We start from the raw sequence: 51,107 nt of genomic DNA, 5'->3' as shown, positions 1-51,107 counted from the left end.
CCGGAGTGACCAGAGGGTTCCCGGAAGTTCCTCTACCCACTTGGACTTTTGATCCTCTACTCTTTTTCTGAGAGCGTTAAGGATCTGTTTATTTGCGGCTTCGGCTTGGCCATTACTCTGAGGGTGGCAAACCGCGGAGTAAGCCAATTTTATCCCGAATTGATCAGTGTATCGGCGCAAGGGCAGGTTGTCAAACTGTCTGCCGTGGTCGAACACAAAAACTTTTGGGATGCCGAACCGAGTTATTATGTTCTGCCAGATGAACTGTCTGACAGTTTGCTCAGATATGCTTGAAGCAGCTTCCGCTTCGATCCATTTGCTGAAATAGTCGATTCCGACTATCAGCCACTTTCTTTTGTATGGGGCCTCGGGAAAGGGTCCCAGAATATCCAACCCCCATTGTGCAAATGGAAGAGGATTAAGAATTGGCTGGAGATCTAGGCATGGCCGATGGATTACCGGTGCAAATTTTTGGCATTTCTCGCATTTTCTGACCATGTTCTTTGCATCCGAGATCATTGTAGGCCAAAAATACCCTGCCCTGAGAGCTTTGTGGGCTAAGGTTCTCCCTCCTATGTGGTTTCCGCAGATGCCGAGGTGAATCTCTCGGAGAATATAGTCGGCATCCGCTGGACCCACGCATTTCAATAATGGAGCGGAGAAGGATTTTCTGAGGAGTTGGCCGCCGAAGACGAGGAATCGTGAACTGATCCGCTTTATCTTGGAGGCCGAATTCCTATCCTCGGGGAGCTCGTCCCTGAGTTTATAAGCCAGGATGTCATCCATCCAGCTCGGCTCGAGTGCAGCGCAGCAGATTGATATTGCTTCGGCTACACTCTTTTCTCGGCGCACCTCCACATAGACAGAACGGCTTAACTCAGTCAGAGTTGAGCTTGCAAGTTTGGAGAGTGCGTCCGCTTGAGCATTTTGACCCCTTGGGATCAGCTCTACTTCGAAAGATCTCAGCTTCGCAATTGTCGATTTGATCCTTGTGAGGTAAGCTGCCATTGAAGGCTCTTTAGCCTCATACTCCCCCCGGATCTGATTGGCGACCAGCTGAGAATCTGTCTTGAGGTAGACATGCTCGGCTTCCAACGATATGCACAGGTCTAAGCCAGCAATGGCTGCTTCATATTCGGCCTCGTTGTTAGAGGCTTTGAATGAAAATTTTAGTGCATACTCGAAGGTTTTGCCTTCGGGAGAGGTAATGACGACCCCTGCCCCCGAACCGTTCACGGTGGAGGACCCATCCGTGAAGACGGTCCAGATTTTCCTCCTTGCATCCAGAGTCTCCTGATAGGAGCACTCGGCCAAGAAGTCTGCCAAGGCTTGCGCCTTGATGGCTGTTCTCGGCTGATAACCGATACTGAACTCGGTGAGCTCGAAAGCCCACTTTGCTAGTCTACCGGATTTTTCAACCTTGCCGAGGACTTTCTCTAACGGCTGATCAGTTAGAACCGCTATTTGATGAGAATCAAAATAGGGTCGCAACTTCCGAGCAGCCACCACCACTGCATAAGCCACTTTTTCTAACAATGGGTAGCGCGTCTCGGCATCCGTCAGGGTGTGGCTGACGAAATAGATCGGCTGTTGAACTTTTTCTTCTTCCCTTAGCAGCACCGCGCTTACCGTGGCTGGACTGACCGCCACGTATAAGTATAGGATGTCTCCTACGACTGGCCTTGCCAGTGTTGGGAGTTGAGCCAGGTGTTCACGGAGCTGCTGAAAGGCTGACTTTTGTTCGTCTCCCCATTCAATGCCTTTTGAATTTTGGAGCTTCAGCGCCTTGAAGAAAGGGAGCCCTTTGTCTGAGGCTCGTGAGATGAACCTGGACAAGGCAGCCATTCTCCCGGCTAGACGCTGAATATCCCTTTTTGTCTTCGGCTCGGGGAGGTCTAAAGTAGCTTGTACTTTGGCGGGGTTTGCATCAATCCCCCTCTTGCTGACCATGAAGCCGAGGAACTTGCCTGACTTCACGCCGAAGACACATTTCTTCGGATTCAGCTTCATTTTGTATTTTCTGAGGGTGGCGAAGGTTTCGGCTAGGTCCGTGACATGATCTTTTTCTTTTATGCTTTTGACGATTGAGTCGTCAACATAAACCTCCATGTTTCGGCCTTTTTGCTCGGCGAAAACCTGATCAACCAACCTCTGATATGTTGCCCCCGCATTTTTCAATCCGAAGGGCATCATTCTGTAATTGTACAACCCGGAACTTGTTATGAACGCTGTTTTAGCTCGGTCCTCGGGGTGCATGAAGATCTGATGGTATCCCGAGAATGCGTCCATGAAACTGAGCAGAGCATGCCCGCTTGTCGAGTCGACCAGTTGGTCGATCCTCGGCAGCGGATAGGAGTCCTTGGGACATGCCCTATTCAGGTCCGTGAAGTCAACGCACATCCTCCAGTTACCATTTGCCTTCTGAACCATTACAACATTGGCCAGCCACTCCGGATACTGACAGGGTTCAATGAACCCAGCATCTAGGAGCTTATCGACCTCAGCTGCGATGTTCTGGTTCTTTTCGGCGGAGTAGTTCCGCTTTTTCTGCTTAATGGGTCGACTGGAGGGGTCGACATTAAGCCTATGGGAGACGAAGTCCGGATCAATCCCGGGCATTTCTGCGGCTGAGAAGGCGAACACGTCTCCACTGGCCCGTAGGAGTTGGACGAGTGCCGCACGGGTGTTTGGCTCCAGTGACGACCCGATGCTAACACATCTGTTCGGATCTCCTACGGTCAGTTCTATTGACTCGGTCAGGTCATCCGTCTCCATGCTCTTAGAGTTGGATTCCTCGAATTCCGGCCTGCTATCAATATTAGCAGACTTTCCTGACCGCGGCTGGCCATCAGAGTCGTTCGGCTCTGAGGCGGAGTCAGCCTTTTGGCCCCCATCAGATTTCTCGTTGTCTGGGGCTTCATTAGCCGAAACGTCTGAGCCTCTCGGCTTTTTGGCGTTTCGGTCCCGGTGCTTTTCCTCCCCATCGCCACGGTCGCCTCGGCGAGACGTGGATGGCTTGAGGTGATTGCATCGGCGGGCTTCTTTTTGACTGCCCTTTATTTTCTCGGAGCGTCCCTCGTCTGAAACGTATATCATGATTTGATGATACGTGGAGACGACTCCTTGAATGCCGTGAATGAGGGGTCTCCCCATGATCACGTTGTATGCAGATGGAGCATCTACGACCAAAAATTCGGCCATGATATTCCTAGCTGCTCGGCCTTCGCCGATGGTGACAGGAAGTGTAATCTTCCCGTCAGGATACGATGAAGAGCCGTTGAATCCAGACACCGGGTAGGGTGCGGGGGCCAGGTGCTCGGCTCCCATCCTCAGCTGGTCGAACGCTCCTCGGAAGAGGATGTTCGCCCCGCTACCGCCGTCGACGAGGGTCCGCCAGACGTTGCGGTTGGCGATGCCCAGAATGATTACTAGTGGGTCATCGTGGGGGTATACCACCCCCTCACAGTCTTCGGCTGTGAACAGGATGTTCGGCGCCGGTGACTGGGACTGCCGAAGCTCAGCCTGATGAATCTGATGGGTTAGACCCCTCAGTTGGCGTTTGGCTGTGCCTCGCGAGATTCCCCCGGAAATAACTAGGATGTCGAGGGACTCCTTGCCCTGAGGTCCCTTATCCTTCTTCCGAGCGAAGTTGAGGTCCTGCCGAGAATCTTTTTCAGCTTTTTTCTCCTCGCGCCTGTCCGCGAGGTATTGGCTCAGGTACCCCTTGCGGACCAGATCCTCAATCTGGTCCTTCAGCTGGACGCAGTCCTCGGTGCGATGTCCGGGTGAGTCATGGAACTCGCACCACTGGTCCTTTCCCCTCGTCTGATGCCAGGGAGGCAACGGACGAGGTTTTTTGAATCTCCCCTCGTCCTTCGTCGTGCTGAAAATCTTAGCACGGGGAAGGGAGAGTGGAGTGTATGAATCGTACCTTCCCGTGTAGGGAAAGTGTCTTTCCTTCTTCGGCTCGGCAGCAGAGGACGGTTCTGAGGCCTTAGCCTTCCCTTTCCTCTGCGCCGAGACTTCGGGCTGCTGCCCTTTCGGCTTCTCAATTCTCGGACGAGACTGAGACCTGGATCTGTTCCACTCCTCGGCTCGGATGAACCTATCCGATGCTTCCAAGGCTTCCTCCAGGGTCTGCGGGGGATGCATGACCATGAAGTCCAGGAACTTTCCAGCTTGGAGGCCGTTCCGTAGCGCGAACACGGCCAGGCCTTGATCCAGGCTTGTGATTCCGGATGACTCGTTGCTGAAGCGAGTCAGATAGTCGCGGAGGCTCTCGTCCTCCGCCTGCTGCAGACTCATTAGCTCTGCAGTGGTCTTCTCTCGGCGGTTGGCCGTAGAGAATTTGCTCTTGAACTTGTTGGAGAGGTCGTTCCAACCGGTTATGGAGCCTTCCTTGAGCCCTTTGGTGATCCAGGATTGGGCAACACCTTTGAGGGTCGTAGGAAAGTATTTACACCAGCTAGCCTCAGACCTCGGGTTCAGATACATGTGCCCCTCGTAAGAGGCAATGTGATCCTTAGGATCTGAGGTACCATCGTAAGTAATATGTGCCGGGATTTTGACCGTTGGCACATGCTCTTCCAGAATCCACTTCTGGAAGGGCGAGTTCGATGGAACCATGACCGCCTTCCCCTTGTACCCGGCCTCAGGGACCTCGCTCCCTCCTCTCTCAGAGGTGGAAGTGGTTTTCGTCCCCGGCTGAGACAAGGTTGGGTGGGGTCCGGTATCCTCTGGGAAGGTGAGGCGGCTATGCACACTCACCTCCCTCGAACCCAAGCGTTCGTGAACGCTTTGGCGGGCGAATTCCGGGTCCTTGGAGGGCCCCATGGAATTCTGAGCTTCGGAGTGGTCAGAGGGTTGAGGGTTCCTCCTCCTCTCCTTACTGGAGTTTCGGGTGTCCCCTCGCCACCTCTGGCCGAGCTCTCTATGTGGTGGAACTTGTCCACCATCATCCTGACCGATCCTCCTTTTCAGGTTTCTCGGCTGGTGATCATCAGGCATCTGGATTGGAGCCCCTTGAGCTTTAAGGAACTCCATGCAGATGGCCACTGCTCTGGCCACTTCCTCGGTGGAGGGTCCGGAGGGAGGAGTCTCCCGCGGATGTGACCTGGATTGCACGCTATGGCGCGGCGGGGAGTTCCTCGCACCTGAGCCACTCGGTCTCGGGGATGGCCCCGGCTGCCGAGTGTGGTGCGAGGTGTTCTCCTCCTGGAGGCTAGGACCTCTTGAGGCTTCCCTTTCCGGAGAAATGGGGGCCTCCGATTCGGAAGAGGCTTGCTCCGGGGAGGGATAAACCGGCTGGCGTTCCCTCACCGTAATCCGGCCTCCTCCCTTCTTAGCCTTCTTGGAACTCTTTCCACTCTTAGTCATGGCGACTGCCGGAGTGTTTGATGACTGACGCGAAATTTAGTAGCGTTCCCCACAGACGGCGCCAAATTGTTTCGGATGAAAACAATCGAATCTCGGAAGATCCTTTTATCTTGAGGGAACTTGGTCTCGGTCCGAACGACGCAGGAGCCGAGGGTTTCCTGCACAACAAATACACGTAAACTAGCCTCGGGGGGGACGCCGAGGAAGGCCCCTCCGATGCTTAAGTCAGTATATTAGAGAGAGAAAGCTGTGCAAGAGTTTAGTTGCTTGAGGCTTTATTGTCTTACCAAGAATTGACCAAATTGTTGGCTTTTATACCTTGGCTAATGAAGGAGGCGGATTGGGCCCGGAAGTCAGTTGGGCTGGGCCAAGCTGATTGGGCCGTTGACTGACCTTGACATGGCTTTGAGGATGTTGATTTTTGACTTTAGCACATTTGGAGAGTTGAACCTTAACCTTGGGCTTTTAATTGGATCATTCAGTGACCAGGCCCAATTGGACTAAATTGGACCCAAACATTTTATATACTTTTTGAGGCTAATTTTAATTATAATGACCGAGCTAGATGAATTAACTAAACCCTATTTGCTCCCAATTGCTTTGCCAAATTGAATTGACTAAGTCATTTCATCTTTAACAAAAAAAATGACTAAAAGTCATCATTTTTGGAGCTACCAGCACATGAAAATCTGTCACTAACAAAATTTGAGTGTACTTTCAAATAGACATTACTCCCGGTCTCCCGCTGCCTTAATTTCATATTCCGTAATAACTGTCATACATACATTTGTAGCAATAAAAAATTAATAAAAAAAACCTCCATGCATGAAAGTAGAGTAACATTACTATAAAAATTGATTATGACTTATGAGGGTTTTAGTATTATTATTGAAATATTATATATAATTATATAAACTCATAATCATGAATTCACGACTGATTAAGGAACAAACCATATGTTATGTATTTGTCTTAGATCTCAAACAAACCATAATAAACAAGTAAAAATAAAAAACCATTGAGATCGAGCATTAGCGAGAATAAATAATCTTAAAGTTGTTCCAAACATGAGCATAAATCCTTAAGAAGTAATTTCATATCATCAATGCTCAATCGTCAAAATACAATACGTTAGATACATTTTTTTTCCCGTTCAAGCTAAGGCACAATCTTGATAGTATTCCAATACTAGTAGTGATATACTTCTGGTTGAGTAAAAGACAATTAGTGTAGACCAGCTGACCAGACCAACCTTCTACCATTTTCAAACCTGATCACAGCATTCACTCTATAAAGAAAGACATGTATAACAATTTCATATGCGAGCTAGGTTCAAACGAAATTTACAAGTGTCCACTTCATATGACTAAGGAGGTTCCAAATCAAAACCATATGACAATGAGGGGAGTAGCCCCTTAGCCTTATAAAGTGGTCATCACGACTTTCTCTTTTTTTCATTGTGGGATCACATCTCAATATTTCTCTTTACATTTGTAGTCTTTTAATATGAGACAACACCTTCACTCACATGTATGGGATCGACAGTTTTTTATCCGTCACCACGTTACATACTAATTATAGTGGAGAAGTACATACCATTATTTTCAATACTCTTGGGTGTAAGTGTGTAACCGTGTAAGACAAAAGTATTGCCCTAACTCAGCTCTTATGAGCTGATGTTGAGTTGTTATTGATGATTACGTATTACACTAACCCCTCTTCTTATTAAATCCATTAGTCTTCTTCATAGACAACATTGAAAAATTGACATTTGCGGCCTTATGCTGGTATGTATAGGCAGATCATATATGCCCAACAAAATTTCAACGCAGACAGATACCTTCACAAATTAGAACATTATTACAGGTGTCATTCAATAATTGATTACTTGCACTTCTCATCCATTATATATGTTAAAATAATCTCATCATAATTGGTTAAACACTCACCTGAACTATATACACGCGTACACATCAATTTGTGACAGAGTTGTAGGAAATTATTAAATCATGCAAACAACAAAAATTCTAGATTATTCCACGAGTACAACTAAACAAGTTAGGACATGCTTGGATTGGAGGTAATACATTAAGGCGGTAAAAGTTAGGGTGAAAAGTTCGAGCCTTACTATCTATTTTAATTTCACAATGTACAATCTTAGAGATTTGCCAACCTCTCCCATACTCTAAAGCATTGAGATCATTGACAAATATAATTAAATTAGGCCGACTAAGTTGTAAAAAGTATTCGTTCAAATGCTAGCTAGTAGGATCCTTCTTACAAATTAATATACCAACTACTTTATACATATTACATGTCAACAATTAGTGAAGATTATACAGTTTACTAGTTTAGACTTTAGACTAGTCAAATATTGTGCACTTAGTATGTATATTAACTGTGTGTATGTATATGCGAGTTAGTGACCTAATTATACATACACTTTAGCAGCCACGTGGACTTAAAATAATTAAATCGCGTTAATCTAGATTTAATTAAACTTTGGTTGTTGGAGTTAAGTAATCAATATCTGTATACTATGTTAACGTGACATACTCTCTTTCATTTATTGGCTCCCAAAATCTTACCTAAGAAACATTACATTTTTATAATTTTTTATATAAATTGAAAAAAAAGGAAAAAAAAAAAGGGATGTGAAGAACAATATATAAAAAGCAGGGGAGGCATGCAGAGGAAAATATCAACCTAAGGTAGTTGTAAACTGATAAACTGCTTATCTTTTAAAGAACAAATATTTCCTTACTTTCACACTTCATTATAAACCCTTCAAACTCTTTATTTTCTACAACAAACTATAATTCATCACTAAAAATATCCCAATTTTTTGTGTAAGAAAATTTAATTTTCCTAGAAGTTTTTGAGTTGTAACGACAGTTATGAAGATTATACCATCTATGGAGTCAGTAGTAGCGGAGTTAGAAGGAACACTTGTGAAGGATCCGGACCCGTATTCATACTTCATGCTTATTGCATTCGAGGCCTCGGGTCTTATTCGATTCACCTTACTTCTCCTTCTATGGCCTATTATTCGTTTTCTTGACTTGGTGGGCATGAAGGATGCTGGATTTAAGCTTACTACTTTTGTCGCGGTAGTAGGGGTTCGGCTTTCTGATATTGAGTCCGTGGCACGGGCGGTTCTACCCAAGTTTTATATGGATGATGTTGATATTGATGCTTGGAGGGTTTTTAGTCAATATGATAAAAAAGTTGTGGTGACTAAAACTCCTAGGGTTATGGTGGAGAGGTTTCTTAAGGATCATTTGAAGGCCGATGAAGTTATTGGGAGTGAGTTGGTTGTGAACCGGTTTGGATATGCAATGGGGTTTGTTCGTGATGTTGGGTCTGATTCAGGTCGGGTTGCTAAGTTATTTGGTGATGAGACACCTTCTTTGGGGCTTGGAGGGTCAAGTATAAATGACAGCAACACATTCTTTTCACTTTGCGAGGTAAATATACTATGTACTTTACTTGTACATCTTATCACATAAATTTTGCATGTAACTTCTTTGTATACCCTAGATATAAAATTATGGCATGTAATCCTAATTTGACACACGTAAACAATTGATGATTAATGTTTGCTACACCCTTATTTCAGGAACAATGCCACCCACCATTCAACACAACAGACAAGCTTCTCAATGGCCACCGTGATCTCAACCGTCCACTTCCAGTGATCTTCCACGACGGGCGCCTAGTAAAGCGGCCAACACCCTTCATCGCGCTCCTCATCCTCCTATGGCTCCCTATTGGTGTAGTCCTAGCAGTCATCCGAATGTCATTTGGCCTAATCCTCCCGTTCTGGCTAGTACCCTACGTGACAGCTGTCTTTGGTGGCGGCGTCATAGTGAAGGGCAAGCCACCGGCCTCATCCGGTGGTGTCCTCTACGTGTGCACCCACCGAACCCTAATGGACCCCGTAATACTTTCCTACGTCTTAGGCAGGAGGATCCCAGCCGTTACATATTCTATTTCAAGGGTGTCCGAAATACTTTCACCAATTCCAACCATTCGATTAACCCGTGATCGCCACGTGGATGCCGAAAGAATTAAAAAAGAGCTAGGAAGAGGGGACTTAGTCGTTTGTCCTGAGGGTACTACATGTAGGGAACCTTTTCTATTAAGGTTTAGCGCCTTATTTGCTGAATTAACCGATAATATTGTCCCCGTTGCTATGAACTATAGGGTCGGGTTCTTCCACGCAACCACGGCCCGTGGTTGGAAGGGTTTGGACCCATTTTTCTTTTTCATGAACCCTAGACCTATCTATGAGGTGACCTTCTTGAACCAACTACCCGCCGAGGCTACTTGCTCAGCCGGTAAAAGCCCTCATGACGTGGCAAATTACGTGCAACGTATATTGGCCGCTACATTAGGGTTTGAATGCACCAACTTCACAAGGAAGGACAAGTATAGGTTGTTGGCCGGAAACGATGGCACCGTGTCGAATGCTAAGAGTTCATGGCTTCTTGGTAGCATAAGGAAGGTGGTGAGCACTTGCAAGCCTTTCATTCACTAATACATGCAACATATTTTCCCCCCATTTTTAAAAATTTTACAGAATAGTTTGCCTCTACTCTATGTCCATGAATCTTTTAATTTATTTGGTGGTCTTAATTAATTACTTAAATTAAATCAAAGGGGATAATTTATTAATTAACATGCTTTGTATAGAAGTAGAGGCTAGTCATTTTTATTTATTTATTTATTTATTTGCATCTTTTCTTTATGAAAAAATTCATATTAGATTTTTTTTTTCTCTTTTTGAAGCTAGTGAATGTAAAAATAAGGTATGTATTGTGAGAATGTTGCTGGCAGATTATCATCTGTTAGTTTATTCATAATTTCAAAGTTAAATTCATGCAATTCAATAACATATTCTTCAAGTGTATTGTACGTTATTCACATTTAAATAAGCAAGGTACGGATTTTTAAAATTGTGTCATCCTAAACTAACTCTCTCTCGTACATTGGCATAGTATGACAATACTCCAATACAAATTCAATGAATTTGTGCGGCAAGTGAACAATTTATAATTAGCGTAGGAAAATAAGATTTATCCGGTCCATAAATTTAATTAATTGAGTATTAGGTAGGTACAATTGTTTGTGATATACCTTTACTTGGTCTTATTTGAGGCCAATAATAGTTTCTTCTTCTTCAATGTAACATAAAAGCAATAAATAACGCTAACCTAATCTTGTGGATATGGCTCACATAATGAGAACATATCTATCCTTGTCATTTGTTGATTAAATCGGTAAGAAAGTGGGAATAGACATAAAAATCCTAAGCTTAGCCTGTCGCCTCATTCTAAAGAATAAAAGAATGTCACAAGTCTAAACCAGTTCAAGCCAGTGACCATTTGACGAATTAAACAATGGCATTGTGTATCACATGCTATCATTGCTATGTTTCCATTCCAATTCAAGAGATTAACTCTTGGTGCCCAAGTACAATGGGATCAAATTTTGTCTACTGTATCGCTGTATTGTTTTCATAGCTCTCTATACACCATTAAATAAATTTATATACTATGTATGCATACCATTCAATAGTATGTAGTGCACACACCATACTTAAGAAAAACTTAATTAATTAATTGCATGTATGATACGGAGTAAAATTTACCTATTATGGTAGCATGAATGAAGTACTATCATCTAGAAATTCACATGGTGAATGTGATGTAATAAAATCCTTTGAATCATAAAAGATAGATGACGGGGTACGGTTTTAGGCTATCATCTAGAAATTTATTATGATTATAAAAACTTGCAATTATAATACTTAGGAAGTAACATGAAGATCATCTATACAAGTATACTCTCTATATAATTTTTTTTTTTATTTTAAAAAAAGTATATTAATGAAACTTGAGAGAAAATATGCTTTAAAGTATGGTTTGGTGAACAATACTGAGAAAATATGCCGTTACTTTAATATTAATTTGGAAGTTAAATCTGGTACTTAGGTGAAAGTAGCTTTGACCACATAGTGGTCTCGGAAGCTGGCTTGGTATGACTACTATATCGCACATCTCATCCTCATCTTTACATCACGTATGAGTGTATGACCTAAGTGAAACAAAGACAACAATTTCATTATTGTCATATAATAAGTTCTAGATAGAAAAATTTAATACTACGGAGTACTATTCTATTCATTCTACTACTTGTATCTAGTACGTAAAATAGAGAAATGTGGAATAGCTCAACATACTTGTATGTTTCGTAAATCCTTAATCTTATTGTGCAATTAGTTTTAGCTCAGTCCTTTGCATTGTCATATGTAGTTTGTTTTCTTATTTTATTTTTAATTAGTCTTGAGAGAAGGCTTTTCTGTCTAACTTTGTGTATCTTTCTATCTAGAAAAAGGAAGAAAAAAAAGGTAAGTTCCTTTTTTTTTAACAATGTGAAAGGCTGAAAGCCCATAACATTCTTGTTAGATTATTAAGAACTATATAGGCTTTTGAAATATTCAAAGTCTTACCTTCTTAAAATTTGCTGTTGATAATGTGTATAGAGAATTTTAAGTATTGACACTGTTTTACAGAAAATTAAAAGTTCTTATGTGAAATTTAATAATTTATCTGTTCTTTTAATATTGTACCATTTGTCTTTTAAAAAATTTTGAGAAATATTGCGCAATTTTCACTTCAGGATAAAATAACTCTATTCACACTACAAAGACCCAACATATCCTTAAATTTAAACCCTTATTCTTTAGTTTATGTTTACATTACATAACAATTTTGTAATTTTAGTTTTTTATCGCTTTATTTATTTCCACTATCAAAATTAACGTGTCCAACTGATATGGAGAAATAATTTTAAAAATGGAGGAATTTCGTTTTTGGATACCACTTGCAAAATTGCACTAGATTCCTTGATGTAAATTGGACAGTCAGTAAAAGATATTACTTGTACTGTTGACCTGTTGTACATAAAATGGCTGACAAGTACAAGGGTATTTTGTCATTCTTTTGCATACTAAGCCCAAAAGATAAGGCGAGGCGGACTGGGTAGTGTACATAAATGTTAACGTTAAACAAATTGGTGGGCTTTTTCAGAAGCAATTTATACCTGGGCCTTGCTCGTATTTGCCTTTTTCAACACGGTGGAGTATTGTTGGAATGCTGAAAAAAAAGGTACTCATTCAGTCATTCTCCCTTTCTTCGTATTTTATTACTCTGTATTACTTGTTCCATTACTTAAAAGTTTGGAAAATTTGCAAATTGCAAACCATTTAAAGTTCGTATTTTACAAATTGCAGTCATTTAAAAAAAAATTGCAAATTGCAGCCCAAAAATTCATATAAATTGTAAATTGCAGCCCGATTCAACTTTTTCATCGGTTTTCAAGTTGAAAAATCTTCAATTAAGGTTTTAGGGGCCATTTTAGCCCTTAGGGACCTGAATTGAGCTCGGAATTAGCAAAAAAATAACGCAAGTATCTCATTTTGCGTAACAAAAGTGTATCGATTTGTGGGAAACTGTAAATATGAGACACTTACGTTATTTTTTTGCTAATTCCGAGCTCAATTCGGACCCCTAAGAACTAAAATGACCTCTAAAACCTTAACCGAAGATTTTTCAACATGTAAACCGATGAAAAAATTGAATCGGGCTGCATTTTACAATTTATACGAACTTTTGGGCTGCAATTTGCAAAAAAAAAATTTAAATGGCTGCAATTTGCAAAATACGAACTTTAAATGGTTGCAATTTGCAAATTTTCCTAAAAGTTTTCAAAAAAGAAAATTAACAAGTATAAAATACGATTGTAAAAAGAAAGTGGAACAAGTAATAAAATATGGAGGGAGTATACTATTATGATTATATTCCCCATTTCCCCTTATTCATTGTTGAATTTTAATATTTCATACATTACGGAGTAACTTTGTTTATATTCCATTGTTTTAGGTTCTTGCTAACGAACACCCTCGGTGATAAATAAGCATTTAAAGTAACCTAAAGTGGTACTTCGTATTAATTTGGAAATGTCTGATCAAATCACACGTCGAACAATGTAATTTATAGATTATTATGTTACATATAAATAAAAGGTAAAAATACAAGTTTTTTTTTTTTTTTTTTTTTTTGGTAAAGTAAAGATATCACTACTCAGTGACTCATTTGATATCTTTATTAGATGTACAACTTTTGTATAGGTGTTTTCCACATATTTTATTTTTACAAGTTTTTCTTTGCTTAAGAAACCTATAAAAACTTTTGTAACCTTTCACAATTGTGCACAGAATGCAATAAATTTGAATTTTAAAGTGTATCCAACTCCATTGGTATTTAGTGCATTTAATTAAATTTAAAACTACTATACAAAAATAATCACCAAAATTATAAAAGCAAAAGGTAGAAAAAGGTATGTTAATTGTCAAATATAGAGTATATAAAAAGGAAGCATATTTTCCTAGATGCTCCCTCCCCTCTTACGCATAGGGGACATATCACATAGTTAGAGAATCAACAAAAATCATACACATATATAAAAAAAATTCAATAATTTTATTTCCCTTTTATTTTTGTGTCAGCAACTAAAGATAATATAGTTAGAACTTTCTAAGAGGGTCATACAAATTCATGAAATTCCAAATAGAAAAGACACCAAAAATTGTTGGGAAAATGAAAGACTCGTTCAAAAAAAAAATTAAGGGTTGAATGATGATGTGTTATGGACCACGGTCCTGTTCCCCCGTTAATGGGTGTGTGCTTCTTCTACGTTGTTGTCCGTTTGAAGAAGTATGACTATGATGATCCCTCTATTCACATCTCAACAAAAGCAAACCCGAAAAAAAGGGGTTGGACCACGGAAGATTAAAGCGTCCTTACCTCTTTAGAAAAAGTTTATCGGAACAAATTATTTATATTGTGATTTGATCATGTTATCATGTACAAAGTATTAAATAAATATAAAAAATGAGTTTGCATTATTTTTATGCTTCAATTATTTTCATAATTAGTACATGAACAAAGTTTAGTTAAGTTGGTTTAGAGATTGTTCCTCAAAAAAAAAAAAAAAGGTTGGTTTAGAGATTTAATAAATTAACGTGGCTAGTGATTTGTGCAAATTCTTTTTTATATACTCGAAACGGACGAAATCAGATTTTACCTAATTATTCGTATTGGTTTGTGTTATATGTAGTTTGTAATGAATAAGAACAGCTCATTCTATCAATAGTAATGCTATTAGAAGATAGAGTAATAATAATATCCTTTTTTGTTTAATTGTTTTAAAATGCTAAGCAGTGTTTATATACTCTTGCTATTTTGTCCCTTTGTGTGCACAAGTTAAGGGGATGTTGCAAGAATAATTTCTTTTGATGGCATATCGAAATACAAAAACATCTACTAGCTTATAATTAAAAAATTAAGTTCGAGGAATAATGCAATTTGAAGGCGAAATATGCATACATATATACTATATAGGCCACCATTGGAGATAGGCATAAAATAATGCATAAAGAGTGTTATATTCACTTGATTTTCACTTATCTAAATATTCTTAGAAACGTTCATATCTTCCTAAGCTAGCTCCCGACTCAAGACATATTTCTTACATTTTATTTTGCAAAATTGATATGTTTCATGCATTCACGTGTATATTTTTTGAAATATTTAACACAAAATAGACTAATATAGTAGGAATTATCCCCAATTTAATATCAAAACCCTTCAAATCCTCTTCATACCAATTCTAGGCAATATTTCTTAAAAATATCGAAAAAAAAAAAAGAAAAACCCTTTTGAAAAATAAGCTACGTACTCATACATTTAATCTATCCACGTTTATACAAAGAGAAATCAAAATAACATTAGATAACTTATTGTCTTTGCTGTCAACGTGATACTCTGTATGTCTTTAATTTAAACTCAAAGAAGTATAAATCTTACGAAACGGTAAATTTTTTTTTTTTAATTAATGCAAAATTTAGGGATGAGAAATTAGAATTTAGGATTTAGAGTGTAGAAAATTAGGGATTTAGAAATTAGAAATTTAGGGATTAGAATTAGATTGGCTCTGATACCATGTCACGAAATAATTTTCCGTGTTTTCATTAGAGTGTAGAGTATATTATTTATACAAGTGATTAGGGTTCAAGAAATAGGCCCGGTAACGATACAATATAAACACTAATTATAGGCCCTAACAAAAATGAATACACAGTTGGTTACATCATAGGAATTGACAAAAGAAATTACTCCATAACACCAAAGTAGGCCCCAACATTAAACGCATGCAATATATGAAAATCATGACTTGCTTCCAATATTCAAACTTTATTTAATCACTCTATTATAATCAAAGCATTAAAACACCCTTGTGCCAAAATAAAATTCAACACTGACTACTTGACTAATACCATGCGGCTCACTGTTTTCTTCCCGGTTTTCTCTCCACACGCTTTGATTTCTACATAACACACAAATATCTTTTGTCTTTACTACTCCGTATCATGTTTTAGGGGTTTAAGTTTTCTTGTAAATTTCGTCAAATTTTCCTTAGTCTTTATCATGTATATTCCTAATATGGATTGTTTAACAAGAAACCCGATTAATTAATTAGTAAAACATATTAAAAATTTAAGGATAAACTTAACACATAGGAATTTGACTCATGTATCACAACTTAGCTTATTTTTTTTAATTAACCATAAATAGTCAAACTTTTAAAATAGAGTAGTTGCATGATGGCCGTCTCTTCTATCCACACTAATTTGATGTCTTATTTTAAGGTGCAATTATTTTTGGTTGATTTGGAATACCACAAGCAAAGAAAACATACTTATTAATAGTCTTTTATCACAAAAAAATAGTTAAGGGCCGGCCTTGGTGAGATTCTACTAATCTTCATTACAAATCTTGTATTGACATTTAGTGATAGAGAGACAATCTTTAGATGGAATCATTCTCAGTTTGAAGTCCATTTTACATTCGATCCGAAAATGTTATTATTATTATTTTTTATATATAAAGCTAGATAAGGCTAATGATCGAGTTATAAGTGTGTTATATAATTTCATTTACTTTATGTTAGGTGTACCTATTCGATCGAATACATTCATTTCAATAAAATTTAAGTTGATCGTAAGTAAACCTTCGATTCATATAGGTAAGATCGAGCTACCCTGGTCTCTTCCTGTGAAGCAACTAATAATTATATATGTTCCAATGTTCCATAATTACCTAGCTTAGCTTGCTCCATCAATGTAGTATATTATCCTTTGTTTTGTTTGTGTGATGGACATCTTTCTAAGGGTCAGTACAAGTGGATTAGTGAAACATACATACATAATTATTTGAACCTATATAGAAGAACGACCAAAGCACATGCAATGTATGTATGTCTAATTGTCTAGCTAGCCCAATTATTGATGAAGTCCTAATTAACCCTAATAATGAAGATCAAACTAATTAGCTTGGCACGAATGATATCAATTGATGTGCATAACTTTTTCAGTATTAGCAGCTACGTATAAAAGATTCTTTGAATAAAAAGTTAATGCACATACTTATTACTTAATTGTTTCTAGTATAGTTATTTCAATATCTAAACCATAACCCTAATAAAATTTCCATTTATTAAATTAAAAAATCCTAACCTAGAACTCCATACTACAATTTTTGAAAACACCAATGTTAATACATAGATAAATTGCACTTACCAATTTACCATTACATAGATTATTGTCATACATGCAAACACTAATGTTAATATTCAAGTCAAGCTGAATACAAAGTATATCATAAATTCATATACCTAGCGTTGTATATTAAAGAGTACTCCGTACAAACTTTTTGGCTGAATATAGGAAAAAAAAAGGTAATTTTTTCTCACAGTTACAAAACTTTCAACGGAAAAAACCTCATATAATTAAGTATGTCGTGCACATGTTGGAACCTTTTAATTAAATATATCTATTCCGATCCCTCAATTCCTTAATATTACGTATTTGACACACTTTGACTTTTATTACAACTTTGATCATATTTTCTTAAAAGTTAGATGTTCGATTAATCTAATCTAAACAACAAAAGTCAAAACATGTCATATATTCAAAACGAAGGGGAATACTTTATATTTTTAAATCCTCTCTCAACTTAACACTCTCGTTCCAGTCCCACAAACTTCTCGCAACCAAAGAAGCAAACACCCGATATAGACCGATTTATATAGACGAAGTCGATGTTAGAGATTTATAAGTTTGTTGGGCAAATTTAGGTAGTTAGGGCCCCATTGAAGCGCCAAACACTCCATATTCATAAAATCATATTCATAATTTCATACTCACATTATTATTACACAAAATACACTACTAGTAGTTTTAATAATACACCCTAAACTCCTTTACTCGTTTACTACACGCGCCTTTTTCAAACTCTTTTTTCCCTTCTTTCGGCAAACACTAATCACTACTATTACTCCCTCGTTAATTAAACCATTCTTTTTTAACAATTCCAAAACTAACGCCGTTAGCCCCTTCCTCCAATCACACCTCACCACGTGTCCTTTAACTGCGTGGACCCACGCGCTTATTCCGTCAAACTCTCCTCCTCATTCCTCAACCTCTTCTTCTTCTTCCTCCTTTTTCTTCCTTTATTTTTATTCTCACATTTCTCTATTTTCTCTCTCCTCCATTTTCCCCCAACTTTCTCTCTCCTCATTTTCTCTATCCTTCGCCGGGATCTTCTTCATTTACCGGCGTCCCCCAATTTCTAGGTTTTCCCCCATAATATTTATTGATTTTAATTAGGTTTTCTTGATTTACGTTTTTTTCTGGATCTGCAGTTGTAGAAGAACAATTCAATTGGGAATTAATTTTGGTAGAAATTCAAAGAAAAGTCCGATTTCGATGTCATCGGCAATAATTACATCATCATCTCCTTCATCTCATACATCATACTGGTGTTACAGATGCAATCGATTTGTTAGGGTTTCGCCAAATCCAATTTCTCTCACCTCCGCCATCTCTTGCCCTGATTGTCACGGCGGTTTTCTCGAAGAAATCGACTCGCCGCCGGAACCGCCGCCTCCGCTTCCATCTCAGCTTTCATCCTCTCCTCTCGCCGACTCCCGACGACGTCGTTTTCCGGCAGCAGCGATGGACATGGTGGGAGGAAACCCTAATTCGAACTCGAACTCTGCTTCTTCTCGTGAGTCTCTCTCCTCTAGCCCTAGACTTCGTCGGAGTCGGAGAAATGGTGGTGACCGGTCACCGTTTAATCCGGTAATCGTTTTGCGGGCCCCATCGGAATCAGATGCCGCTGCTGCTGCTGGTGGAGGGAGCTATGAGCTTTACTACGATGATGGTGGAGGATCTGGTCTTCGGCCTTTACCTGCTAGTGTATCGGAGTTTTTACTGGGTTCGGGTTTTGATCGGTTGTTGGATCAGCTAGCACAGATTGAGATCAATGGGATTGGGAGAGCAGAACAACCGCCTGCTTCGAAAGCGGCTATCGAATCAATGCCTACGATTGAGATCGTTGATGAGCATATCGAAGGGGAGTGTTATTGCGCGGTTTGTAAGGATGCATTTGAGCTGGGTTCAGAAGCAAGAGAGATGCCCTGTAAGCATATCTATCACCATGATTGTATATTGCCATGGTTGTCTTTGAGAAATTCATGTCCTGTTTGTAGGCACGAGTTGCCCTCTGATAATAGGGTTGATTCGCATTCGCACTCGCCCGAGTTGAACCCGGGCCAAACTGGTAGTAATAATAACAATAATAGAAATGCTCAAGGTGGTTTGGTTGAGGGGAATGAGGATGAGACTGTTGGGTTAACGATTTGGAGGTTGCCCGGTGGCGGGTTTGCTGTGGGGAGGTTTGCAGGTGGGAGGAGAGGTGAGAGGGAGTTGCCTGTGGTTTATACAGAAATGGATGGTGGGTTTAATCAAGGAGGTGTGCCAAGGAGGATTTCTTGGGGTTCTAGAGGTGGGAGGTCAAGGGAAAGTGGCGGAATTCGAAGGGTTTTCAGGAACTTGTTCTCTTGTTTTGGTGGAGGGGATAGGAATCAATCACCATTGGAGGATTCTACTAGTTCAAGCTCGGATTCAAGGATTAATAATAGCCAGAGGAGTCGAGCAACTTCGTTTTTTAGCGCCTCTTCGAGGACACGAAGCAGGGGTTTTGAAATGGGGAGCCGGATACGAAGATGGTGATGTCGTCGAAAAGCTTGGAATTTGGGAAAGGAATGAAGATGGGATTAGATTGGGGGGGTTGGATTTTGTACATAAAACATGGGAGGGATGAAGGAGAGTTGGAAGATTGATTAGTAGACAAAGTTTATATAGGAAAAGGGGGAAAAGAAATGAGAGGTTTAGAAGAAGAACAAGAAAGTGGAAACCTTGGAGAAGTGTATGCAATGGCAATATGAATTGCATACTTGGTTGAAATGTATTGTTGTGTAATCCAATATAATCTGTTTATTTTCATCAATTCTAAGGTACCCTTTTTTGATAATTTGTATTTAGTTGTTTGAAACTTATTAATCATTGTTTTATCTTGAATCAATTTTTTTGTTTAGAAAGAATTAAAATTAGTTCAATAATATGTGTTCATTGTTGAGATACTATCTTCTCTCCATTTTTATCTGTTTGGTTCAATTGCTCCTCAGGTTGCTAGAAGAGAAAGAATTGAATTATTGGTAATTTGGCTTTTCTGTTGGAACATGCCAGGGAGAAATTTTGACATTGTTGAGTTAGATCACTGTATTAGAAGATCAATTAAAGCTTTTCTTGTTTTTTATTTTGAAGTTGTTGTCAGATCATGTCTGTTTCATTAGCATTCCGTTGTAGAATTTTGCAATTTTGTAGTTTTTGACATTAGCCAACAACTGTCATAGTGTCATCTATCATATGCTATTATTGCTATATACTGACAATCTTGTACATGTGCAACAATGACCTTTTATTATCTACTTGAGCTTGATTATGATCCTTTCCCATGCAGTTTTTCTTTTCTTTTTATGGCTAGTTAATGTTTAGTAAATAGTTGCTTGAAGTATGTCTGATATGCTGGGAAGGTTCATTCAACTATAAGCCATTTCCCTTGTTGATTACCATTGAATCTGTGACATAAGCTTGTTTTGGTATCTGTTTTGATGGTATTAGCTTGCTTATTTGAGCAGCCGGTCTTAGCTTTGCTGTATACTCATATGTGGATTAGCTTGCTAATTTCAATTGTCGGTAGTAGCTCTGCTACATGTGTGTTATACCGGTATTAGCTTGCTAATTTGAGCTGTCTATGGTAACTCTGCTATGTGTGTAGTATTAGCTTGCTAATTTGAGCATTCGATAGCAGCTGTGCTATATGTGTTTGTGTTCTGCTGTTGTTTCCAAGGTTGTTGAGTTTTGAAGAATTACTGTCGGAGATGCAGCTCATTGAGCTCTGTTTTTGCTTAGAATGTATGCTCATAATTCTGAATCACTAGGCAACCATACCTTTGTTAATTATTCCTATCGTGATCCTTCTTTCCCTGATGGCCTGTTGCTTCGGGCAATTGAATCTTTCAGCAGCATGTTTCGTTTTTGGCCATGATATTGATATGTGCTTTGTAGAATGAATGGTTTTATGTTATTTGTTCATCAAATAATTGAACCTACATAAAATTTTGGCTGTCTTCAATTTGTTTTCTCATGTCATTTAAATGATACTCCGTGATTTAGTGGTTAAGACAGTTATAGAGAGCTGGTTGGAACCAGATAAGCAGCTCCTTTTGTGATTTCTCTTTCGAGAGTGTTTAATTTGTCATTCCTTTGGTGTCTTAATTTTCTTTTTTTTTGTTAAGACAGAACTAAGTGATTACCAGATCAGCCACCTTTCTTAGCTTTAGTTATCTTGTTGCATAAAATCCATTCTCCGTAATACATTTTAAACATTCTCTGTAATACGTTTTACTTTTCGAAATACGGATTATCTCTATTTTTAAGAGAATGGTGAGAGTAGGGGGTGCTAATTGAGTTGAGCAGCTCGCGAGCAACTCGTACTCGACTCGGTCAAAACTCGACTCAAGATAGCTCGACTCGACTTGAGATGTTAATGAGCACGAGTTGAGCAAGCTCTAACTCGACTCAATATGCTCGTGAGCAACTCGATAATATATTATTAATATAGAATTTGCAAACAAATTTGACACTTATTAAGCCTTAATTTATATCATAAAAAAAAAGTAAATTTTTAATAATATCTATATATAATAAGGAAAACAATATAAATTGAACAATAAATAAATAAAGGCATATAATAATAGAAGGACCAAAATTTTAATGAGCAGATTGTGAGCTACTCGACTTAAAACTTTAACGAGCACGAGTCGAGCAGGTTTTATTTGCTCGAAACTTTAGCAAGCACGGGTTGAGCACATGCAAAAAGTTTTCGAGTTGAGTCGACCACATATCGGCTCGTGATCGACTCGCTGGATAAGCAGCCCTAGGTGAGACAGAGCTAGGTGAATGCTCTTCATGCTAACTAGTTCATCTCAACTGCAGCATGGGAAGTGGAGCCCCTTTTCAAGTATGGGAAGGAATCATAAAAATGTGCATTATTACATTCAAGATGTAATCTTGCAACATTTTTTGGCGTATTATAAATCAGAAATTCCTTGTAATATTTAGTTAACTGTGTTAGAGTAGTCTTCATAATAGGTGTTATGAATGATGGGAAATTAGTCCCACATTGGTGGAATAGAAGTTGGTTATATAGGTTAGTCTATATATCTTAGTGTTGGGATGGAAGTCCCACGTTGGTAGAATAGAATAAGTTGGCTTGTTCAATTCTATTTAACTTGTTATTGGGAAGAAATTCCCACATTGGTTGAATAGAGAATGATAGCTTACTCTATTCTATTTAACTTGAAGTTGGGAAGAAACTCCCACATTAGTTAAATAGAAAAGTTTAGCTTGGAGCTAGGCTATAAGTTTAATAATACAAAATTTTCAATGTGAGTCGTGGTTATGACCACGGGCCCAGTCGGGCGGGCTTTGCTTGATCGGGCGCGAGCATTAACTAAGGAAAGTACTTTTTGCTCGCCTGATAGGGTTAAGTTAGCTCGATCGGGCGCGAAAGCAAAATTATTTTCCAAAGTGTAGATGGCCCAATCGGGAGAGCATTGCCCGATCAGGCGTGGGCCTAGTTAAAAGTTTGTCAGTTTATTTGCCCGATTGAATGAATGCAAGTAGTTACTTTCTTACGGTTAAATTAATCATATAACTAATATATAAAGCTAAACTTTTAGCCAGGTCACGAGGCTGCGACACTTGGCGTTCTAACTTTTTGCCACGTGTTGCGCTACGTTGAATAGATTTAAATAGATCTCATAAGATAAATAAAAAAAAGTTAATTTAGAATTTTATTTGGATAGAATTATAGGATAAAATTAGTTTAATATATGAAGCTAAAATTTTAGCCAGGTCACAAGGTTGCGACACTTGGCGTTCTAACTTTTTGCCAAGTGTCACGCCACGTTGGATAGCTTTAAATAGACCTCATAAGATAAATAAAAAAGTTAATTTAAAATTCTATTTGGATAAAATTTTAGGATAAAATTAGTTTTATTTTCGATAAAATACCAATATTTCAAATGTACAAATTCAATTATAATTTTATTAAAAAAATTATTAGATTATAATTCTTAAAAATTAATAAATTATTTTTTGTATCATAATATTTTTTTGGGAAAGGAAACAGTTCAAAGCGTAAAACATGCATTTATATAATATATACTAATCGGTTAAAATAATATACTTTACAATCTGACAAATCATATAAAGATTAAAAATTTATTTTATAATTCAATAAACAATCCGGGCATAGCACGGGGCACAAAACTAGTTATGATAATGGTAATTTTTCATTAAAAGTCTGATTATCTTAATTAATTTATTTTTGGAAATGGTGACTCTTGGAATAAAAGGTTGTTCATTATATATAATTAATTGCTCCAAAATTATTACTTACCTTATTATTTTTATCTTCTTCTTCCTTTTCTATTCTTATTGTTCTTAAAGTGTTCTTAGGGAGTTCAATTACATTACTTTAATTGATCTCAAACTTAGGGAAATCTTGCAAGCATATTAACCGGTAACCCATAGCAATCATAGTGGGGGTGAAAATTGCTTTAAGGACAGTGTAAACATACTACAGCAGGAAGGAATATTTAAAAACTACAGCAAGAAGGAATATTTAAAAAAAGAACATACATTATTTCTGAAAAGAATATATAATTCTTCTTAATAGAGCATACGTGTAAAAAAAAAAAAAAAAAAAAAAAAAAAAAAAAAAAAAAAAAAACACTATAAATAAAAAGACATACTCCAAAATTTTAATGAACATGAACACTGAACAAAGAACATTGAAATATATGTAAAAAACATTGCAATAAAAGTAAAGAACATGAACTTATAAATTAAAAAAAAAATAGAGCAAAATAATTAAGAACAATTCAAAGACATACCTTGTCCAATAATGTTCGAACTCTGTAATAGAATCAGTGTATTTTAGGACAATGTCAAATAAGTCAGTGAAGCCTTCCTTTGCCCTTACTCCTTTGATGTTTTTCTTGGCATTTTCACCAATGTGCCAAGTGCATAATCGATGTCGACTGTTAGGGAATACAATCCTAATAACTTTGGCCATTAATGCAGCTTGGTCAGTCATGATGGTAATTGGATGTTTGTCATTCATAGATCTTAAGAAAGTATTGAAGAGCCACTAAAAAGATTCCCACTTTTCATTGATGAGAAATCCAATACCAAACATTACATTCTTATTATGATGGTTCATACCCACGAAAGGACCACATATCATACTGTACTTATTAGTACGATATGTAGTATCATGGACTAGCAACTCACCAAAAGCATCATAATAAACCTTCATCCTGCTGTCCCGGAAGAAAAATGACTGAAGATGCCCTTTTTCATCAACATCAAAATCATAATAAAAGTCATACTCCATAGCCTTCCTTTCTTTAAAATAACAAATAAGCTGTTTTGTGTCACAACCGTCGAACTTCTTTTTTTTTCTCACCATCTAATGCAACATAAAGATCTTTTTGAAAAAAGGTAAGATTAGCTTCACCGCCAGCTTGGTTCCTTATTACACGATACGCATCAGCAATAGGAATACCATTTTTTAGTCAAGGTAGATACCATATGAATCTGATCCTCATAATCCTGTAATAAAACATTATCACATCTGATTAGGGGATTTTTATCCTCCAATCACCGTTTGACAAGTGGACCAACCAGGTTCCGCCACGTGTCCTTCACGTAGGCCAATAAGAGCCTGCCACGTGTCAATCACAGATACGTCCTCTACGGACCAATTGAGACACGCCACGTGTCCACCCATGCCAAATGGGAAAACCGGCCAACAAGGCCCAATCCTGTCTAGAGGCCCGGTCAGCTCTAGGTTTACCCTAAACCTAGAGAGTGGCACGCTTCTCAAGACTATAAATACTTAATTAATCCTCATTAAAGGAAAAAAAAGCAATTAATCTCACCTGAAGAACAGAGAAGAACAGAAACATTACAGAACACTAATAACCGGCTAATCTCGCTAACAAACCAGATTACCTACATTAAACACTCTCACCTAGAGAGATCTTATTACTTTAATTTCCGTATTAATTACTCCTTAACCAGGTACTAACTTGACCGTTGGAGGCGGAGCTCTCAGGAGTCTCCGTTATTTTGCAGGTACAGGCGTCCGGTTCCAGTCTCGGAATTGTAACTCTCCCGCAGGACATCAGAAAACCCCGAAACATTTGGCGCCGTCTGTGGGGAGAGTACTTCAGAGATGGCATCCAAGTCTGTACCGACTCCTGAAGAGAGGCGTACCCTAAACGACCCTCAAGTTCAGTCGGACCATGACACCGAAAGTGAATTTGAAGTTGAAACTCATACAGCTCCAGACGGGACCCTAAGGGTCCGACGTACCCGTCATACCGAAAGGAGGGAACGGGAGCATCTTCAAACAGGAAGCGAGCCAGCAGGCGCACCGCCTGCTCGGCAACAGCCGACTGATGGGTCTGCTCCCATCACAAGGAACGAACTCATGACCTTCATGAGGGACTTCAAGGGAGAGATTCAAGAGTTGATCAACAAGAAGCCGCCTGCTTTAGTCAAGGAGCAGTCGGCCAAGAAACCTTCCACTTCACTAAAGAGGAAGCCAGTTCAAGGGCGAGAGGCGACTCCTCATCCTAAATCTAGGAAGCGGGAGCCACCTGCCCTTGATTTCACAAAATTCCGTTATCCTACAGGAAATAGGAAACCGGTTCGTCATATTCAGGCGGACGGGTCAAAGCAAACGTTCACAGATGCTCGGCTACTGCTAGAGCAGAAGAAGAGTGACCGATTGTCAGAGTCGGCTTCTACTTCAGACTTTCAAGACAGTTTGCGAAATGCCTCGATGAGGCATACTCAGTCGTACCATGAGAGTCAGTCAGGCGGCACCTCCCGTCAGTCCGGCTTTCATAGTGCCCAGGCGGTACCAAACTTACCATTTGTGCCGCAACAACAGTATTTTATGCAGCCACCTCCATTTGGTGGACCTGCAGCAAAAAACGTCCAACCTATGGACTGGCAGCTACGGTTGCTTAGACTTGGTGAACAGCCGTCGGCCTTCTCCAAGGAAATTACTGAAGTCGCTCAGCCGGCCAAAGTAAAAAATGTACTAGTAGGCGCCTATGACGGCACTACTAACCCAGAAGACCATCTGATGGCATTCACCAACCTGATGTACCTTCAAGGGTTGGATGATCCCACTTGGTGCAAGTGTTTCCCAGCGACTCTCAAGGGAATCGCACAGCAATGGTTCGGCAACCTGCCGAATGGTTGTGTAAATAGCTTCAGGACGCTTGCTTACTTATTTGCCTCCAACTTCGCCATGAACATCCCTGCGAAGAAAACGACCCTTGATTTGGGGACAATTCAGCAGGGCGAGAAGGAGGGGCTTCGCTCTTACATCAGGCGGTTCAACCTGATGAGAATACAGATTCAAGGGTTACCGGATGAGGTAGCTTATACCGACTTTTTTAGAGGTCTCAAAGACGGGTCTACCTTCAAATTTGATTTGGTTCGAAAAAGGGTGGCGACTCTTCAGGAGGCCTTGATTGAAGCAGAAGCCTATATACAGGCGACTGATCTGTGTACAATAAAACAGTCGGATGGGAAAAGGTTCGACAAAAGAGAAGGACGACAGAAACAGTCGTCTAACAAAGATGAGAAAAGAAAAGAGGTCTGGGCGGCTGATTCCTCTAAACAACCGGCCCAGAAAAAGAAAAAAGAATTCAAACCATACTCCCCAAAGTATGTGTTTAACAAGGATAACCAGTTTATCCTAAAAGAAATAAAGGGACGCATCTCAATTGAGAAGCCGGTCCCCATGAAGGGTTCTGCAAACAACCGGAACCAAGATAAAATCTGTGCTTATCATGATGACGTTGGTCATCACACCAATGACTGCATCAGTCTCATGCGGTACCTAGACCGCCTGGCTGAGCAAGGTGATCTTGACACTTATGTCAAGAAATCTACGGGGAACACTTCCTCAAAAAAGCTGTCGGCCAAAAAGAATCAACAGGCCGACAGCTCCGATACAGATGATGCAGTCGTCTACACCATTGCAGGCGGCTTCTCAGGAGGCGGCCCCACTATTAGGGGCAACAAAGATAATATAAGGCGGTTAGATGTAAATTCCGTTCACCAAGAACGGCCGTCCAAATATACATTTCCTGAGATTGTCATCACAGAAGAGGATCTAGGAGGGGTAAGGGGGCCGCATGACGACCCTCTCGTTATTGAATGTAAAGTGGCCAACCAGAGAGTTGGCCGAATCCTCATAGATACCGGGAGCTCCTCAGATCTCATCAGCAGCAAATGTCTGTCAAAACTGAAATATCAGACGGACTGCATACATCCGGCCTCCCACCCTTTAATAGGGTTTGGAGGAGGAGTCGTCCACCCACTGGGACGAGTAGATTTTCCCATTCGCCTTGGCGAAAAAGGGGAAGGACGACACATGGTAGTCCGGTTCCTAGTAGTAGAGGAACTCTCGGCCTACAACATGATTCTGGGTCGACCAACCCTGAATAATTCCAAGGCTGTTATAATCCCGTCTCTTATGTTGCTCAAGTTTGAGAGGGATAATGGAACAGTCGGCTCCCTAAGGGGAGATCAGAGGATGGCCCGAGAGTGCTATCTCTCGGATGTCAAACCCACTGTTATGGCCACTGGGTCAAGTGGAGAAAAAACAGACCTTGACAATGTCAAGGAGAGTGCGCCTGTTCAAGAAACAGGCGACAAAAAGAGAAAGGCGTCCCAGACAGAGTCCGCAAGAAAAGCAAGAAAATAGCAATCATTGGCAGAGGAGCGGCCGGATGAGTTCCGCCCTCAACCGGCTGGTGAGCATGCGGACCTGATCTTAGACGACTCACGTCCTGACCGAACAGTCAAAGTTGGGACGACTGCTCTGAGAAACCTTGGTGACGACTTTCACAACCTATTGAAAGAATACAAGGACATCTTTGCATTTGAAGTCCATGAAATGCCAGGCATTAGTCCTGATCTGGCGGTACATAAACTCGCCGTGGATCCGAAAAAGAAGCCGGTACGGCAAAAGAAGCGGAACCATGGCGAAGAAAGAAGTCAGGCGGCAGCCGCCGATGTTAAAAAATTACTTGATGCAGGGTTCATTCGGCAATGTTACTTCCCAGACTGGGTTGCAAATGTGGTTCTTGTTAAAAAGCCGAATGGCACCTGGCGAATGTGTGTAGACTACACAGACTTAAACAAGGCGTGCCCCAAAGACAGTTACCCTCTGCCTAAAATTGATAACCTGGTCGACTCAACAGCCGGTCATGCCTTGATGAGTTTCATGGACGCCTATTCTGGTTTCCATCAAATTCCCTTATGGAAGAAAGATCAGGAGAAGACGGCCTTCGTCACTGATCAGGGGTTATACTGTTACACGGTCATGCCGTTTGGTCTTAAGAATGCCCCGGCTACCTTCCAACGAATGATAAACACTGTGTTCTTTGATCAGATTGGGAGAAACGTCGAGGCATATATTGATGATATGATTGTCAAGACTAAACTTCAGAAAGATCATCTGACGGACCTCCGAGAAACTTTCGCCACACTCAGGCAGCACCATGTCATGCTCAATCCCAAGAAATGTGTATTTGGAGTTGAGTCTGGGAAATTTCTCGGATTCCTTATCAATCAGAGAGGAATAGAGGCGAACCCTGAGAAGGTGCAGGCGGTCATTGACATGCAGTCGCCTCGTACCATCCGAGAGGTTCAGAAGTTAACAGGGTGTCTGGCGGCCTTGGGAAGATTTCTAAGCCGATCAGGCGACAAATGCCTATACTTTTTCCAGGCAATTAAGAAAAAGGCAAGGTTTGAATGGGGGCCGGATGCTGAGGCTTCCTTCCAGAAATTAAAAGTTCACTTGCATTCCTTGCCGAGGCTGGTCAGCCCTTTGCCCAAAGAGGATCTCTACATGTACCTGGCCGTCTCTGATCATGCGTTAAGCGCTGTTCTCCTTGCTGAAAGGGACGGCTGTCAGCTCCCGGTCTACTTTGTCAGTCACGTACTGAAAAATGCCGAGTTGAGGTATCCCCTAGTGGAGAAATTTGGTCTTGCACTCTTCATGGCTGTTAAAAAATTGAAGCCCTACTTTTTGGCACATACAGTCGTCGTGTATACAGACCAACCTATCAAGCGGCCGCTGACCATCATGGAGTCGTCAGGCCGAATGATCAAATGGGCCATAGAAATACAGAGCCTCGAAGTTACTTTCGAGCCTAGAAAAGCAGTAAAGGGGCAAGCCTTTGCTGACTTTATTGTAGAGATGACTCGTCCTCCTGACTCTCAAGTTCCAGACCAAGTATGGAAGGTATATGTGGACGGAAGCTCTACTTCAAATGGTTGTGGAGCAGGCGTCGTATGTCAGTCTCTAGAGGGCGACAGGTTCGAGTATGCTCTACGCTTCAGTTTTCAGGCTTCAAACAATGAGGCAGAATATGAAGCTTTACTAGCCGGGATCCGCATGTGCAAGGCGGCAGGGGCAAGAAAAATAGACGCCTGTTCCGATTCACAATTGATAGTGAGTCAGTACAATGGCGAATACGAAGCAACCCATCCGGCCATGATCAAGTATTTACAAGCGGTCCGACAAGCAGTCGGCTCCCTTGAGGATTTCCATCTGATCCAAGTGCCGAGATCAGAAAACACCAGGCGGATGCACTGTCAAAATTAGCATCATCCGCCTCCTCCGATACTCCTCGAACTGTTTTTTGGGAAGTAATGGAGAAGAGAAGCATCGAGGAAGACCCTATTGGAATCCTAGACAGAAGCTCAACCTGGATGGATTCAATAAGGGCATATCTGACAAACGGTACACTGCCGGATGATCCTCAACAGGCGGCAGCACTGAAAAAACGAGCCTCTTGTTTTGAAATGATAAAGGGAGAACTTCACAATAGGGGGTACCTTCAACCCTTCTTAAAGTGTGTTACTCCAGAAAAGGGACGAGAGATACTAGATGATCTTCACTCTGGTTACTGTGCTTCTCATATAGGTGGTAGGATGCTTGCTCAAAGGGCAAGGCGGCAGGGCTACTTTTGGCCTACTTTGGAAGCAGATGCAATGGAGATGGTGAAAAAATGTGACAAGTGCCAAAGGTTTGGCAAATTAATTCACCGTCCGGCTACTGACCTCACTACCATTCACAGCCCACTACCGTTTGCTAAGTGGGGCATGGACATTCTGGGTCCATATACGCCTGCTACAGGCGGCAGAAGGTACATACTTGTTGCCGTTGACTACTTCACTAAATGGGTAGAGGCGGAGGCTGTAACGGGAATCAAGACGAAAGATGTAATTTCATTCATTTGGAAAAACGTCATCACTCGGTTCGGGGTTCCCATGTCTATGGTTTTTGATAATGGTCCCCAATTTGAGACGCCTGTTCTCAAAAGCTGGTTGGGAGACCAAGGAATTGCACACTACTTTGCATCTGTCGGCCGTCCACAAGCAAACGGCCAGGTAGAAGCCTTACCGTTGCCTCGAACTTGGAATGTAGATAATCTTAAAAAATATTTCTTCTGAATGATGTAAAGTAAAGAGCTACTTAATAAAGTTTGCACTTACTATTCAATTTTGTATTACGAGGGGCATGCCGTCTGTACCTTTACAGTCGGCTACTCTCCATTGAGTTTTTCACTCTATCTTCAGAGGGGCATGCCGTCTGTACCTTTACAGTCGGCTACTCTCCATTGAGTATTTTACTCACAATACTTAGCTAAAAAGATTAGGGCCTGGCCGACCCTGTGCCTAACAGGCGGCTACCCTTCTTTTACTTAGCACCTACGTTCACCAAGAACTTACCAAGGCCACCGGCCGAATGATCAGACCAGGCGCCAAGCCAACTGATCAAATCTACAAAACTAATACGACCTGTCCCAACATCATAGCAGGCGTCCGACGGCATCCCTCCGGATGAAATTCGTCGCAGAGAGCAGCTCCCTTTTGGGTGGAACATTGTTCTATAAACTAATTACACGGCACCTATACGACTGTCCCCAAGGGCAACCACGTAGCCGTTTTTGAGACAAGGATAACTCTTATCACTAACCAAACCAGTGGTAGCAGTTGACATCTGAGTCAGATGACCGCCTGTATTACTTGGGATAAATGCAGGGGGTACCTATTGAGTTAATAGCCAACAAACATTGGCAAATCAAGAGGATCAGCCGGCCTCCGCCGCCTGGTACCTCTACTATTCAATCTAGAGTGTGACGAAGACTAAGTAACTCCTATGTTAACTTAATAGTCACTCAAACTTAGTATGGAGCCTAAAAGGTATGAGTCGTCCGCCTGTTTTTAACAAACAGGGACTCTCAACCACTACTCTTGCTAGGTTAACAAATTACGAGTTAAAAGCCAACATTGGCAATAAAGGGAAACAACCGGTACCCGCCTCTTGTTATCCTACTTACTTAATTCCTTGGCGACTAGGTAATACTATTTACTTGGTCAGACCACTTTCCTACTTGGTTAAAATTACAAAAAGACAGGCACGTCTGCCTAAAAAGGATCCAAACAAAATAGTTCGAATACCGATTGAATAAATGGCCGACTGATCGTCTATCCTGGAAACAGACAACCAGTCGTCCAGGGGCATAGGCGGCGTACTTACTATTTGTACCTGTCTGCAACGTTCGGCCATGTACAACAGTCGGTCTAGTGAACAATGGGATATTAGATATGGAATACTTAGACAAATTTGAAGCAAAACAAAAATTTGATTAAAAATAAGCCGGTCATTAAAGACCAGCAAAATATTCAAAGCCCCGGCCCCCTGGCCGGGTAAATACAAAGCAAACGGCACGCAGGCCGTGGAAAAAATACATTAAGCTTAAGAAGGGGGCAGTTCAGTATTAGCAGCTGCCGCCTGGTCAGCACTCTTCTTGCTGGACTCGGCTTCAGCTGCATCCTCTTTTGATGCCTTACCCCCAAGTGGCACAAGCGCCACAACCGGCTCTTCCTCCTCCTCCAACGCATCTCCCAACGCCTCTTCTTCAGCAGCCGCCAGGATCTCTTGATTATATGTTTCCGAACACTGGCGGTACGTTCTTTCCCAAGAGGCAAAGTCGGCATTGGGGAACAGGCGGCCCCAGGTCATGCGCTGGATTTGAGCGGAGTCTTCCATCATCTCCCGGACGAGCTCTTTCTTCTCTTGCTCGGCCTTTTCCGAGAGCTCTTGGGTAAGACTCTTCTCTTGGCTCACCAGGCGTTCTTTTACGTTGGCCAAGGATTTCTCCATGGCTTCGTAAGAGTGCATTTTTTGGCGAAGAGGTTTCAGCTCGGCCTTAAGATTTGTGATGGTCGCGCCCAGCTCGTCATTCTTCTTCTGGGCCGCCTCTAACTGAGCCCGAACAGCGGCGGTAGCCTGCGCCTGATAATAAAGAATATCAATGGTCAGTACTTCATTTTGGGCAATTTGAAACATTGCCTTATCACAGTTAGAGGCGGCCATAGCTTTTGCAGCCTTTACCTCTTTGTTTTTCCGATCAAGCGGCTTGCGAAGGCTGTTAACTCGGAGCAGGGCCTAAGTACAAAAAAAAACAGGCGTCAGTTTCCAAACAAAAAAGATAACAGGCGTCCTGGAACTCAAATACTCAAAAATATGCTAAGTATACCTCAGCAAGGACCCCTGCAATCCCATCAAGGTCAAGGGTGCCGGCACCCCTGACCGCCTCCCTTTCAGATGGAGGAACTACTTTGATCATGGACTTGGCTACCTCAACCAAGTCAAGCCCCTGAGGGCCGGCTGCATCAAGCGTAAAAAAGCAAGTTAGACCTAGTCAAGAAGGAAGCAAGTGTAAAAGTTTTTACAAGTAATTGTCCATACTTCTAGGCGGCCCCGCCGGGGTTTTAGAAGAAGTGGTCGGCTGCTTCTCAGCCGCCACTGTTTTCCTGGAAGACCCAGGAGAGCTTGCAACAGTCGTCCTCCGGGCCTTGGGGTCCGGCTGTTGCGAGGAAGAAGCTCTTGGAGTGCCCGACTGAAAATAAAAAGAGTTAGTATATGCATAAGACAACTTCTAAAAGAGAAAGAGTTTTCGAAGCCTACCAAGGGTGCCCCCTTGTTGGGGGAGTCGGTACAAGACTGTTGCATGAGAGAGGCCCGCAACATGGCCGCCGCAGTCTTGGATGCTGTTATTTTACTCATGGCGTCAGCTGCAAAAAATAAACAGCAAAGTTAGTAAAATCCCAAGTAAACAAAGCGTGAAAAAACAGAGTATTTGACAGGCCGGCTACCTCTAGAGCACCGACTGCTGAGGCCACAGGCGGCCAAAAAGTACTCGTCATAGAGCCACTTGAAGCTCGGGACGCAGTTTAGGGGTACTTGCTCTCGTACCCCTGAAGTAGAGTTCACCCTAGTCTCTACTTTGAAGAGTCCTTTGTCTAGGATCTCTTTTTTAGCCTTTGGGGGAACAGGTGGCATGCTGCGGCCGCCTGCGAGAAGAGGCGGATCCCTATTCCACTTGTTAAAGCGTTGGTTCAGCTCCGTGTCTGAACCCTCGATGATAAGGAAGGTGTTCCGCCAATCCTTCCATTTGTTCGCCTTACCTCTCGTCATGAGGTAACCCCTATGGCTTGTTAATTGATACCAGCCGGTACCTCCCGACTTAGGGGTCCGGCTGAGATAGTTCATGTGGGCGAAAGCCTCAAAGCTTGGCTCCACCCCGTACATTTCGCACCCGGCCACATAGCCGAGTACGTTTACCCAAGAGTTGGGGGCTAACTGCCATAACCCCAAATCATACCCATCTAAAATCCGCTGAACAGCCGGATGTAATGGGAAGCGCAGTCCAGCTTTGATGGCCGCCACATAGCAGCCAAAGCAGCCGTCATCATAGCTGGTACCAGCCGGCCAGACGACAGTGTCTTCTGGATCCGACACGAACAGTAAAAATTCCAGGCCCATTCTGTGGTTAGCTATAAAGCTCTCCACTTTGTCTTGCATGGTTGCGATCCGGCCCCGGGGTACCGTGCAGTAGTAAGGGGTGTTTTCCTCTCTGAAAGAGGCGGACGGCTCCGCCCAATTGTCCCCCTTCTCAACTGCATGAGAAAGCCTCGCCTCTTGTAGGCGGCTGTTTCTTTCTTCTGAGCCTGGAGAACTGTGGCCAGAAGAGCTGGACTCGAACTCGTCCTCTGACGAGTCCGAAGAGGACGACTCCTCCCCTCTCCCAGAGGGGCCCGCCTCCTCTCCCTTAGAAGGAGCAGGAGGAAAATTAGACATATCAACGGTAAAATGGGAAGGGACCACCTTGACCCCTCTCTCAGAACTGTTGGCTTGGCAGCCGCCTCGTTTCACTTCTACATCTGGCGCCTGGTCAGATGTTTCACTAATGAGCACCCTTTGGGAGGAGCCGTCCGAGTTTGAGATCATAACAGTCTTTTTTGTTATGGCCATCACGTTCTGCATAGACACAGATACACTCGGACTTTGTATAAAGGGCAAAGATGGGTCCAGAAAAGGGCAGGCGGCACTCCTAGTCCTAGATTCAGCCGTCCCCGGTGACCGGCTGATCACTAACTTAGGTCGTGTCGTGTGCTTCCGTGGTGCCATTTCAAAAAAATAAAAAGAAAATTAAGAGTAAGAGAACTGAGTTACCTGAACGAGTGACGGTTGATGAGGTTCTGGAAATCCGGTGCAGTCGGCTTGTCAGAACAGGCGGTAGGCAGAAAAGGTCCGAAATGTCAGAGCAAGTTCAGGGGTCCGAATGTTCTCGCAAAGTTCTCAAATGTGAAAATGACCGAAGTCAGCACTTCCTTATATAGGCAAAGTGAGAAGGCGAAGGGTCGCTTCCAAATTCAAAATTTGGGCGGGAAAATCTCTCGGCCATTTGCAAGGTGACACCTGTAGCAGGCCGTCGCCTGTCACCGTGCAACACCTGTCACAGGTGACACGTGACCAGTCACGCGCCACCTGTGAGGGGCAAATGATTAGGGGATTTTTATCCTCCAATCACCGTTTGACAAGTGGACCAACCAGGTTCCGCCACGTGTCCTTCACGTAGGCCAATAGGAGCCTGCCACGTGTCAATCACAGATACGTCCTCTACGGACCAATTGAGACACGCCACGTGTCCACCCATGCCAAATGGGAAAACCGGCCAACAAGGCCCAATCCTGTCTAGAGGCCCGGTCAGCTCTAGGTTTACCCTAAACCTAGAGAGTGGCACGCTTCTCAAGACTATAAATACTTAATTAATCCTCATTAAAGGAAAAAAAAGCAATTAATCTCACCTGAAGAACAGAGAAGAACAGAAACATTACAGAACACTAATAACCGGCTAATCTCGCTAACAAACCAGATTACCTACATTAAACACTCTCACCTAGAGAGATCTTATTACTTTAATTTCCGTATTAATTACTCCTTAATCAGGTACTAACTTGACCGTTGGAGGCGGAGCTCTTAGGAGTCTCCGTTATTTTGCAGGTACAGGCGTCCGGTTCCAGTCTCGGAATTGTAACTCTCCCGCAGGACATCAGAAAACCTCGAAACAACATCCATGTTCGTTATCAAATAATACAATGTACATTGAAATACAGTACTATGTTCTTTTACAATATGAATAATGTTCTTTAATGTTGACCAATCTTTCTATGAGATCTTATCAAGTGCCTCTTTGAAATGGGAACCCTGCTATGATTATGCTCCATTTCATGTTTGACAACATGATACAAACCAGTTTCCTTATCAACATCAAACTGGATAAATGCTTTGCAACCGTTATGGTAATCTTTTTTTTGGTACACAGAATCAGACTTCACTTTCTTAAAGCCAGCATAACTACAAACAAGAGTTCGCAAACGAATTGTCTTTTTATCCTCCCTTGTCCTTTTAAGTGCTTTGCGTGTACCAAATCCATGCTTAAAAGCATATGAATTGTACAATTCACATGCTTCTTTGTCTGACATTACTTTTCTAAATGGTAGCTCAGAAGTAGTAGATTCTGTAAAGCCTATACATAACAATTAATAAAATTGAGGGTTCTCATAAATATAAATGAACATTATAGTCAAAATAAATTAACATTGTAGTCAAAATAAATGCACATTATAGTCAATTTAAATGAACATTAGCCAAAATATAAATGAACATTGTATCCAAAATTAATGAACATCATATTCAAATTTAATTGGTGTAGAAAGAGACATAATGAACATTATAGCTAATGTAAATGTACATTGGTTAACAAAACAACGTTATATATAAGATTCATGTAATGTACATTATATGCAACATTAAAGAACATTAAAATATAATATAATGAACATGTGTGCTATATATAAATATATATATATATATATATATATATATATATATATATTTTTGACAGAAACATGTGTGCTAATTTTAAAGAACATCATCTTCAACGTAACACATTATAAACAAAAAACAGAGCAATACATTAATAATTCCAGATTTCAATGCAATCAATTAATAATTCAAGAAATCAATGCAATAAATCATCATTGTGAAAAATAATTATAATTAAATTCAATCAAATGATAATTCAAGATATCAATTTAATTAAATTCAACGAAATTATAAAATCAATAAGAAAATCATGAAATTCAATTAAATTACAAAAAAATTAAACTACATTACCTTTTCCTTCTGTAACAATGTCTTCAGTCTCGCTGAAATCATCATTATCTTGATCATCAAACGCAAAACGGCAATATGAATCATGTCGAAATTCGCCATGATTGGCCATGTTCTTTAGCTTCTCTCTCTTAAAGTTTGATTTCTCCCTATTTCTCTCTCTAAAAATTCACTCAATTTGAAAATTGAAGCCTAGTATAAATTTCCTAGTCTAGACACTATATATATATATATAGAAAGAAGATCCAAAATCAAGTAATTAATAGTATCCAAAAAACAGAGATTCTTTTTTTTTTTTTTCTAAAAAAAAAAAAAGAAAAAACATGCGTGAAGGAGGTGGATGCACCAAGCATGGTGAATCCGCCTCCAGGAAGAAAATTTCATGCGGTTATATAAGGGGTAGTCAGTTTTAATTACGAGCAGGCTAAAGTGGTAAAATATAAGTAAATTTCAATTGTTTCCTAAATTTGATAAACACGAATAGATTTCAATATATTAGGTGAATATCTTATTAGTTTATATTATTGACATTATCATCCCTTTGATTGACGAAGCAATTCTTTTTTTTTTTTTATTATTATTTTTTAAAAGAACGAAGCAATTTTTCTATACCTTTCATTAAAAAAAAAAATTTGAATTAAAAAGAAAAAAAATAATGAATAAGGGTATATTAATAAGGGAGATTAAATTAGTGTTATTATTATAATTATTATTATTGATTTGTTCTGGTCTATCTGTTGAAGATAAAATAAGCTTAGAAAATTCAAATACAATAAGTTCAAACAATGAAGTAAAATCAAATTAGGTAAGATAAAATAATTTCTGTCTAATCCTAAGCCTCTCCTTCAGCCCGTCATGTAAGATAAAATAATTTCTGTCTAATTCTAAGCCTCTCCTTCAGCCCGTCATGTGGTTTGAAAATCAGTGGCGGATGTAGAATAAAATTGAGGATCAAACCTTCATGAAATGCAAACATTTGTACAAAACTTAAGGCTGTGATACTCCACATACATTTTTTATCGAATTGAAGAAATTTCCAACTTGAAATTCACACTTTTATATGATGCATCATGTGTCTTTTAACGAGTGAATGAAATTGAATTAGGGTGCATGATCAAAACAAAGTCAAGTTGGGATTATTTAATTTTATAATTCATATATGAGACCAACCAAAACACAAGTACACGGCCATACGCAATGTGCTCTATATACTTTATATGAATTAATGGGATGATCCGAATTAATGAATATATTTAGCCATCTACACAAATAAAACTTACTATTGAGGTGTTATGAGTAAAATTACATCATTACAAATTACCATCACAAACTTTTGTCATTTCAAATGTTAATTCAAATTTAACATTTTATCACACTAACATTGTACCATTACTTCGATAAAATTGAGAAAATCAGTCATTATGCATATCAAGCATTTTGTAAACTTTTGCCCAAATCATGTTATTTAACCACCTAATAAATCGATCTATTAACATATAAAATCAAAGAAATAACGAACCAATCAACAAAATACGAAGAATATTGCAAATATGAGACAAAGTAATATATTCAATACGAGACAAAGTAATACTAACTACACTAAAAGCAATTTTATTGACTTATTTTGTATAAAACAATTGCAGACTCCTAATACAATCTCAACTACGTAAAATGTGAATTAATATTCAAAACATATTCAACTATAAGTGTACATATGTATGTATGTATGTACATACGTATGTATGCTATATGCATGTACTTACGAAGGTATTACATTGCCTAATCTCCAGGGCTGTTTCTGAGATTTCGGAGGCCCTAGGGTAAAGTAAGATATGGGGCCCTATCTATACTTTTTCGGTTTTATATTGCAACACTTTATCCAAAAAGCTGTCATATTTTTAGTCAAAGTGTTGCAATTTATTTATTTTTTTATAATGATGTATTCCGCTCCCTCCATCCCTTTTTTACATTCCTGTTTTTCTTTTTGGGTATTTCAAAATTACATTCCTCCTTTCCTTTTTTAGTAAGTATTTTTTTTTCCCAAATATCTCAAATTATCCCTCTTTTTTTGTGAAGTAATTAATGCTCACTCTTATTTTCTTACTCTTACTTTCCTATTCTCGCTTCTAAATTTAGATGAATGTGATTGGTTCTTAATTTCTAATACGAGCATGTTATTGGTCCCTTTTTTTGCAAAGGATTGATGACATGACATCATTAAATATTAATCTATCTTTGTTTTACTCAAAAACATCGTTTAATGTTTTGTACTCCGTACTTCCCATTGTGTTTTGTTTTATTGTTATTTGTCTTATTCTCAGTTCCTTAATTCCCATGTAATTTTACAAATAGGAATGTAAAAAAATGACGAAGGAAGTATGTTAAAGTATATATATATATTTTTTAATATATGTAGGAGAGGAACATTTTTATTACTTGGAATTAATAGTCTTAATTCAAATTATGTTAAGTAATGAAAAAGTCAGACTAGATACAAATGTCTTAATGTGGGGTGCAATTATATTTAAAAAATACGTAGTAGTAGAACAAATTGAGATAGAATATGCAAAGAAAAAGTAAAGGAATAGGTTTCGAACCCACGACCAAAATAAATGGACGGGAGCACTAGAGCATCATGGAACCACCAGGACACTATATGTGCACATGAAATAATTGTACTATTGATTCTAAAGACTTTTAAGCTCAGCAAAATGGGGGCCTTCTGGTCGTGGGCCTTGGGCAGGCGCTCCGGCTGCCCGGCCTCAAATACGGCACTGCTAATCTCGTTGGGGGGTTTTGGTTTCAACAACTTATTTTTTGCAAGAATTATAGGTTTCGGGATAATGGATTGTTAAAAACCGCATCTCGAGGTTTAGGATAGTGTGTGGCCTTTGATTTTACTGGTGATCTTCCTTGCAAATCAATTTTGGCCAGCAGTTGATTTTGTTTCCTTTGCTGATGAAGCATTTGATGAACAAGGTAGAGAACTGAGTTTCGGCATTGATTTCATCATTATTACTTATGCTACGTGTTGAAAATTAATACATAATGACTTATTGTATGTTTACATAAATTTATTTATAAATTTATTATTAAAAATATTAATAATACGAAAAAATATTGATTTATGTACCATTGAATTATTAAAAATGAAATGATAATATTATCAATACACATGATGTGTTAATTATGTGCAATAAAATGTTTACATAGTTACACTCAATTTGTTTTTATAAATTATTTTACTTAATTTGTTAATTCGTACATAATTTTAATATAATTTATTTTATTTGTTTTTTCATATTTTATTAACCAATTTTATTCAATTTACGGTTACAACAAAAGATTTTAAACAATTTTTATTAGATTGTTTTTGTTCTCAATTTTCCGTTTTTTATCGATGGGTCGTGCCAGTCATATCGAAGGGAATGAACTTTTTCATAATGTAATTTCTGATTTTGGTAGCTCCGGCGGTCCAATTTTTACTGCCGTTTGAGAATTGTTAGGGATGATCGCAAGTGATGTTGGATTTGCGGATTTAGAATTTGCAATTACATCTGAAGCTATTAAACAATTTTTATAAAATTGTTTTTATTCTCGATCTTCCACTAAAAAACAATATGAAAAGTGTACTATCACTCAAATTTTAGAAAAGGTAATAAAAATCTAAAATTTTAATGTAAAATGTTTTTTGGAATATTTTAAATGTTATTTTTGATAAGTATATATACTCCGTATCATTGAAATTGTTTGGTTTTGTATTCTTTATTTTATTGTACTGCGTAGATTCCAATACTGTTGAATAATGGATTAATGGTGCATCATACAAAATTGATTAAATTATAATATATAGAATGATATACGTATATATTAAATTATCAATGGTCAAATTACTTAAATGGAGCATGTATTCAGAAATGTATCCTGTGAATTGTGGTTCATATATTGTGTACTGTGTTAAATTAATACTCAGTACAAAGTATCTTATATTTTTTAAAGTGTATATATATATATGGTTAAAATTGCACGTGTGAAAAATCAAACATAAAACTATTATAAAATGGAGGAAAAAACCTTGTCATGATTGCTTGTATCATGGATACTTCTAGTGTAGTGTTGCTTTGGTGGTTTATTGGTTGTTTACATATGGCAGGGCCAGCGATAAGGACGTGATCGAATGATGTGAACGTTAGGCTCTAGAATCTAAAATAGGCCAGCTAGGTCACCTAAATGTGATAAATTAAGATAGTAAAGTCTTTAATTCGAAATTACAAGGATCATAAGAGTACGAAAGAGTATCTATTATCAGGATGACAATTCTACATAATTATTTTTATGTATACCACATGCACTAAATTAGAGACGATGTTACATGTTCAATTCAGTTTGTAAGACACATAAATACTAAATATATGATATGTACATTTTTGAAGTTTAATATTTTCACTTTTGATTTATTTTTAAAAAAGTTTTTAATTTAAATTAATAAATTAAGCACATGGACATACATTAAAAAGATAAAAAAAAAACTGAACATTTGTATTTACAAAAATGAACATTTATATATACCAAAATGAACATTTGATAAATGATTCGAAATCGAAAAATTATAAGATCACGTCATTATGATGAAGAGGGGGTGCAGGCAGTGCTACCTACATAGGGGTGTAGGGAAAATTTTAGTAAAACTAAAAAAGGCTTTTTATCACTCTTAGTAAATAAAAGAAGACAAATGTTTGTTTTATTTAGCTAAATCACATAATTCTATGTGCTATATAATCCTCTTATCACTATGTAGTAGTAAAACTAAAAAAAGGCTTTTAATTACTCTGTAGTAAATACAAGTATAAGAAGACAAAATATAGTTGTGAAGATGGTTGTTAATTGTGAAGTTAACTGTTAGCTGTATAGGTAGCTGTTAGTTGTAGAGCTATTAATTCGGATAAACGGGTCGTGTTTGGGTTGGGTAAGAGTGGGTCGGGTCAACTCGGGTCGGGTCAACTCGGGTTAATGCCGTAACCTATGCGGGTCGGGTTCGAGTTGGGTCATGGTTGAGTCGGGTCATACAACTTATCGGGTTTGGGTCAGGTTTAGGTTGGGTTAATGAGAGGTCGGGTTACATTTGAGCCGGGTGAACAATAGGTCGGGTTTAATTCGAATTTTCACGGGTTAGGGTAATTCCCGGGTTCGAGTCGGGTTCGGTTCAAGTCAATATAATTTGCGGGTTAGAATCAGGTCGGGTCATTCTCGGGTTTGAGTCGGGTTCAGTTCAAGTTAATAATTTATGGGTTATAATCAAGTCGGGTCATTCTTGGGTTCAAGTCGAGTTCGGTTCAAATCAATAATTTGCGGGTTATAATCAGGTTGGGTTATTTCCAAGTCGGGTCATTCTGGGTTCAAGTCAGGTTATGTCCAAGTCAATAATTTGTGGGTTACAATCACGTCAAGTCATTCCAAGTCAGGTCATATACGGGTTCAACTAACTATAAATTGATAATTATCATTTTTCTCAAGCTAATTATTTCCTTTGACTGTAATATATATGGCAACATACGAGAAAACAATAGTCTATAATTTAGGAAGATAATTATCTCCTTTAACTATACAAAAAATATATACTATATTTAACTCTTAATTTTGGGGATGACGCTCCTTCTTTTGCTGGCCTGGACCGACTTGGTCTCCCTAGACAAAATGCTTTGATCAACAATAATAAGGTGGTCTAAATTGCATTTAAGGTGATTTGAAATCCGGTCAGGAACAATTTGGGTTGAATTTAGGTCGGGTCAATAGCAAGTCGTGGGATTCCGAGTCGGGCTAGTAAAAGATCGGGTTAAATTTTTGGGTCGGGTTAGTAATAGGTCGGGTAAAATTCAGGCCGGGTCAATAACAAGTTTGGTTGAATTTGGATCGGGTCAATAACAAGTCGGATTGATTTCGAGTTGGGTTTGTAACAGGTCGGGTTAAATTCGGGTCGGGTTGAATTCAAGTTGGGTTAGTAACAAGTCAGGTTAAATTCGGGTTTTGACGGGTTAAAACGGATTTGGGTCAATTTCGGTTCAAGGAAATAATTTACGGGTTACATTTGGGTCGGTTTATCTCCGAGTCAGTTCATGTTCGGGTATAGGGACAACCACCCCAAACCATATAAAACGGTAGTAGTACTCGTCGTAAGCTGATATTAATCACCATAGTATAAATGTAGGTCCATCGCAAATTACCGAATATAAAGAGGCTTTCCGCGTTTTTTGGTTACTTGTATTGCCCACATACCACGATACATTGCTGCTTTAAGGTACTTACAAAATTATATACATATACAACAATTTTAAAGCCTTATTCCTCATTTGATTAAAATGTAAAGAACAAAGATAATATTACCTTTGTTACTTTATATTTACAATAAAGGAATTTTTTTAAATACTCGTTCATTACATCTAAAAAGTAACGGAGGTAGTAGTTTAAAAAAATGTCTATTACGACTCAGATTTCAATGTTCCAGAGCTTCAAATGAGTAAATCGCTCTACAAAGTATAAACCAATAAATCAAAATCTTGACGGTGTAAAGTTACCCCAACTCTTACGAAAACCTACTAAACACGTAGAACCAATAAAAAGGATTATAGCAAAAAGGTGAGAGTAATTAAGTCATAACTTAATTAAGTAGTCAAATCAAGCTAACCACCATCATTAATGTCCAAAGCTCTGAAACGCGGTTTTATCGAAGAAGATATTAACATACGTAATACTACTAATAAATCTTCGACTTTCGGCCATTTTTTTAGTGCAAAAATAGGGCTATTTTCTTCTTTCCTTTAGTAAGTTAGAACTACTACGTAGCACTTGGGCAAACCAACGCTTTTTGTTTGCTTAAAACTTAAAACTTAGCATATTATCAATTTTAGAATAATTAATATAATGTTCATACTAACTTTTCAACTCATTGAATTGACTACTTTGGACTATGATTTACTGATTTCAACGGGATTAGCATTATTACTTATGCTACGTGTTGAAAATTAATACATAATGACTTATGGTATGTTGGAGGTCCATTATTAGCAACACCATGTATAACATATTAGTATATTACTCAGATCAGTAAGTAATAAGATCATTAAGATTCAAGTAATCAGCTTTATTTTTGGCTTTTTATGCTCTAGTATGTCTAACTAAATGGAAAAGTAGGGGAATGATTCATTTTAATAATACTAAGATTCTATTTTATTCAAGTTATTTTCTAAGAATTCACTTTTTTAATTTGGTGAAGTTAGTTGTAAGTATATCATAACTTGAAAGATTCGATCACAAGTACTTAATATTTTTTGGTTGTTTCTTTTCTTTTTTTAATGCTAAATTGATACATTTTCATGACCGCTTTCATCCGCTATCGGTTATTATGAGTTCATTATAGCTAATAGCTCGAAATTTAGATAGGTAAGTTTGATTTCATAAGTATCGATTACAATGTACAAAAAATAATTGGTTGAGGAAATAAAGGTATGTAATCCATTAAACACGTACAAAACGAGTAGTCATTTTCTTGTACTTGTATCACTTAAGATATGTGTATGCATGATTGTACTACCTATATGTGTGTTTAGCCTTCTTAAAACTGAGTAATTATTATCATAAGGTATATAAATCCTAATACTTATAGAAATCTAAATAATTGAACGCCTATAACCTCAAACCTAAAAAAGATTACAAATTAAAGTTCAACGTTTTGTCTCCTTAATGACAGTACTTACATGTTCAAATATGGACTTAATGATCCGAACTCTATCCTTAACAATTATCATAAAGATAGTACATAATTATACATAACCATCAAATGTTGTGACATTGAATATAACCACACAATGAATCCATAAAACCTGAGTTTTTTTCTTAAAAAAAATAAAATATTATTCGTATTATTTAATTCATGGGAGATTCTGCAAGCATCAAATGTCAATATTGCGAAGAATGATGAGGAATCGCAAATTCGCAATCATAGAGTGTGTGTAATGTTCAACTAACACAGACACTGAGACACAGATATAGACATGATCGAATTTGATAGACTAAATTACAAAACGTCAAAATAGTATAGTTAATTTGATCCACAATATTATATAGTACGTGTTAGGCAGGCCGCCATTTAGGAATTTTACCAATTTCTCTCCTTCTATGTGTTGTATGTTTGCCAAATTAGCTTTTTTTTTTTTTTTTTTTTTTTTTTTTTTTTTTTTTTGTGGTTATTTTTTATAATTTGCTGATCGAAAGTAACTCTGATGTTGAGAGCACAACCGACACCATTGTACTGTGTCCTTATATGCTTGTTTATCGCTTTACGAATTTACTCCCTTCGTTTCTTGTGTTCTTTAAGATTATGCACAAGTTTATAATAACAATTGTAGGGAATATATGTATTGTATGTTAAATTACACTATTGTTTACAAGAACAAATAATGGGTTGATGGTGCATCATATCATACAAAGTTGATTATTGTATATGGAATGAAATAGTATAAATTAATGGTCAAATTACTTAAATGGAGCATGTATATAGACCCGTGGTTCATATAATTACTTAAAATCTTATTAGATTTATTTTCAGTGTATGTATAGTCTGCTAGTTATGTTAAATGAATACTCCGTAAAAAGTATCTTATAGTTTCTAAAGTATGATTATAGATATTTATGGTTAAAATTGTGCATTAACATTATGAAAATTCAAACTTATAGACGGTTGTAAAATGAAGGAAGCAACCTTGTTATGATCGCTTAGCTTGTATCATGGATACTTCTAGCTAGTGTATAGTTGCTTTGGTGGTTTAGTGGTTGTTGGCATATGGCGGGGTCGGCGATAAGGAGGTGAGGGGGTGCAACAAGGTTAGGGACTAGAAGCTTATAAAGGCTGGCTAGGTCACCTATATGTGGTAAATTAGGATAGTTATTTGAAGTCTTTTATTTGAAATTAGCTAGGCCACAACGGCCCACAAGGATGTTAACAGTGTGTGCAGATAAACTTCAACGCCTTCAATTCTTTCGCTCATTGTAATAATTGTGAATTCTTGCATGCTTAATTTGAAAATGAAGTTTATAGCATTAAAGTGCTTTTTTGCTTCACTTATTTTTACTTATATATATTAGACCAAATAAGTGTAAGTTCATTCTGATAAGATAAGACGATGAATAAAGTTCTAATATTGAATTACAAATGATGAACTATAAGATAAAATTAATTAGAACTAATAAGTTTAAACAAGATAAGATGATTGTCCGCGAGTGAAGAGAGCACTGCGTACGTTTAGAGTGAGATTTTGATCGATAACAGCTCCATGATAATTGGCTTGATCAAGTTGATTTGAGAGCACCATAATTAATACAATGGGACCTTGGCTTAATTTCCTAGTAACGTTATAAAATTAGCATAGTTAGCCTATAGTCATAATCTAAAGTGCATAACCTAAACATGTTTACAAGTGTCAAATTTTGGAGGAATACATAGGAAAGTGGAATTTTGGTTTTCTGGTGGTATATAATTGGCAAGTCACTTTCTATAATTTTAATGAATGAATTATATAGATGACCAATGAAATATAGGATAGGATCATACTGATAAAATATGTAAGCTAAACGTAAACATTACTTTGTATGATTAAGATGGTATGATCATACAGTTGGTTGGCATAAAACACTTTGAAGACTTGGCCTGATAATTAAAGCTAAGACGAGAAATGTTTGCATCAATGTAATTAAAACTGGCTGTTTTTGTACTAAATTGACGGCTAAGACGGTTTCCTAAGTTCCCATCTTGATGCGTTTACTATGGGGTGGATTTTTGGGTTGTAGCACTTGCAGCCAGAACGAAGTGGCTGTCATGCATATCTCGAGGCCCGGTCCGAAGGTGACTCATGACTAATTTACAATACTAATCTATCGATTTCCAACCCATAGTTTGAAGGTGATACTAAATATCGTGGTTGTATTTTAGTTACATATAGAATTAATTATATCGAAATTTAAAGATATGCAGATAATGCAATATTCCGTACCATACATACCATACAACTTTCAAATCGACTTCTCACTATGTACATTTGCTCATTATATAAGCTTCATCACTATATATGATAACGGAGTATTGAGAAAACATATTACAATAAAAAGCTTCCTCATCCTTCCAAGAGTACTTGATCCGTTTTCATACTTTTCAACAAGGCAACCTTTAGAAAGCATCAACTTTCCTAGCATAAACGATAAGTTTAAAGCCATGTTTGGCTGCTAAAAGTGATTAGTCCTTTGTTCACACCAACCAAATTATAATTTATAATCATGACTCAATAACAGTGTTTATATATACTTCTTTTAAATAATTAAGTAAAACCTATGTTAGCAATATACCTTGAGTATCCAATATGATTATTTATTAAAAAAAATATGTAAAACTTGATCCATATCAATCTTGAGACTAGAATAGATTTCAGTATTCAATATACAAGTAGTATTTGTTAGAGAATCAACTCAACGGAAAAAACTAAAACCAATATATACCCACTAGACCATAATTGATTAATAAAATATGTTTGTTTGTCTGAGTTTGTTTGTTAGTCTTTAACCAGTATTAACTCATCAAGCGATCAAGATTTCTCTCTCTCTCTCTCTCTTTTTTTTTTGATGATTAAAAGTCAATTTAATATGCTTTAATAACAAATATGTTATGCATAGATCTATCATGCATAGTATCCTCACTTCTCCATGTTGAGTTTAACAAACTCTTGGTAAGAATAATAATGTTTGAAGAATAATGAAATGATTAAGGGTGGAGCAAAGAATTGATTCAAGAAAAGTCTTGTCAAGTAAAGATTGGGTTTCACTTTTCACTTTCAAAGTAGAATTGAATGTGTAGTTTTAATTACTCATTGGTTGATATATTTGGCATATCCATGCACGAAAAAGACGCTATAGACGATGATTTGGACTCTTCATCATCTTTCTTTAGATATCAAAGTTACACGTTTACACAAATCCTAAGGTAATTAGTGATTGTTTTACAAAAAGCAAGGATTAAGCCAGACAACATTCTAAGCTTTTTAATTACTGGTAATCCTTTATGCGAGTAACGTTTTAACACCGCTCTTCTTTACGCTTTGGCTAACTTTCCTTTTCTTAGCGAGCGATGATAAACAAATACGAGTACTGTTTTTTCAACGTTAATTAAGAATGTGTACAATATGCCAAGTAAGTCCGTCGGCTCTTAAAGTAAGAAAGAAAAAATTTATTGTACTGTGTAAATCTTATTTAATTCGTTTAAATTATACTCGTACTGTATGTTGAAATTATTAATTATTCAAATTTTATGTACTCGTATTAAATAACTAAAATGTTTTTTTTTTGACAATACAACTAAAATGATTAGCCATCAAAGATGAGCATAGAGATTGCGAAAAATGACAATCAAGTATAAAGAGCAAAACCACACACTTTTCCTTCATATAAGTAAAAAGATCGGCCATCAGATTCCTTTTCTTGTAATTCTAGAGAATAAATGAAATGCATAAAATTATATTGTTCTACTTCAAATTATATCGTAAACTACAAATGATATGAATACACGATAGATGTGACATAATGTACACAACACATTCTCCGAATATATCATTTATTTTTGAGGTATAAATTCCCTAATCTCTCCTAGTAATTAACTCTAGTTGAATATATAAGTGTTGTTTCTAGGTTGTTAGTTGAACCCCTCCCTTCAAAAGAAAACAATGCCAAGAAAAAATCCAAAAAGACGACTGTCTATTAAAATTTTGTCAAGCACAATAAATGAAGTTTTTAGCTAAATGCCTAAATCCTTTTTCTAGTGTACTGTCCTCAAATTTTATTAGGGATCAATTATTGAGTTGCCTTTGTCAATTGCGATTTTTCTTGTGACAAGGAGAGGTATAAAAAATATAAGGCAAACTTCCAAAAATTAGGTAAAATAATGTCCTTAAACTATACATACCTCATGAAGAAAGTGCATAATTTGAAATATTTCCCTTAACATTTAATAAAAGAAATATAATGCATGAATTATTAGGGAACAATTATTGAGTTGCCTTTAACTTTTAGAAATTAATTTGTATAATTAGGATATTATTTAGCTAAATAGTGTAGTAGACGTGTAGCTATCTGATTTGTTCCTAGTCAACTAATTAAAATTATTTAGAAACCATGATAGTTTAAGACAGGATATTGACAAGACTATTAGTATAATCCTTAGTTTGCTGATGATAACTACTCACTTGATTAATTTTTTTCAAATTAGGAGTGCCAATTAACAATACTTTCAATTTCTGAATTGGCATCCAGCCATATCATTTATAGTCCATGGCCAAATTGGCAACTTCCATCTTACATTTATGTCACAATGACTTTGTGTAACATTTTATGGAACTTTTGCAATATAGTTTCTTCATTTCATAGAATTCTTTCCATTCATTATTAATGATGATAATAAACTAATAAAACTCAAGTATATAAAAATGTCCTAATTTGCATGCTATAGTCGTGTTTTAAAAATTATTTTTAATATGTATATTCGCATTATATTGTATCAGTAATATGTAATTAGAAATATCAATAGTCAAAGTCATGCCTTAAAATTCTAATCCGAACACATGTACATAAATACATATACGGATATACCCCATAAGTATACATGTAGTCTTCGTTAAAAGAAATGTAAGCTTATAAGACATACTTTAATTTTGTTTGATCTTGAAGCTCCTTACTATATTATTAAACCAAATAAAAAAGAGAACAAGTGTCAAATGTTGGTAGAGTATAAAATTCTTGTCGGGCAGCTTCTTTGACATACTATTGACGAGGTCGATCATTGCACAGGGCTCAACAAAAAAACATGATACTATAACATTACTATCATTATACTTGTACTATCTATCTAACTTCTAAATTATACTTAATTTACACGTTTGGAATGTAGTCTAATCAAATTAGGTGTTTTTTTTTTTTAATTCATGAACTACACCAATTTTACTATCATCCGTCACATTATCTTCATGTTTTCACCAAATTTACCTTACCTTAAATTGGAGCGAGGTATTTGTTAAAATAATTAATTTGATTTTCATTTTTTCAAATTAATTTTAATTAAAAAATAAGCAAATAAACCAAATTATTCTAATTTGTAGTTTGTACACATGTACATGATACAGGCGTATAATATAATCAATTAAATTATGTCATAAATACATTGAAAAAAATATATCTGAAAATCCACTAAATTTTGTTTTTATTTATAAAAAAAAAAAAAAAAAAAAAACTAATTCCTCAACCGAGAGAACTTATACCTTTTTTTTTTTTTTTTTTTTTTTTTTTAATTTCTACAAGGACATAACGATTTTGGAATTTCTTACCAAAACCACCGATTTATAATTTGTCCTATTTATTATTCTCTATATTTTCTTATCCTTTCCCCCACTATTGTAACACAAAATCCTTCCCCAAAATTTTTAACAGTCTCTAGCATTTGGAAACATTTGCATCATAGGGGGACAAATTCACCCACTTTCCAAGAACAAAACTTTGAAAAATCAAAATTAGACCTTTTGTTGTTTATTTATTGGTAACCCAAAATTTTAAATTTAAATCCACAAAAATCAAATTGAATCAAAATTAAAAAATCCCCTGTTTCTTTGTTTCCAGATCCCTAACTTTTCCTTTTTCCATCCTTGGGAAAACCAAGCTCTTTTTCATTCATCACCAGCTGTTTTGTACCTTTCTTTCCTCCCTGGACCATCCTATATATACCATCACCAAACCCAACCTCCTCCTTTCCTTTTCTATAAATAACTTCATTGCGTCATTTTATCAAACACCTTTCATACACTCCATAAATCCCAATCAATTTTCAAAATTTCTCCTTTTTAGTTTTTTTCCCCCAAATTACAACACGAAAATCACTTCAAAACCCTTAATTAATTATACCCTTTAATGGGTAATTCGAAATTTCATCAAAAATATTTAATTTTTCTAATTTTTCTTTTGTTACAGATATGCTCTGTTTTCGTCCAATCAAAACAAAGCAATCACAGCTCAACTCTTTCTAATACTGTTATGTTTGCGCTTAAAGCTCAGCAAATCCCACCTGGGTCAATCCGACGGCCAGCAAGTAAGCTTCCTTTTCATCACAACGTTAGTCTTACAGTCTCTCTCCTAGTTGGCACTCCGCCACAACCTGTAACAATGGTGTTGGATACAGGGAGTGAGCTCTGTTGGCTTCACTGTAAAAAAAATCCGGGTTTAAATTCCTTATTTGATCCTGTTCACTCAACTTCTTATTCTCGAATCCCGTGTAGTTCACCCACTTGTAGGGCCCGAACGCGGGATTTTACTATTCCCGCGTCATGTGACCCGATAAAATTGTGCCACGTGTTAGTTTCTTATGCGGACTTCTCCTCGATGGAGGGAACGCTTGCAATGGATAATTTTAAAATGGGCGAGTCG

The 51,107-nt window shown here is 38.1% G+C and overlaps 4 protein-coding genes across 4 annotated transcripts in view; 3 read left to right on the top strand and 1 right to left on the bottom strand.

Moving 5' to 3' along the window:
* Positions 1-7,993: 7,993 nt before the first annotated feature.
* On the top strand, positions 7,994-10,283 carry LOC110733316 (glycerol-3-phosphate acyltransferase 5-like). Its single transcript, XM_021913337.1, has 2 exons — positions 7,994-8,843; positions 8,996-10,283. The coding sequence occupies exons 1-2, from the start codon at positions 8,274-8,276 to the stop codon at positions 9,914-9,916; spliced, it is 1,491 nt and encodes a 496-aa protein (XP_021769029.1). The 5' UTR covers positions 7,994-8,273; the 3' UTR covers positions 9,917-10,283.
* Positions 10,284-18,005: 7,722 nt separating this feature from the next.
* LOC110733315 (probable E3 ubiquitin-protein ligase RHC2A) lies at positions 18,006-19,986 on the top strand. The gene has a single exon (XM_021913336.1). It carries the CDS (start codon positions 18,269-18,271, stop codon positions 19,574-19,576), a length of 1,308 nt encoding a protein of 435 aa, XP_021769028.1. The 5' UTR covers positions 18,006-18,268; the 3' UTR covers positions 19,577-19,986.
* Positions 19,987-35,578: 15,592 nt separating this feature from the next.
* On the bottom strand, positions 35,579-36,717 carry LOC110733683 (protein FAR1-RELATED SEQUENCE 5-like). The gene is made up of 2 exons (XM_021913771.1): positions 36,609-36,717; positions 35,579-35,958 (listed from the first exon to the last, which is right to left on the bottom strand). Exons 1-2 carry the CDS (start codon positions 36,715-36,717, stop codon positions 35,579-35,581), a joined length of 489 nt encoding a protein of 162 aa, XP_021769463.1.
* Positions 36,718-50,089: 13,372 nt separating this feature from the next.
* Positions 50,090-51,107, top strand: part of LOC110733314 (aspartic proteinase PCS1-like) — a 2,194-nt gene continuing 1,176 nt past the window's right edge. The window contains exon 1 of the mRNA XM_021913335.1: positions 50,090-51,107. This exon is cut by the window's right edge and continues 1,176 nt beyond it. Coding sequence (XP_021769027.1) covers positions 50,595-51,107 — 513 coding nt within the window. The 5' untranslated portion in view covers positions 50,090-50,594.

The sequence above is a fragment of the Chenopodium quinoa genome, unplaced genomic scaffold, assembly GCF_001683475.1.
Source record: "Chenopodium quinoa cultivar QQ74 unplaced genomic scaffold, ASM168347v1, whole genome shotgun sequence".
Taxonomy (NCBI): Eukaryota; Viridiplantae; Streptophyta; class Magnoliopsida; order Caryophyllales; family Amaranthaceae; genus Chenopodium; species Chenopodium quinoa.
This window is presented reverse-complemented; position numbering and strand designations above follow the sequence as displayed.

What these genes read in the sequence shown, in the direction of transcription:
- LOC110733316 (XM_021913337.1), top strand. Translation starts at nt 8,274, where the DNA reads ATGAAGATTATACCATCTATGGAGTCAGTAGTAGCGGAGTTAGAAGGA. An exon ending in CATTCTTTTCACTTTGCGAG is followed by an intron (nt 8,844 to 8,995) that starts GTAAATATACTA and finishes CCCTTATTTCAG; the next exon opens with GAACAATGCCACCCACCATT.
- LOC110733683 (XM_021913771.1), bottom strand. Translation starts at nt 36,717, where the DNA reads ATGGCCAATCATGGCGAATTTCGACATGATTCATATTGCCGTTTTGCG. An exon ending in CATTGTTACAGAAGGAAAAG is followed by an intron (nt 35,959 to 36,608) that starts GTAATGTAGTTT and finishes TGTTATGTATAG; the next exon opens with GCTTTACAGAATCTACTACT.
- LOC110733315 (XM_021913336.1), top strand. Translation starts at nt 18,269, where the DNA reads ATGTCATCGGCAATAATTACATCATCATCTCCTTCATCTCATACATCA.